Raw genomic sequence first — 70,287 nt, 5'->3', positions numbered from 1 at the left:
CATTATTTACTTAGTTACTTTACTCACCGAAAAATACTAGAACAGATAAAAGCAAATCTCCAAGTGGCAGTCTCCACAAAAACGAGAAATTGTCCGGCGGTGAAAATCATCCAGCATGCTACATAACGTGCGCCATCATAATGTACAGTACATGTAACATACATGTAACGTACATGGCATGACATACGTAGAAGCGGAGGTGAAACAGCGCCCTCATGCGACGGCATGGACTGCTGCACGATCCGCTTGCGAGAGTTCTCTGCTATAAAAAGCCCCACAACAAACTTGTAATTAATCATTCAAACAAAATATCAAAATTACTGCAATCAATTTGTGGTAGTATTGTAGATTAAGCCCAGGGATGTAAACAAAGGTAGTGGATGATGTTAATTAGCAACACTTTAGTGTCAGCTTGGTGGTTGTTCCCCGGAATAACATTAATTCCCCCTCCCGCCCTCACCCCCCCCCCCCCCCCACATACACACACACCCAATGTATCTACTCTGCAAGGTAGGCCTACTCATCCGATTCCTAAATGCATCATTAACAAACTATCCTTTTCAACTGTCACATTCATTGACGATTTACTGCTGACTAATAATAGAACATGGATTGAACTAATCTTAATGAGGCAATCAAAGCATAGGGGTTGGGAATGTTGGTGGATTTGTGAGCAGGTATGACCGTATGAAGACGGTATTATTCGAAAAAGGCTAGGTTGAATTTGAGGGGAAAGTTTAAGAAAAATCGAGGGCGGGGAGGGTAGGTATTACGTATACAGTGTAAAGCCGGTGTCCGAGGGAACTCCGTACGCCTGATATTTGTTCCCCAAATTAATGGGAAACTTATTATGGGCTGGAGGAGGAGGATTTAAAATTGAATCTCTGGGGAGCACTGCAGCACCGCGTGTTAATATCCAAGAGATTTTGTCCACGGCGAACTCTGTCCATAAATTACTTCTGATAGCCCCTCTTTTTAATCAACCGCCTTCAACCAATGTGTTTCTTTGTGTATTGTGTTTTATTTTATTGTAAAGAAAAAACAACATATATAAAAAAACATGTTGAATTTCCTTGTTGGCTTGGGAGCATCTCCGGGATCTGGACGTGCAGTACGATGAAGGACCTAAAACAAAGATTAATATTTGTATTGTGTTACAGTTATTTATAAATGGGCTTTACATCCTCTCGAAATAATTATTCGGGTAACATCCGAAGTAGTTTGCGTTTTCTCAGTGCAGTTATTACCAATCGACGAGCAATCTTGTATAAGTCAATCCAGCATTAATACGGCGGGTGGCGGCAACAGGTGATTAATGATAATTGGAAACTATACAAAATGTTTCATTATAGATTTAATATCCATTTAACTAACAACTGAAAGAAGTACTATGACGCAAATTTTTGGATTCCATGTTTATTTTAAGATATACACAGGTGATTGCACACAACTTCAGCTTTAACTATTGTCTAAACACCATGGATATGCTCCGCTTCAGCTCAGCTTTTGTAAAAAGCGGAGAAATAAAACACACAATGTGTTACAGAACCTTTATTCATTCGAACCGTGTTTTTATCAGAGAACTGTTTTTCAACATCTAATAATGACTCATTAAAATTGTTTTATAACTTCATGTTTACCAGCCATTAATTTCTAACAGGCCTTATTACTTTTTTCCTGTTGCCGAAACAAGATCGAGCTGCTGTATGCTTTGTAAAAGAGGGGGGGGGGGTAATATAATAGATCTTGAATGTTTATAAATTATTAATTATCACTCTGTAACTAAAGTGCACAGTATACAATTTGAATTGATATCGAAACGTCAGCGACAGATAAGACCGACTATTAGCCATCTCGCATCATCCTGGACCAAAATGCTATATAAAAAAAATATGCAGAGAAAAGTAATATAGGCCTGCTGTGACTTTACGTGTGCAGAAGTGTGCAGAGGTGTAAACCAAAGAGCCAACCAGTACCAGTACATGGATATGAGCCACTTAGTCAGCCACAAAAGTTAAAATTACGCCTTTCGCATTTTCTTCTTTTGCATGCGTATTTATGTTTTTAAGAGACTGAACTTGCTGAACTGTTACATTTGTTCAGTGTTCGATGTTTTGTATAAATTGTTTACCAACTTAACAAACAGAACTCTGCTGAGCAGGAAATGTAATGCACTGATGCAAACAGCATCGCTGATTTTAGTGACATAAAGTAAAATCATTCTGCGTCCAAAACAACGACAATCGATACTTATTAGTGAATTACACAATATTGCCACAGAGGCTGTTAATTGCCCAAAATGAACTAACCTTTAAAAATAATTGAATACAACAGTTAAGTTTGATAAAACTAGTTAAAAACACTGCACAAAGTCCGGTGGGAAGCACACAACAAAACATTTGAACCCAAAAAACAAATAACTACATAATTTTTACTCCAGACAGAATAGATCAGTGACTTTATAGTTTACAAGCAATTAGTTTTAGCATGCTTCTGGAGTTGCCATAATTCAGTGCAAACCGCAAATATAAAAACAAAATAAGAGAATAGAGATTCCAAGTAAATAAGAACTTTTTGTTGTCGCATTAAATCTTACAAATTTGGCTGAATCCAAATTTCAAGTCCAGCTGTCATGTAGCGTAGTTAAATCCTTTTCTATCAATATCATCTACGTGTATAGTGGAGTTACATTAAAATGTTAGTCACGGAGAAAATAGCTTAAAAACTTAAAAGTTAAAATGTAGACAACACTTTAGCCCCCCTCACAAGTCACATGTCCGCTGTATATCATACACATAGTCAAAATAGTTAAAACAAATAATGTGCGAATTGTTTGTATCTGTCAAAGTCTTACCCTAACGTTAACTTTGTCTATTCATGCATATCGAAGTCAGTGGTGACTTGAAGCGTAAAATAGGCACTGTGGATTTGTTCGCCTGTATCAAAAAGCGACAATCATACTCAGCCCTATATCGTATTAAGTAAATGAATTTTAATGCTGATAAATTTGAGCTTGCCTGCACTTAGGCCCCTATTCCGTCTTTATAGTTTGCCATTAACTTGTATGACGCTGGCATTTTCTGAAGCTATTTGGCAACCTAAACTTGGCAAGGTTTTAACCACAAGAGCAGATTCGTTCTCACGGTTCAGTTCTTATTCTTATCTTTCTATTTTTCTACTGTTAACTCACACCATAAATTCATTTTCCTCTAACTGCCGTAATTTAACGACACCAGGACCGACAACGACTATGCCTGGATAAACAGCGCCCTCTAGTTTTACATTTACGCAGTGGAAACTCTCCTTATTTTCCCCGTCGAAAAAAGACACGCGTCCCTTGTCAGCTTCGACACAAACTCCGACTGCGCTTGACGTCAGCGTGTGAACACTGTGCTTATTACCGTTGATCCCTGCCTTTTTACTACTCTTTGTTGATTCACCTGGGAGGAAAACCTTCCCTCCGTAATAGTTAATCAACACCGTGGGATCGGTTCGCGAACCCCGGTCGGTTTCTAGCTCCTCGCAACTATCATGGCCGCTGTCACCATCTGTGTGACTACTGATGGAGTCACCGAGTCTGCGTGATCGTCTCTCACTAATGACGCCGATTTGAACAGCGCATGGTGATTGGTCGACAATGACCTCCCAGTAGTGACGTCCATTTGTGAGCTTCCGGTCGCCGAGACAGAAGGCAGGAGAAAGTGTGATGGGAGAGGAGGGGATTGGACTGCTGAAGGGCGAGAAGAGCTGGTTGGGACGAACAGTGACTCTGGAACCATCTTTACTGATGGAGGGTCCATGAGTTCCGTTGGGTTGACATGATGTCCATTTAAAAGATAAAACTGTAAGAGAATAGCAATATAAAGGTAATTAGTCGAAATAATCAAAATGGCTCATGATGTTAACATACTTCTGAAAACCAAAATGATTGCCCAGGTCTCTCACTCAGGTCTGCTCATCGAAATAGATTGATAACATTAATTAGCATATTTGCTACGACTAAAACCAGTACATTCTTACCTGGGGCAGGAACTGTTCTGATTACTACGCTCTTGCTGTACTCTCCCTTTCCAGCCAGATTCTCGCCACGAACTCTGACCTTATATCTACTCTCTGGCTCGAGGTCAGTCAGGACAAATCTGTAAACAAAATAAATTAATTCTCATCATCAAATACAGATTCAATGTTTACATGGTCAACTAATTTGATTGGAAATTATTTTATTTGTAAAATCCACTCGCAGATGCATAATTTATGTATGTACATGACGTCTGCAGGTGCAGATTGTAGCGATGGTGAGGACTCTTCCTTTCTCGATCCATGTTGTAATTCAGTGGTCTGCAGTTTGTCGAACGCATTCGTAATTGAATAATTAACTGAACATGACTGTGTCTTAGTTCAAAGGTCACTGAGATTACTCATGTTGTGTCTTGACCCGATTCACTCGACCACACCATGAGTGTTAAACGACGTACCTGCATTGTTTTATATCCTCAACTGACGTCCACAAATCGTCCGAGCCCGAATCGCTCCGGCTACTGAACGTGTTTTCCCTGGACAGAGTGGTCGGAGTGGGCGGCTTGGTCCCGCCGTCGTTTCGAATCAATTTACGGTACTCTAATCGATATGTATCGGCTTTGGAGTTCCCAGTGGGCGGGTCCCACTCGATGGTCACATGGTTGTATGATTGACATCTCTTAGTGGATAGGCTTGGAGCATCAGGTGCTGTTCAGTGGTTAAAAATGTTTGATTAATTTTGGCGTGATTATGTAAGATATCATTTGCCGATCATAAAATATAAAGAATGGGCTTCTGACAGCAGTTGCCTTCAATCAATCAAACTTAAGTACTCATCAAAAACTCTTTTAAAACGCTTTATATGCATCACCATAATGCAGAGTAAGTAGTTTCACGAAACCATGATCCTCTTTAAGTATTTTTAACTAATGATGTAATTTTGGCAATTAATTAAAAAAACATGAAATGAAATACGTTTACACATTGTGTGCTTGAATTGATTTTGGCTTTTGGGCCACCTGTTTCAATTCTATTAAAGTATAACTTGTATACAAAGTAGTTCACCCAGCTTACCTTTATGAAAGCTGAGATTCATAAGGGCGTGAAATGCACCCTCATTGTCGATAGTGAAGTTGTTGAAATCATGGTAGGCATGGACAGGACTAAGTTCCGCCTCTTTTATGACCTTTACAGTTTCAATCAGTCTGTCAAGGTCAAAAGATAAATGTAACATCAGAACAACTATTTATATAAACTTCAATTCATCTTTTATTTTAATACACCAAATCTTTTAGTAATTATTTATCTATTGCCCAGTCTCACTCATGCATAATGTCCATGTCCCTTTTGTTTGTTAGTGTTCGTTTTTGTGTAAATTGTCTTTGTCTTTAGGAAAGAGAGAGAAAAAAAGCTTTTGCTTCTTCTTTTTCCTACATGTTAATGTCAAACTATTTCTATTTATTGTTCATTAACTGGCAGGATTAAGTTTTCCTTAGTAATTTTCGGATTATAAACCGCGGTTTATATGTTGATTTTGACATTTTAACAATGTTATCAAAATGTACTGATTGATGTTGTGTATCTGAAATGAACTTCTATTTCTACGCAAGAAAGCCAGCCATGATAAAAAACAACTTGTGTACAATAGGCTCCTTTACATTGGCCGCCATTACTGATGAAACGTGCACCCGTGAAACGATATCATTGGCTGACAGTCGTGTGCAGCGCATACACGTGGGTTTGACATCAACTATATGGCGGCCAATCAGAAACTCTTGTATGATGACCCGGTACACTCACCGTCCAAGTATTGGCCTAGCAGCCTGCACAAAGCAAGCTTTATCTGTCTCTTTCAACATTTCCTGTGCTAGATCCACCACGCTACATCCCTTCAAGATGTCTTGATAGCTCTTGAGCTGTGTTTGGACTGCCTCTACTCTACGACCTATTTCTGCTTCAGTGGCCTGTGAGAGGTTTGACCTACGGTCTGCCAAGGTGGCCTGTAGAGTGGCCAGTGAAGTGGCGAGCTGGTCTCGTGCAATGCCGCCATTTTCCTGAAAGATAAACATTCACTCATGAAAGAGCATCATTGTTTTCATTCTAGAAAATCTTCCGTAATGAAACAAAAATCGACATTCACATGTAAATAATTTTAACCATGACGAGTTAAACTTGAACGAGAAATACTGTATTAGTGTTTTTCGAAGGGAAGGACTTTGCCATCCGCGTATCATGCACTAAGCTATCAGTCTAAACAGAAGGATGTCTACAATTAAATGGAGACAACATTTGGAAAACGCCCATGGATGATGTCACGTTTATATCTTACTTCTAATTGCAGCATTTATCTGCGGACAATAAGTTTAGCCCCTGGAACGACAAGGTATTAGACCCAAGGGATAGACGCGTTGCAATAGGAAGCAACACCTTCAACATTATTACTAAACCAGATAGAATGTTCAAGGTAAAAAAGTCGGTAAATTGGTTGTTCTGAAGCATTCAAAATGCGATCAAGAAGAGAAAACCATATTATTAGTGTTAGAACAACCCACCAGGACGACTATATATACTCGGGGTATTTGATTTACTGAACTTCGTTTAATCGACAGGTTTCTTGGTCGACATTCGGTCGTCGATCTGTTGAGTGTAAATTCTCATAATATTGATCAGAAGATAACTACGTTTGATACACACAACTCACACCTCTTTTCTTCTTCCATTATAACAACAATACACATTTGAGAATTTCATGTGACTCATATGGGTTGAAATCAGTTAAAATTAAAATAAATGTAAACTTCCTGACTTGTGCATATTTTAAACGAGTATGCCTACTGTTGAATGCTAAGTCGAGGACTAAAACACTTTCGGAGAGTTCAAGTGGACCCAACTTCTTAAACCAAGAGGAACGTTTCAGCTATCAAATACATCGTTATAGAATCAGTTTCTGTGCAAGTAGAAACTCTTGAATACTGTTAACAGGGAAAAGGTGTCTAATCCAGCAGCCATAAAAAAAGCAGAATATGTTAACAGTAATACATGTAATCTCTTTACCTCTATTTTGCCACTCAGGCCGTTGAGGGCGTCTACGCTGTTCCTTATTGCTTCCCGCTTCCCTCTGATTGCGGCGAGGTAACTCTCTAGTTTCTCCTTAAATTGTGATGAAAAGAAAAAACAAATGAGGTATTAATTTGATTTCTTATATCATTCAGAAAGAAGAGTTGCAAACAAAAGGTAGTTGTGTCTTACCTTAACAATGGTGTATTTTCTCTCAATGATGGACATTTTGTGTTTGGCGTGAGTGCCGCTGAATTTACACCGGTGGCAGACTGGTTTCTGGCAGCCATCACAGTACATAGTGACCCTCTCGGTTGGATGCTCAGTGCAGGTGATCGTCTATACAGCAATAGCAATGAGGAAAAAATTAATACGAACTTCATTGTGTACAAATTGTGCGCAGAAGTTAAAATAAAGTTATAAATAAATGGTAAAGGCAGTCAACACTGCTTTAAGTCAACCACTTGTTGTTTTTCCAAGTTAAGTGGCTTGCCATCGACAGGCAATGTTAAGTTTTAAATATAAATAAAATAAATATAATACAAGTAATAATGACTGATTGACTGGTTATAGGCACTCTCAAGATTCAAAAGTTCCTTGCTTACCTTTGGTCTGAAGTTATGTGTCGGTCCAATATGTTCATGTTGGGCCCTTGAAGTTCCCCACACATGGAAGTTCTTATAACATTCGTTGCAGTAGCTAACTTTGCAATCCAGACAGCTTTTGGTTGCATCTAGAGGAGGTTTAACCTTACATAGTCCACACGGGATACTTGCTGCCTTCTTGGCGGCTAGCTTGAACCTACGACGGGAACGAAAACAACGTGAAGTTGACATTGAAGATCAAATTTCCGCCTATTCCGTAAAAAATTGTGCATCCTACTTTCACCTTTTAGCCTATTGCCGTTCCAATAAAAAATGTATAGTTTGACAGATAGAAACGTGGTCGACAAAATGGCTCTACAGTACCAATTTGTGCCATAAACTGTTGCTTCGTCTAGCTGAAAATGGAGACACAATTTACTTCAATAAGTTATTGCAACGAATAAAACTTCATTATAAACTGAAGCGACAATTGTATGTTTTCGCATTTATAATTTTGACGAAGAGATTAAATCCAGTCCATGGCATCCAAACATTATTCCAGATCATTCCTTCTCTAGGTACATGCCGACAGCTTGGACGTCGATCGTCCTTGGTACATCTTTAGGGATGAAGCCAGAAGACTGTCTGTGCCTCAAACACTGTCAAAGTTGACCTTAGATAAATTCATGCCAACAATTTACTGTAATTCCAGTATACTGTATGATCCAGACGCAAAGACGAAACAGCTCATGGGGGAAATGCTTGCAGATCCCCCGTGCCTTTTCGATCAAAACAAGTTTGACAGGCCAGTTATAATCTCGTTTGAGGTTATTTTAGTATACTTTTTAGTTTTTATTGGTGTTGACCCTGAAGTTTGATCTTTGATTTGTTGATTGATCAAACTTCAAACATTTTGCCAATAGATAGACCTCATGAAGAGTAATACCTGTTTACGATATTACGTACAAATTGTTAACCCCTGATGACCTACGATATAACCTTCGACAAACAACTTGTTCTTATATGATCGTATCCAGATGAAGATAGATTCCACAGAGGCATGACTCAAGCATAATACCGTCTTCAGATCCATATGGTGTTACTCTTTTCATCAACATCTTGAGCAATGACATTTCAAATCTCTTAAAAGTACAAAGTACAACAACTTGTAATCGTTTAAAAAGATGTTTTTAATTCTGTTTTAGATGAGCTTTTTAAAAGTAATTATGTTGTTATTTTCATTTACACACTGCAGTTTCTTTTATGTCATATAATCTTTTACCACAAAAAGTACACATGATCATGCAAGTGGAAAATAAGGTCGTTTAATATCACTATTTATGGCATCTTTGCGTTGTACCTTAAAGAAAACAAATTTTGAAAACATGTTTTTGTAAACAGAAAGTGTCTTACCTGTCAACGATGACCTCCAAAGCAAAGTTTCGGTAAAGTCCATTCAAACCCTTCTCACCCAGCTCCACGTTTTCTCGGCATGTTGGGCAAAAGAATTTGGAAGCATGGACACATGACTTTCCCTTCGATGACGTAGTACCTCGTGGGCTATTCACAGGCGATTCCGTCTGCCTCGAGGGCGTTCGACCAGGTGTGCCAGCCCCAGAGGGCGCTCCACTGATCGTCGACCTCCTCCGGAAGGAGGAACGTGAATTGCTCCGAGACAGGGGTCGAGATGGTGTTACCGGAAGGGACGCCACAGAGTTCGTTGGACTGGTTGCAAGGCTCTCAGATGAACTATGCTCTTGTCTGCCAACGGTGGTTGCTAGGGAGAGCACCTGCTCTTTAGCGCATCTGTGGCAGACATTATGTTGACATGGCAACGACAATGGCGTTGTGAAGTAGTCCTGGCAAATTGGACAGATGAGTTCACGTTCTAGGCTAGATGTCTCCATGGTTACTGTAAATTGATACCTGTGTTGACAAATAAAATCATAATGAGCTGGGGATTCGGTCTCAAATTATGTGCATATAAAAAAATTATATTATTCAAAATTGTCACTCCAAAACGACAACTCAGATAGGGCCTACTCCGGTTATAGCATGAACTAAATAAAATGACTGTAAAAACCCAGACATGACATTGCACTGTTTCTTCCTATAGCTGGCTGGCGTTAAGAACAATTACGTGTTCACGTTTGTCTGGATGGAGTCAAATAGTTTACACCATAATTCAGACCCATAGACTTCTATTGTATCCACAAATACCCGCATCTCGAGACTGGCTATGTAGAAAGAAGCCCCGACTCTGATGGTTGTAACCAGGAAGCTTCGATGTATTTATAGACCAAGTTTCCCGTCTGTATTTAAGCCGTCTCGGCTCATGACATGTCAAGTCTCTATCCGGCCAGTACCCAGGACTTGAAGCAAACCGATCCCGACGTCTGTGTAGCACAGAAGCTATTGATCAACTCATACTTCACGCTGATAAACTTGACCTTTCAATGCCGGTGATTTATGTAGTCCTCACTAATAAGTGGTTAAAAACATCGAAAGTTTTGCCAACACGTCTGCTATGGTTTATATATAGCTGATTACAAACCCATATGTTTCTGAAAATGAACGTCCCACATGTCCTAATCACAGTTGGTGAATCAACAGGAGTTGCTAAATCTTAATTATAGAAACACATTTTAGTCAGTTGGAATGCCTCAACATATGGCGTGAATATGTATAATATAAACAATTAGTGTTTGACAAGGACGTTTAATACTCCCGATATTCAACTGGTCATATCTTTTAGAACCCTGAATGAAACTACCTCCCTGAGTAAAGAAAAAATTAAACAAGACAACTGAAAAACAAAATACCATAAAAACACTGATCTTAACGTTGCTTGAATACAAACAAATATGGCGCTCATGGCATCATGCACTGGAGCTGGTATGTATTATGATAACGAGCCGCCATTTTTTGCTCTCGAGGACAAAATAATATTGTATTTTTATTGATCTATAAACGTTGATGTGACCTGCACAAACCAGCATGCCTCCAAACAATGCGTTATTTTGGCTAGCAAATGATAACTTCAATCATTGTTATCTCTTGTGCCATTTAAAGATGGGGGTTCTAATTTTGTTAATATAAATAATATTATGCTACATGGTAAGCTCACTGATTGTAGGCAAAACCAAGATTATGAAACAAATACTGGTTAGAAAAGTAATTGCTGCACTTGTAGTATAGAAAAGGTAAAATCTTTGTTCAACCTCAACAAAAACACGCTAACAATTGATAGGAAATATCTGATGCACGCATTAGACGGACCCTGAACGCAGCTTTCAACCGAATTATTCACTAAGAAAGAAAACGTACATTTTACCTCGAGCTTAACCCATTCTAGGAGGGGAAAACTTTATTGAGACTTCTATCAAATCATTCTCTGATAAATTGTTACAAATGTCACTCCCTGACAAAGTTACCCCCTTTCAAAGTCACCCCTGACAAAGTAACCCCTGATAAAAGTCACCCCCTTACAAAGTCACCCCGTACAAAGTCACCCCCTACAAAGTCGCCCCCCGACAAAGTTACCTCCTAATACAAAGTCACCACATTGTCATTTGCATCTATAAATGTAATGTTGTATCACAAACATGGAGTTGGTACACTTGGCTTGGTGTCAGCATGTATGGTTCTACATCGCCTGTAGACGAGTTCACGCCTGCTGGCCTCACTACCCAGCTCCACATGCCGCCTTATTGCTAGGGACACCAAGTACACCAACACACAACATAATTTACAAATTTCATTAGGATTAATTTACGAAGAATCCTGGGGCGTGCTTGTTGGGGGAGTGAGTAGCGACTCAAGATCTGACCTGCTAAATTAATGGTGGCCAATACCCCGAATAACTGGCACGATGGGAGGTTGTGGCAGAGAGCTGCCATGCCGTAGAGCCAACCATAAACATTGTGCCTAAATATTAATACTCATTTGTTTGTGGTAAAGACACTCCTAGTCCTAGAGTTTGATTGGGGAATTCTTTATTTAGGAGGCATTTATGTTAACTTGACACACAAACATCTGTTAATATCGCTGAGTTACTTACTAATTATTAATTAGTTAAAACAAACCAAATAAGCACAGAAAAATTAATGCGATATTTGCTTGAGTATTTTCCTGGACTTCGGCATATTCTGAGTGTTTGCATCAACCTGTGAAATACAATAGGCCTAATTCTACACAAATGTTGCAACTAGAAAAGAACTGTATTTTCGTCTTCATGACACATCATTTCAAAAACATTCAAGCAAATACCCACCGACCAGGTTCGGCGATATATTTTGAAGAAAAATGCCAATCTAATAAGCGGCGAGCCAACAATAATGTCGCATTAACAATATTGCCAAGGGAGACATGTCCTTTGATCCATTCACTAGCAGAATATAGACTGCATGTGGTTCAAATTGAATATGAAATAATGGTTGTATGTGAATGGGAGGCTTTCAACAATTCAGCTCAATATCATCTCTCTTCGTCTAGCAATAAAATGATATTGCTACTCTTAATTAGTGCACTATGGGTTCAGTTAAAACACGAACTATACATGGCATTTCATTGCAATAATTTATATGTTTATGTTGAAATACGTTTAAAAGCCCAGTAATGTTACTAATTATTTCATCCAGTAAAAACAAATTAGAACAGTTTTTAATCTTAATAAAGAAGTTACAATAAAAACTAAGTTTGTTTGAATGTAACTTAATTATGAAAATGTGATGTAGCCAATGAAGATGACGTCATTACCCGGATTACTTAACTACTATAAGGGACAATTCTATAATTGTGGAACAAACCACATAACCCGCCGAATGCAGTGCGCCTTTAAAGCACGCGAAAGTAATTTGCATACAGCTGATGTGTGTTTAGACGTTGTGTACTTTAACCCCATAAGCAGCTCCCATAGCGTTGGCTACCGTCTGTGTTTAACAATGGCAACTTAATTGATTGTCTTATTAATACAAATGATAATTTAATTGTAGGCGGTTGAAAATACGACATGTTTTTAAAATGTGATTTTACGATTACACTTATCTTGTCTTCACCAAGACAACTGTTTTTATGAAAAATGTTGGCTGTTTTTTTTTTCCACAGACTATTGTTTGCTCGTGTTGCTAACGAAATGTCAAACATAAAGCGCGTGTATCTAAACAATTCTTCGTGGTTCGAAAGAAGTATCATTCTGACGTCTAACATTGCCTTCTTTCAAATGCAAATTCAGCCAAGATAGGTATAGAGACTTTTATGATGCACTGGATGACGTAGAAGGAAATTGCAAGGATCACGTGATCATAGAAGATGAAGGAAATGCTTTTACGATAAACAGATCGTTAGATGGTGGGATAGAGTGCACCATGCACTGAATTCCAAAAAGGGCATTCGATATCTAAAGGTTTTACTGCATGTCCATGTATCACAACACTCCACAGTGGATCGCAACATTGCCTGAGGGTTTGATATGCGGCCCTGCGTTCAGGATTCAATATTACACACAACTATCCATTGACTTTGGCAAGACCATTTTTGTCATATATTTTTTGTAAACGTCACGTCTTTCAAAATAACTGGACGTAAAAGATAACAATTACAAAATCTATTCTGATAAGCATAATATTCATTAATATGCATTTCAATATTTGTTTCTTTTGTTGACATTAAATCTTTGCAGTAATGTAAAAAAGATAAGTTTTCCTTTGAAAAAGAAATAATCGAAAACTATTGATAATTTTACGACTACAGGAACTGCTTTTGAAAATTGTGTGCAGAATTTATTACTAATCTGCGAAGATAATTCCCATGCTTAGCTCTTAGTAATAGGCCTACAGGTTCGAAGCGGGTATTCACACTAATTTTAACTCGCAAGGGAGATGATAATAACGTTATTCCTGATTTGAAGCTCCATGTTAAAGCAACACTTCTGCACCTGAAACACTTTTTAGTTGGTTACATCCTGATCTGGAACACGAACACAAGTGTCCGTCGATTTCAGATGAAAACGTGGCACCAAAATATTGATTTGAGAATAACGCTATTAATATCTGCGGAGATATACGGCTATTGTGTATACCATGGAGGAATTTTTCCTCCATGTGTATACTGACATCAATTAAAAGTGCAAACTTCATCAACCACGACGCGATAGCTACCTTAAAATACAAAGGATCGAATACAATATTGGCAAAAATAATATCAGTGAGAAAATCAAGATCCATAGCAATTTACGTACCTTTCTTCAAGTCAAATAGGATCGTGACACATACGAGAAGTTCAGACAGACTATCGGTTCATATAGTTTTGACAGGTTCAGACCGCGACTGAGTATGTTTTACTGATAGAGTTGCTGTCAACACAGCTGCTGCATATAGAGTCCGGTACTAGACGTTGTTATACTGGCACGTGTGTGAATAAATTCACGACTGTAAACCACTGCGTCACAGTATAAGAATAAGCATTGACCAAGGACGTTCACTGTACAAATTGAAGGATTGTGTTCCAACATGCAGTTGGTGTCAATTCGGTACGAAATTTGATTATGATCCCCTTGTCATTAAGATATGGAATGACATAATGGATTTAATTGATTTACAGAATCGAATCAATAGTTAGATCGTTTTTATGATTTATATCCTTAAAATGCCTTTATACAAAGGGCACAGAAATTGTACATTGTACACACAAATACATTAATACTTTGAATATGACTTTAGAGCAGTTGACGTCACACTCTGAGGCCGGATGGTGAATAACTGTAAAGACTGAAAACTATCCTCCGATGTTTATCCCCATGGAACATTAATGTTTGCTTTTAGGTATCACAAGAAGGCGATACTCTTATGAAACCACACTTGACATTTTGTATTGTAAGAAAAGGAACCACAACCTACTCCAACCTGTTATAATCTTATGAAATCGTGTGATGCGTCAACCTTCAATCTATTAGTTTAGATGCGTCAACCTTCAATCTAATAGTTTATTTCCTCCTTCCATTGATGAAATACTTCCTCAATGAGGTTCTGTGCTGATCCCGTGATTAGAAAGACGGGATGTGATTCAAAAATAGATTAGCTTAAAAGCTCCATCCCAATCAGCCTCTGATTTTAACGCATCTATGCACACTTTTATATATTATAGTTAACAAACTTGGAGACAAGGTTCAAAAACCGAGGTGAAGAATCCTTTAAATTTAAACATTAATTTTTAGCTTTGTTTTTATGAGAGAAAAAGCTATCGGATGAGATTGTCAAGGTTGCATCAACACTTGCTGCAATTCAAACAGCATTACATGTATCATGTTTCAGTGAAAAATTGTAATAAATGACTCCACCGTTATCAAATTAAGTACAAAAAACGATCAAAACCGTAGACGATGGAAGCCATAGCTAAACTCATTCCCCTTCTTTGCTTTATGGTATACTCGATCAACAAAACATATCAACTTGAGGTCAGGCTGGCAAATGCTGATTATGCGAGAAATAACTAAGACACAGGTTAAGATGGTGGGGATTAACAGGTGGAAACAGCACACTGATCAATGACAAGAAATGTTAATGTGACTTATTTGTAACGAGGTAAAGATCCCATGATGCAATAGGCACATCGATGAAAACAGTACAACACCACTAAAGAGAGAGGGTAAAGTTAATTATACGGGGGCAATGATATAAATAACATATCTAGGGTTGAAAATACTGCCTTATATAAGGAGGAAGGTCAAACGGGAATACAGAATGTATGGAGGATAGGCCTGCATAGAGCAACGCTAAGCTCTAGCGGCATCCTCCACAGAGCAAGGCTTGCTCGCCCTATTGAGGATCAAGCTAATTATCCACTAATTAACTGATGAGGGGTGGATGGGAGCAACCTGGACCCCGTCATCTGTCAGATGTCAACCAATTAAGAGCTTCCTCTTGCTTGCCTCACGTGTTTAGAGATTCTTTTCAGAAGTTAGAAATGAGTTAAGATAAAAGATATACAGTATAGGCTCATTGCGTGTCTGAAATAACATAGTCCTCTTACAGGACAATATACTGCAAAAATTACCCTTTACTATGTTTCAAAAAGGCTGTGCGAAACCATGACGAAGCAGATCACGATTCTGAATAGTGTGTCTTATGTAATATTGAAAATCAGAACAACGCGTTTAAACATGGCCTAGCGTCATTTCCTTATGGCACACCATTCTTAAAGACCAACTACAATTTCCTCATTAATTATAAGCCATCTGTTAACATAAAAACCCACCGTGTGTTGATTGGAAGGTTACAAAGCATGAACTTCACGAGCATCAATTGTATGAGTTCATAGAGTTGTATTTGTGGTCTAAAAGGTTTAATAATTAGAAGAAGAAACAATCTCATTGCAGCCTACTGGTTGATTTACAAAACTGTACCTTTGTAGTTGCAACACCCACCCAAACCAAAAACTGTGATCCCAAATAATATATGAACGTTTACGTTTACACTGTGAGCCTCACATTAATGATTTGCTAATAGGTCTGTAGGAGCCAGACGTATTACCATCGTTTGTTTGTTTTGCACAAAAAAAACTTTTATCTATTCTATATATCAAACCAAACAACCAGTGTTGGATGGACCCCCCCACGGCATTTACGTATACACAATAGGACCTACAATCATGAGCAAGTGCAAACTAAAACAAACAAACAATCATTGATACAATCTATAAAAAAAGTAGGACAGACAAACAGAAACAGCCATTCATTCAATAATGGACATTGTACCTCTTTACATGACTACTGGATAAACAATAGAGAATCGCAGTTTGGTTGTTTACATTGTGAACACAAGTATATCTTAGCTCGCAGTGTTGGAAAAACACATCAGTCAGACACAATACAAGGCACTCAAACATTTACAACTCCTGATATCACAAATGCCTTATACTTCATGGTCAGAAATGACAGCAAGAGAAATGTCTAGTTCATATATTATGATAAATAAATGCAGACATCAGCACCCTGTGTAGTGACGTCATTGTAAAGGCGTACTTTGTCAAACTTGCCATACAGGGCCCAAACATGTTTGTTTTTAATTACGCTTTGATTTCAATTATAGTACGTGAACCTTTTTTTTCCACCAATGATACAATTTTCCTGTCCACAATCTGAAAAGTATACAGCAATTTGAATGCATGGGCTAAACCGTGTGAGCTAAACAAACTCAACTATCTCACAGACGTCGAAAATATACAGGTATGATTGTCTTTAATCTGTTTGTCCCAGAGCGTAATGCCGTAATTGTCTTTTTTTGTACTGGTGTGAATGTTCTCTCAAGGCCGTCGTACAATACCGAGGCTGCAATATCGTTGATCAGTCAATTAATGTCCACCTTTACAGACCCAGTGAATTAACTAATGACAAATTGATCCACGTGTTGTTTTCTACCTGAGCGAACAAAACTTTACTTCCCGAGGAAGTTGTACCTGACAGGTATATATACAACATGTAAATGTACATGTGTTCGCTCACTAGTTATAAACACCTCCATTCAAGGTATTCACTTATGGCAAAAAATAACATGAACGACAATTGGTTCTATTTATGCAGCAAAGTTCAACGTCCGATCGTTGTCAACATTTTCAAAATAAATTTGTAAAAAGCTTTTTCTTACCACGTCAATCCGTGTTTGACATAGGACCTCAGACAAGCGTGAAAGTGTTAAACTTTGACCCTATAGTCCATGTGCTAAAATGCTTCTAACCACATTAAACAAGCTATTTGCCAGCTTACGTTGGCATAGGAAAAGCATTAAAAAAACTCCCGAAGATACATGAATAAGCCTGGATGAGTCATTGTTGGAAGTCATGATGTAATGCGACAGTTGTAAACATCGGCCAACAGATCTCTCAATTGGGTATGTCTTCCGAGGTCCTGATTTGCTTTGTTTTTACCATAAAATAAATTTGCATTTCTGGCAAGTTGTTTGACCTTAGTCATCCAAAAAGTGACGTGATTTTATTTGAACCAAGCTCAACAACAAAACAGAATACCAATTATATTATTCATACCGGAACGAATTGCCTTATCTGTGTGCAAGGGTCAGACCGAAATCACATGTATGGAGGGGGCGGGGTAACTGAAAAAAGTGCACTGCCTTCATTGCCTGTGCGCAATATGAATACTAAATACTACACCAAAATAGACTATTTGCAATTCCGTTCCCAGTTTGGTTATACGAAAATCAATTAATAGGGTTCCACCGTGATTGCGATCTGTATGGATTTAATCCACAGCCAACTGACAATTACATGCATGCGCAATGCAATAGGCTGCAATTTAGATTACAGATTTAGATTTTATACATATTTGTGCCCATATGTTCCATTTAATTAGATATCAATTCTTCCTATATAGGTTTAACCTATCAAGTTCATGCAACAGGTACGATGTCACCGATGACCCGGTATACGTGTTGTTAGCCTGGATGCCAAATCTATGGGAAATCAGTAGAACAGTGTACGGTGACATTGGATAGTACCAGGCTATCGCTTGGTTCATTACCGAAGCAGTCGTCTCAGTTTCACGATTTTGTGGAATGTGTAAACAACGTTTAGAGTGAAATGCTATCCCATATGAAACTTCATTAAAAAAAAAGACTAAATTTTTAACCGACACTCAATCTACCCCCTGATCTACACCAACTTATCTATGTTTTTGTCCCCTTTATTTCCACCACTGAACTGTAATTATGCAGTTTTATTTTCTCAGAAACGTGAGCAGTTTTAGCTGATAATTAAACAAACTGAAAAAACGAAAAATTCAGCCAAGATAAGCAGTAGTTAATTAAAATCGAACAAATAATTTTTTGTCAGAACCATCTTAAGTCCATCAGCCAATTGTGTGCATTGCCCATCACATTATGCGAATGTTAATAAGTACATTTTCCGTGTTGAAAGAGTGTCATCATTCTGTAAAACTCATCAACAACTATTTCAGCACAAGGGACTTTCAATGAACATTTTTCTTCTGAGAAATCTAATGACCCATCTCCCTATATGAACATCGTCAGAACATTATTCTGATCGAAAGTCGTTTTTGTGAATCTGGTCGTTTAGTACACAACGCAAAATGGTTCTCTCTATGAGTTCAATGAATAATTTGTCAACACATCCTCAGACTACCAGCATTTATATATGACGTCATAAGAGTGCTGAGTGTTTTATTTACTCTATGTCTGATACGCTGATGGTTTACAATACAAATAATATGAATATATTCACACTGGAAATCAAGAACAGTCATTTAATACACAGCGTGTCGGTATATATAAGATAAAGCATTGTTAATTAATACGCTTAATTTAGTGCTGGTGCCAGTCGTTCTGAAAACTGATACTTGAAATCTCATCAACATTTCTTTTGAATCCGTTGTTGTCTAAAACAATTGAACCATGGCATGGTTAATTGATTAGTCTTGGCACAAGACGATTTTGTTAAATAAAACACCCTTTAACGGGGATAGTCGCGACGTAATGTAATGTACTGTTGAGTGAGCATGGCAACGTAAGAACGTCTTGTAGCATCAAGAGTATCGTGAAAAACATGATAACACATTTTGAAGGATAATTTTACAAGAAATGTTTGCGTTCTCAACAAAAATACATGGCACGGTATCATTTTAAAAGGACCAAGAGACTTGAAATATTCCACGGAACATCCTATTCCACAATTATGGCAAACATCATTTACACCTTTTGGTTTGGGTGCGTTCAGCCAGAATACCAAAAACCACTGTGGAAGTGTCCATTTTCTCAAACAGGGAGGGTGATTCAACGTCTATTTCAGAAACCACCAAACAAAGGCGTTGTTTCAAAACCACCTTTTCTTGCAACGACTTAACGATTGCAACGACTTAACGATTGTTATGTAATAATCAATTACCGATCGATATGTTCTTATAGCCTATAGCATACCAGAGCGCGTACCACTCTGCCCTTCACATTAGCCCCAAGTCCTCCTACAACAGCATTCTTTCAAACTCAATGTATTGTTCATTTTTACAAACAGCTTCCCTCGAGCACAATGTGAAATTTCATGGAATACTTTCGAGCATAATGATAACAAAGTTTCGAGCATGCCTTAATATTTAGTGTGCACTGGTATTTGATTTTATATAAAAAATTGACAAATTAGAAATTCAACCGATTTGGTTTTGTAATAATATATATTTTCTTGGTTTTTAGATTTCCTTGCGAATGATGAGTAGCATCTATAGTATAAATCTAGACACATGACTTTATGCGTCGTTTCAAAGACAATCCATTTTGAATCAGAGGTCATGTTTGGTTTAATACAATGCTATTTTAAATAGCAATATCCTGCTAGGTCAAAAGTCACGATTCATATAACTTATTCCAAATCATAATTAGTAGACTTGGCCTATACTGGATTATAGTATGATTAAGGTAGTCAAATATATTGATATCGTTGTTTCATTACTTATGATTTAGTTGTGGAGAGACAGAGGAAAGCATTACTGCATGAGAAACTTACCTTTAACAGACTCTTGAACCGGTGTGTTTCAGTCAACTAGTCAATGTGATTCGCTGGCTCTGCGGTCAATGGCAAAGTATAAGGCTTTCTACAGAATAATTGCCAACAATTCAAATATTTTAGTCCAGAAGTTGCTCCAGAATGTGGTACATGAGCAATGTATCCCTGACGGTCAAGATGTAGCTATCCGTATACCGTCCTTGGTATTGACTGCGATCTGGTGGACCTGTGTCTGGGGTCGATACAGTACACGCTCTACTGTGTCATGTACTACTCGTTGGTGTATTGACTTCGTACTGGAATATTCTCTTATAAGCCGGGTAATTTAAATGCCCCATTACGCAGAGGGTAAGCGCACTTTGTTCCCCATTGGCTGCTCATAATCCAGGAACACAAGTAATATAAATATCTCTCTTTCGGTGAAAAGCAACAATGTGGTTTAAATCATTCCGAAAGGCCAACACTGTGAAAGGTTCTTTGTTATTAATGAGTCACTCATGTTCTCGAACTCAACATTCTGACACCCATTTATGTTTCATAAAGGCTAACATAAAATAGACTGTTCAACTACTGAGAACAACAGTTTTGTTAAAAGGGAAACTGGATTTTCATTCATAGTTTTTGTCGCATACATAATATTCGACGTGTTCTACGTTTAGTGATAACAATTAATGGAGGAATAATTGCAGCACAGTGCACGGGTTATCTTTACCCTTCACGCAATACAAAAAATAAAAAATATTTTTCCCTGTCGTCTTGTTTTGCTCTAAGGCCTCCTGTATTTTATTACCCCTCCCGTTTCTTATCACCCTCCCCTCTTTCTCTTATACCATTTCTTACAAATACCAATATTAGTGTTTTGTTTATCAAGTTATAACTAATAAAAAGGAAAAGGAGAAACAAAATTTTTAATTTGACGGTGTATTTGAGATATGGCAGAGGGTTGCGATCGATTGGTAGTGTTGTTCATCTAGCCTGCTGGGACGAACCCCAGTCAGACAAAGCGAGCTTTGTTATGCAAATAATATAGTCGTTTGCCCACACGAAGTATCAATATGTATAAGCCTTGTATATGCATCAACAAAATAACGTAGAATCTTTCAAACAAACAATATAAATGAAAACTGAGTTTAAAGTTTATCTTACAAGGACGTTTAGTTTTGCTTTGGAAAAGATAATTATAAAATTGTAAATATTAATTATCTTTTTAAAATGTGTTGCCAATCTAAACTTATTACTTAAAGGTCAAGTCATAAAATCGTGTCAACGCCAGGCAAACAAACAAGAAAGATGCAAAACAAGTCTACTTGGACAGTTTTAGCTGATTCGGAATAATCTGTAGAGAATACAGCAAAAAAATGTTAAGGGATTTTAATCAAAGTTCCGTCGACTCCATCCACGTTTAAAACTTAATTGAGTTATTATTATTATTATTATTTTTTTTTTTTTTTTTGGGGGGGGGTTCAGAGGGGAAAAAATAATAATCTAGCAGTTTTACATTTTCCAATTTCTTTGTTATTTTGTGTTTAATTGGCCGGGAGCGTCACGGTCCTGCGGGTGGGTCGTCCCGGCAGGAGGCCGAACTCACAAAAGAGTAGTTTACGGAAGACTTAGTAATGTAAAGGACTGATTAGGGGATTAGTCATGGCCTAACCTTGGGAAAACAAACCCAAACAAACTAATGTGGGGAAAATTGTACTTAGTATGTCACTTTGTTTGGCTTCAAACATGTTAGTAAAACCGTGTCTGGAATTACCGCCAAAAGTTCTACGCATAACACTTTGATGTTTAGTCAAAGTTGGCCCAAGCCGTCAGTGTGTAACGAGATCGTCTTGGACCTGACAAACATTTGTGTATAAATGTTATCGGACTTGGCAGATATTTACATATAGTGCCTTGATTTTCTAAAAAGGAAAAATGCAAGCAGAAGTTATTGGAACTTTCGTGTTGTTTTCTCAATCGACACACCAGTATGCTGCATTTTTGTTTTACGCGTCGCTTTTTGGGTGGCTCCTGTAAGTGCGTACGGGACTCCCCCCCCCCCCCAATAATAATGTTAAAAAGTGGTCGAGTATGTGTCAATTAAAGCACTGATGCGCTGATTTATAATGCACACATAAAAAGAGTGAAATCACTTTCGTAATACAAATTGCAACATGCATGTCTCATTCGGTCAATTCAAACGATCCGTAGCTTTGTAGATGCTTTGGAACTGAAACCTTTAATTTTACGGGCCACTACACCCAGACCAAACACAAACGCACAAAGCTGAATTGTTCAATCATTGTATGACGTGCTATATTTAGATTATCAACATTATGGACAAAGTATGAATAGGAAATACAACCCTTTGAATGCTTCGAGTTTCATGTTTCGTTGATCATGCTTGAGTTATTGTGCGATGAAAGGGCGCTGTTTACGATTCACAGCTGCAGTGACAGCTACCCGGTGACGTCAATAGTTTGAAGGCAAGGAACCGCTATGAATTAATTCCCATTTGAATCCAAAACTCGAATAAATACAGGAAAGTTTTATTAATAGCTGTGTACAATGATACATGCATACATACATCTACTATTCGTATAGTATGCGATTCACGAACCCACTAATAAAAGCATTGCAATACAGAGGTCAAAGAATATCGTGGGATGACAACAAACAATCCAAAACTCATCTTGTGCATCACTTGAAATTTATTTTCCAATTGGACTTAAAAATTGGGATTATTTTCCTCTTATTCTGTGGCGGGTTTAGGGTCACATTGTGGACGGATTGATAAGGCGATAGTTCTGACATTAATATTATATGACACATTAAAACAAATACACAGTTAAATTAAATGAATTAAAAAAAAAGTCGTTTAGTTAGAGACCGATGCCAGTTAAACCTTTTTCTATAGCAAAAATACTCATACAAAAATTATTAAACGGATCAAATATGATTATTAAGTCAACAGAGAGTATATTCATTATTATATATTTCGAATTAGCTCTTTAGTTGCAGTCGCTCACGATCGTTACAAACAATTTATTTATGGTGACTTATCCATCAGGGCTCACGGTAATTTGGGCAGTTTTTTAGACTGGTGCCGGTGCCTCAGCCGAGATTCTTTTAACTCCTTCAATATACTGTTATCAATTCGTAACGGTGGCAGCTTCACACCCACAGCTGCAGTAGAGGAGTCGGTAACCCGTCGTTTACCTGACGGTCTCTTCCTTAGTGTCTGTGCTCGCGAGAAATCGCGAAGTTTTGTTCTCTTCTCGTGCTCCTCCCTACGAACACTCGGAAGCTGTGATTGACCTTTTTGACTTGTTTTCAGTCTGGTCACTGCCTCCTGCTGCTTGATACTTCCTAATGAATCGTCAGAATCAGCAGTTCGTCGTCCTTGAATATCCTCCCGCGTTTTAACTTTAAGTTCTGCCATTCGCTGCAAAGCGTGCCTCTCCCGTTTGAGGGCGCTATGGCTGATCTCCTGATCACGCTCATTAATAGAGGTCCTAAACAGTTTCTGCTGCATGAGGGACAGATATTTCTGTTTCTTATTCCGCGTTACCCGTAATGGCGGTAATTCTTGTTTGGGAAGCTCAACAGACACAACTTTATTTTCAGGAATATCTTCAGGCTTTTCTGGTATGTCTTCAAGCTTTAAATTTAAGGGCTTGTCTACACTTGGGGCAGAAAGGGCAAATGAACTTTTGAGTTGATCATCCGGCATTTTGTTCTGTTCTGAAGCTGGCTGCGTCACAGGAAAATTTATTTCTTGTCCTTCAGGAACTGGGGTTATTTTTCCTGGTGGTGTAGAAATATTCGTTTGGCTCATTTTAGTGTGCACTTCGTCAACAAGTTCCTTTAAATTGTCAGTTGTCATCTTTTCACTGTTGCCCGTCGTGATTAGACTCGTTTCAGTGTCTTTATCATTCGTCAATTTAACGTGAGTATAACTTCCTGCAACAGAAGATGGATTTGTTGAATTTGTAAGACGGCTTGGATTCGCATCCAGTCTAGACTCAATGTTTCTCAATTCGTCACGCACATGCGCAGCTAGAAACTGTGAGTTTGGAGCTTGCAGTTTCAGACGTAAACTAGAGAGTTCTTGCTCACGTCTCCGAACGCGGTCTAGCTCTACGGAGAAAATCGGCGAGTTGGTCCCATTCTTCAGTCGCCTTTCGAAAGATCCGACATTAGTTTGGAGTTTGCGCTTCGTACAGGCAATGTTAATGAGCGTCAGTCTAGTCTGGTCTTTCCTCCGTAAAATCCGCCCGATATTAGCGCGTTCATTGGACGTGATTTGCCGCTGGAGGCGCTCTAACCGAGCGTCTTCAAAGCGGTTTACCAGTAGTAGACGTTCCCGTAGGCGTGTATCATGTTCTTCCAGACTGTAGATCTTTTCCCCAGGAGTCTGGAAGGTTCTTGGTTTACGGTTGACGGCCTTTACCATCGTGTCTCCAGATAAAATCGTCTGTACACCTTCACTTGTCATGGCGAGCCCAAGTTCACAATCATCTGCTTTGACCATCGATCCTCAGCAACTGTAATGCACAAAACAAACATTATTAGCTATATAAATACTATTATTTTAAGTTGTTGTTGTTTTTATTGCATTCTGTTTTATGATTGTTTTCATTTGTTTCTTTAAAATGGGTGATCATGAAGGATGGTTGAATAGCGAACACGCTGTGTGCCTATAAATAGCTTTAACAACTTGTATAATTATAACAGACTAGTTTTGCCCCAGCCGCGTTCCATACACAGTAGCCAATTTGCCCTGGAGGTTACTACTGCCGAATGTTGTCTACATTTATTATCTCCGATGGTTAACACATAGACTAGCCGCATTGTAGCGTTGAATCATAAGCACTGGAAATGTATACACTAATAAGAACAGAGATTTCCTCTAATCATAGAGCATTGCTCTATGCTCTAATCATAGAGTAAGGATTACTCTATGCTCTAATACTCTATGCTCTAATAAAGCCTTTAATGTTGTCATCCAGGTCGAACAAGAACTGCATTGGCAGCTTTTAGCGTATTTATACTAAACTTTTCATGCTTCCTTTAAGATACAAACTGAGTGTTTAAAGTTCCGCACTTAGCGTCTCCAAGAAGTTGCATTGAGGGATGCCAAGGCCGAGTAACCCTGCCGAACCCCTGCGGGAGGAGGCCTGAACCGTTTTATGGTGAACCACTATCTATGGAATGTCAGCCATTTGGGAGGCACGTCAACCGTAAGGTCAAGGGTCATGATTATGATTTATTACAGGCTTATTTACGGGCAGCACTATACCGTATCCATAGCAACCAATAATACCAAATGATTTATTTACACAATAAATAAGTACAAATACTTCAACTTCCAACACTGTCTGTTTAGGGGATGCAAAAGTTTCCAATAATGTCGGCATTCACGTTGGAAAGGGGACCATTATACGGTTGTTGGCAAAATAAGTGCAAAATTTACAACCAAATATCCCAAGTAAAACGTAACGTAACAACGCAACGGCATACAAGGGTGGACCAGATTATATGCAGTTTTAAAGGGTTTGTGGGTCTGTTTGTAACACACAACACATTCAAAATTTCACCACATTAATGAGAAAAAAAACGCTTCACCAACAGTGAGTGTATGAGTCCAGAGCACCGGTAACACATTACAGACGATCTATGTCCTGTAGGCTAAGTACGACCAAGGACCTATCATCCAAATCCACTTATTTTACTCGTTGACACATTTCGGTAAACAAGACCGAACACTTTCGGTATAAGGAAATTGATACATGGGGGTAAAAATGTCTACCTCCGTGATTGAGACAAGACAAAAAACACTTCAAATAAATTACTCACCAAAACTCGTTACCAGTGTCATCTTAATTACTCCCTTCTTACAAATAAATACAAACAAAATAGGCAAAATCCTCAGAAAAATCCGTCAAATTTTTCCCAGCAGCTGAATCACACGGAGCCTCGTCCTCCCAACCTGACTGAAAGCAACAATGAACACAGACTACTACCCGGTAACCCATCGAGAGAGTCTGAGATCAAACAGTGAACCCCAGAGGCAGGACGGGCCAATCACCAAGAATCTACAAATCTACGGAGTGCCAAAGCGATCAAACTCATAGACGAGGACGACAGATCGAAATCATTCGGATCAAGTTGTCACCGTTAATGTCTTCTTCACATTTCATTTCCTCAACAGCTTCAATCAAAATGAAAACAAACGGTTTAGTTTGTATTTCACCAATCATAATCTTAATTGCACCAAAAAAACCATTTAATATGCTACAAGTAATAAGTTACCTCGAATAATATTAAACTGACAAGCGCAATGGTGTTTACACAGTAAACTCGTTGAATTACATCACACAATATATCATGTCAAACTGTTGACACCCAGCCTGTCAACAATTGAGGAAGAATAACAAGAAGGCTCTGTCTGGAATAATAATTACTTGCCGTCTCCTTCACTTTTAAAGTATATCGAATCTGCACAAAATAACAAGTGTCTTTAATTTAAATCCAACCTAAAACAATCAACTTCTCTGACCAAAAACTCTTCCAGAGTCCATAATTCCATTCCACGATCCGGGACAAATTACAATCCGACCGAAAACTTCGTTCAACTTCTTCAGCGTTAAGACGGAATCCAAATTGACCTGACCTCAGAGTCCACTACAACACTGCTGCAACTGACGGGTCAAACTGCCAAGCTGTGAGCAATCAATTTGATCCTGATCAACCCTAACATTGAAGTGTCTATATCAAATTATAAGATCAGAAGTTTCAATCTGTGTTGAACAAATCGATACAATCTATCCTATACGTAACTCACATGTCTTCGCAGTTCGTGTTTAAAATTTATTTGCAAACTCAGCAATGCGATAAATTTGTTCATTTGTTTTTCTTCGAGGCTAGTTTTATTAACGATTTGTTTTTAATGTGTTTCCTAGCAACAATCGGTTGCATGCTTGTATAGGTGGCAGTAATATTGAGCCAGGAATGAAAATGAAAAGCAGAACTAGTAAAATGGGTTGAATACTTTAGACCAAAGTTCAATGCTACTCGATAACCGTGTATTGTGTAGTCAAGTAGCAAGTACGCATACAGAGGATATGAATAGTAATCCTGTTGCATTTTGGGAGGGGTAGAGATAGGTAAATTAATCAGAAAAAAAGGAAATATTTTACAATCAAAAGACTGCTTATTACTAATTTACAGTTTATTGTTTAGATTATTAAAAGAAACATAAGATCAACAAGAAACTTGCAATGTCATAAAAACACTTATAACTCAACTTTGATAAAAGTGACAGTCAGTTATTAGTAAACTTATATAATCTTACCACCGAAGTTGCGAAACATGTTTGTATTGTCAGGGACTTTAAGCAAGTTCAATCATAAACTCTCTTCCACCGTTTGTCAGGAAACTAATTATATCGAAAATAAATCTCAGGAATAGTACGACGGTTTATAAAAAGAAAAATCTGTACACGGTTTGTCATTATTTTAAGCAGACAGGACTGGGTCGTAAAAAAAAACTAAAAAAAAACTTCAAACAGATGTATATACGTATCAAGTCCAGGATGACGAATCGATTTCAAACAGTAAAATGTGTTTGTAGATAAAACAACAGAGTTTACCTATATTAAAGAATTCATGACACGGTCAGAATATAATTAAACAATTCATCGGTTACTTTTGTTGACACATCTTGGTCATGTTTGAGATAATGTTGACTGTAGACAAATAGCAATTTATTAGAACTCTGTGTGGAAAGGATCATGGTAATCAGAATAATTAGGAGCAAAGTGTCATTGTTACTAGTTACATATTGTGGTTTATTATTTGATATCAGTTATACAACTGATGTGGGTTGTCTTATAGATAAATTTCATTTTATTTCTCTACAGAAATTACGAGAGACAACGGCGTTTGCCGTGGGTACGCTTCACAAGGACATTCATAAAAGCGACTTCAGACGCAATTTTCAGATTTGTGTTTTTCATTTTATTACATCAACATTGCTCAGAATGGTCGGACAGGGTTTCACAAAACTTAAAAAAAGCAATATATGTCGACAGTGACATTTTAAATTTATTCTAAAGATTAATGAAGTCACCAATCTTTTTAAATTTCTGACAAGCATTTTGTGACAAGCAAGATCTCAACGGAGAACACGTGCCTTTAGGCCTATTTCTGTCTGTCCAAATTAACACATTGTGCCAACATTTTTATTTTCTACTCTATTAGTTAATTTAGTTTATAATTTTCCCATTGTAATTTGCAAGTGGTATGTAACTTTTAATTCCTCGGGGGAAAATTAAACTATGCCATGCAAAACGTGAATGAAATGAATGAAATTGCTTTGCGACACTTCAAAGTAGACGGAGCCTATGGAAAGACTATAGCCTAACCATGAACAATTATTTTAATTAGCAGACTATACTATACAAAAGAGCAACCATGAAATCACCTCACCTTAGTTAGCAGACAATAACAGAAGAGCATCCCATCGTGGTATTCCTTCCCATGCGTGGAGCTGGAAAACACTGACCAGTGAATATGTCTACTTTCCCCGTCTGACGCACAGATCTCCCCCCTGGTGCTAAGCGACCACAGCACACAGCTACTAGCAGACTATCCTAGCCACACGAATCAATGCTATGCCCTGCAGGCACTGGAATACCAAAGCGCAAATAGTTAATTAATAACGAGTGTACTTAGCTTTTGAATATGAGAAGCAATTGTACAGACAGTCTACTCTGTAATTGCAAGAGAGGAGAAAATCATTAGTTGCTAGAAGCAAGATCTATTTGTAAAAGATCTAGGTCTACTTGGAACGCGTTGATCGAATAGGCGTCATCCTATCAACTTATTCAGAATCTATTTAAAACGGTCGGATTCTATACTCCGACCAAAAGAGTTTTTTTTTCTTTCAACAATAAAAAAAAATGTTATCTCATTACAAAGTAGTGTATACATCTTTAACAAAGAACTCCCAAAAGAGTGTCTTTAAACTCAAATTCGTATAATTGAAGTCAAATTAGGCCTACTTCTGATTGTAATTTTCAAAACTCTGTCCTTCCTAATACGTAGTATTCAATAAGGAGAGTGGTAGATATGAATGGATTTATATTAAGCACTTTCTACTGGCATGCAATAATTATTGTGGCGTCTTGAGTTCATATGCAGCAAGCGCTACGTGACGTCATATCTTGAGGTCATACACCTTCGTTTAGGGATCACGATTTACCTTGTACCTTTTATTACAGACACAGGAAAGAATAAAATATATACCTCACAAATCATTTAAACTAAATAGACATCAAATTGACAGGGTATTAAATCTCCCGAGCTATTAAATTCCGCTCAAACACCTGGTGTGAACTAACATATGGATGCAGAACAGATCGACCATTCACACAAAGAAAATGAGTTAGGTTTTGTTGCTTCTTGTATTGACACAGATTCAACTAGGTCTGAACATTATTTGTTGAAGAGAAGAACAAGTTGTCATATTGATTTTATTTAAGGCTGTTATGTTTGGTCTTTCGGTCCATGAATGACAACATACTGACTCTTGTTATTCAACGCCTGTTGACATTTGAAGTAGGGGTCCTACACACCAAACACGACAATACGTATTACTATTAGCTGCTTGCCGCAGAAAACATTGCCGTATAAATATTCTGGTTTTGGTAAAAATAGCCAGAAGATCATTCCAAAAATTATACACAAGACAAGATATTTTGGCTAAAACCTTTCTTTCTGGAAAGCAAGATTGACAAAAAGTAGCCTCAAGAAACCGAGCCAAAGAGGGCGGAGTCCTCAAGGACACGGTAGGGAAGTAGGAGGAAAGGGAGTGGGCATGATGAACGGCAAGGAGTTTTGAAGAAAACAAATGGACAGAGATAATATTCCTAAAAGTTGGAAAAGATTAGTTGAGAAAGTAACGATTCATACGTCATTGAGATACGACTGAGGCAGTGTAGAATGTTTGTCATTCTTAATACAACGATGAACAGTGCATCGAATCACAAGTCATTCCAAACAATGTTGTTGTCTCGTTTTACTTTGCAACAAGAAGGGGTACACTTTATAAACTTGCAAACAGCCAATGGTGTTTTGAAGCCGTCCTTCAGAATCTAGTTTTCCATAGAGAGGGAGGAATTTACCCCATTTTCCTTGGGTAATTGTCAAATCTTCACAATGCCATAATTGCGTAATTGTGTTCATAAAACTCAACACTTTCCACTTAGGTTCGGTGTGGCAGGAGATTCTGTGCCCCCCCCCCCCCAATACGGCTAAGTATTATGTTAAAATTAAAAAATAAACTAGCAACCCTAACTTTAAGGACCCATGGACAAACAAATACATTGTGTTTCTGTCTTATCTTCCAGTGAGTCTATTTAACCTGTGTGTGATATCGAATTTATCAACAAAGCTGATTCAGATCTTAATAATAATAGTAACACCGTGTATAGGTGGTTTTGTTTTTAACCTTCGGCTTAGCACATCAAATCTAAACCTTTCAAGTTAGACCATCAAACTATTCAGACTTTTTTCATAGTCAAATATTTTCTCTCCTAAACTATTAACAGTCTGTCCTAAAACGATACATTGACAAACTAATATTATGTTACATAAACAATGGTCCAATTAGAAACTTGACAACAGTTCGAACATGGGAGTTGCCTGTACCAAGAACCTCAGACGACGTTTACATCAAAATGTTACGATTTATTTAAAGGTCTACACGAAACATGAAAGCCAATATTTACCTTTAAACTGATCAATCCATAACAAGTCCTTCCAAACTCATTCATACAACAGCTAGTCCACGTTCATTGCAGATTCGTCCCCTTCGTATGCAATGAAACATATCATGGCGAGTCCCAAACAACGAGGTGACTTTATCCTAGCAACCGATCGGTGCCTGCTGCGGCTCGATGCCCCAATACAAAAATGCCGCCCTGCACTTCGAACTCTTTGACTTTTCAATCAAAATATCACTCACAAACTCTAACACAAGTATGTAATGGCTTTGTTATCAATAATATGTTCGGTGTACGTGTCATTCAGTGTAGTGTAGTGGAAAACCTCGTTCCCAATGGTGAACAACTTCGAGGCCAAACTCCTGTTCAAGAGGAAACTCCAATATTGAGAATTACAACCAAACTAGAAATATCAATAATAAGTTGACTCAGTAAGGAGACAATAGAAACATTTATTGTTATTTTCGGTACCTGGAATACAAAATGGAAATATTTCTGTCAAACTTTGTAATTTATGCATGAAATCCTTGTCATGTGAAATAGTACACTGGCAATGTACTAAAAAGTGGAATAATTTTGTAATTTGTCCATGAAATCCTCGTCAAGTGAAATAGACTTTTTTATCAAATTTTGTATTGTTTACCCTTTTTTGTAAATTGTTGCAATTCAGCATGTGGCTGCTTATGACAGTTTTTAATAAACCATTCTATATATAGGACACCGTCATTGCACTAAGGGGTGAAATCAAATATAATTGGAGACTCTAAAGCCCGTTCATACTTCTTGCAAATGTGATACGAACTTTGACGTCACATGACAGTTTTTGCAGTGAATGTTTCGCATGAGTTCAATACTTGGAACTGATGCGAATTAGAACGTAAAAATTCGTATCGCATTTGCGTTCGCAGGAAGTGCAGTATGTTCCTCACACTCTTTACTATACTTGTACGTTTGGTGCTGTCTCATATCGCAATGAGGAGCGAGGTTTTACTTTGATCATGGCGCAAGCTAGAACCACGTGATGTAGGCCTACGACGTGTGGCCGAAAGTTATCATCCCTATTCTAGAAAGCTGATCATTTGTACTCGCGGGAGACACACAGCAAACAACCACAGCTGATTTACAACGATAGACACTTAATCACCATGATTAATTCCACACAACCAGGTAGCGGATTCCAACTCTCATCTCAAGCTGTTTCAAAGTCTAGTAGTCAATGACACAGTGGTAAACCAACGAGCTACGCTGGACTGATATCTCACTTGGGTTTAGCTGAGGATGACTCCATTATCCAGGTTTCCAACACAGGGGAACCTGCTTGGGGTGACATCGTCTGGGATTCAACCAGGGGTACAGGGGAACCTACTTGGGGTGACATCATCGGGGATTCAACCAGGGGTACAGGGGATTCTACTTGGGGTGACATCATCGGGGATTCAATCAGGGGTACAGGGGAACCTACTTGGGGTGACATCGTCTGGGATTCAACCAGGGGTACAGGGGATTCTACTTGGGGTGACATCATCGGGGATTCAACTAGGGGTACAGGGGAACCTACTTGGGGTGACATCATCGGGGATTCAACCAGGGGTACAGGGGAACCTACTTGGGGTGACATCATCGGGGATTCAACCAGGGGTACAGGGGAACCTACTTGGGGTGACATCATCGGGTATTCAACCAGGGGTACAGGGGAACCTACTTGGGGTGACATCATCGGGGATTCAACCAGGGGTACAGGGGATTCTACTTGGGGTGACATCATCGGGGATTCAACCAGGGGTACAGGGGATTCTACTTGGTGTGACATCATCGGGGATTCAACCAGGGGTACAGGGGAACCTACTTGGGGTGACATCATCGGGGATTTAACCAGGGGTACAGGGGATTCTACTTGGGGTGACATCATCGGGGATTCAACCAGGGGTACAGGGGATTCTACTTTGGGTGACATCATCGGGGATTCAACCAGGGGTACAGGGGATTCTTCTTGGGGTGACATCATCGGGGATTCAACCAGGGGTACAGGGGATTCTACTTGGGGTGACATCATCGGGGATTCAACCAGGGGTACAGGGGATTCTACTTGGGGTGACATCATCGGGGATTCAACCAGGGGTACAGGGGATTCTACTTGGGGTGACATCTTCGGGGATTCAACCAGGGGTACAGGGGAACCTACTTGGGGTGACATCATCGGGGATTCAACCAGGGGTACAGGGGATTCTACTTTGGGTGACATCATCGGGGATTCAACCAGGGGTACAGGGGATTCTACTTGGGGTGACATCATCGGGGATTCAACCAGGGGTACAGGGGATTCTACTTGGGGTGACATCATCGGGGATTCAACCAGGGGTTCGTGGGAGGTACCATTCCTCGCCACTAGCTGCGTGTTTGGTGTTGTAGGAAACATCATGGCCGTAGCTGTCTTTGTTAAAGCATTCAGGAAATCCAACTCGACACTCTATATTCTGAGCCTAGCAGCAGGTGAGATTATATTACATAATTACAAAGTAATCAATTTTTCATTATCAAAATAAAATATCTTTATCAACAGTGCCGAATTTAGCGTCCGTTTAACAAGTTGCGGTTTCATGGCAGCAGAGTAACCAACACTTATGACGAATTCCGGTTACGAATATTATTTGCCTAAAATTGATAAAACTTTTGTTAATGACCAACCTACTAATTTAAAACTGACACTCAATAAGTGAGCCATGGCATAATGTAGGGTTTGTAACTCAACATTAGAACACTGACTAAAATAAGTTTATTAAATAAAGTAAGTAAGAAATCTGGAATGAGTTTGATCTAAACTTTAGTGTACCTTATTGTTATCACGCAGTTTGACTCAGAATTTATCAAATTGCTGTAAAATTAGTTTTTTTAAATTGGCCAATTGCCCCGATGACAAATTACCTAATCACTTCAGATTGTTTCCTATTTAAGGCTAAATGCACGAAAATGCAATTGATGAATCTTTGAATTGATAAATCGGATGATTCCATAGAAAAATAGCAAGTGTAAAGCTTTTATATATGGAGACCAGCAATCAGCCAAATAGTGTCAGGGTTTACACGGGGATGAAATCTTGTTTACTGTAAGGTTTCTACAGGGTAGTTTCTTAGGAAAAATGCAAAACAAGAATCAGAGCATATTTTTACAACTAAGATGCAAGGTCCAACTATTGAGCAATATGACCCACAAATTTTGAATTTTTATTTCAAAAAGCTCTTTTTAAAATCTTGACAAGTTATAAGCTTTTATTTGAGAAGGGGACTTCAAGGTCAAAATCGTTTTTGTGATGCGGTCATTTTCCACAAAATAGAGTCTAAATAAGAAAGAATATAAACAAAAGTTACAAGCCTCTAACCTCAAGTTCAAACAGTGAAAGAGTCTTGTTTTGTCATTTTGCAGTGCTTGTCTTGTCAACATCCCATTACGTCAAATGGCGTCATATTTAAAGTGCGCATTTTTGTACACAGGATGTTCTGAGGACATTCCTAATTTCCGCATTCTAAGACAATTAGGTATAGCACGAACACATTCCCAATCATTACAAACGTATAGTTAATTAAAACAATAAGCGATTTATTGTTTATGATCCCGTAAACTCTAGGCCATGCAGCGCCCGAATTTGCTAAAAGGGTGATTGGTTTTCATGATTCTTGTAGTAAATTACTAGAATCGTGGTTCAAATTTCAAACATAGCCAAGGCTTCTTATTTGTGTAAAATGAGAAGCTAGGGTTGTGAAGAGGGGATTGGAACCGGAGTTCACTGAGATGAATCGTAAGACAGGAAATAATCACACTCTATGTTTCAATACATAGTAAAATGTTGTTAAATCATGGCCATTATTTGCCTCCAAATTTCCTGTTTTAGCCATTTACTTTGAATGATGTGAGACAGTTCAAAGTACTTTACCCACAATGCATCATAACACGTCCTAAGGCGTCGATACACATTCACAATATCACTAGGCCTATCAGGCAGTTTAATTAAGTGCAATTCACATGCCTTAAAGGAAAGTTTCAAAAGGTATTCTATTCTGATGGCCATTGTATATTTCTATGAGACATTGTATGCTAATATTTGTCATTCATGTTTAATGAAACTTGGGGTCAACGTACACAATGATTGACGAAACTGTCGAGTTGGTGGTGTCCCCAGCACAAACAGCGTGACGTTAAAACAAATGATGTAAACATCGCACAATGTGTTTGTTAGTACACAGTCTAACACAAATTATTGTTTTGACAACAAATTGCTATTTGTTGTCTTCATACAACCCATACTAAGAACGAAGTTATCGAGCCTTACCCTACTGGGAACTAGAGGAACTACAACTCAAATTAATACTCATTACCGCAAGTTGGTAAAGCAACCATCAGTCATGAGCCTATTGGGTCTATTCCCGTGAGCTATGAGCCTATTGGGTCTATTCCCGTGAGCTATGAGCCTATTGGGTCTATTCCCGTGAGCTATGAGCCTATTGGGTCTATTCCCGTGAGTGTCCTCACTATACATTTAGTCAACGGCACCAGCTACCCCGTTACTTATTGGATCATGTTGATCACAATGAAGGCCGTTTACCCACCATGGAGGGGTAAACAGTGTGCACATTACATGCACAACAACATGACATTTTAATCAAGGCAAGTCGTAGTAAATCCCACACGAGTTGTTAATTAGTGCAATAATCAAATGCTCAACTCGTTACACGAGATGAGAGGTTGGGAAGAATTCCTTATAACAAAGATGGTAATTTCCCTTGGCGAATCTATTGTTGGTTTGGATTTTTTTATTGAGCTTTTCGTCGAAGTGAAATTCACCTTTTTGAATAATTATGACGTTTATAAATTAGGTATGATGAAAGTGTCACCAGTTGACAATGGTTTCATGTGAGCTCGAGTTGATGGCCGCACCAAGAAATCTCGTTATAGTTATTATTGATTATAATTTTTTTATTTTCTGGTATTGGTGAAATCAAGGAGCCGTCACAGGTCCCTTTAATTTAACCTTCACCGTTTGGTCTGGAGGTACGTGTGTGAAGAGAAGACAATAGCAACATTTAGATGTGGGAGAAAAACGGGAAAACGTCCCACATTCAGCAGACATAGGGACAGAAAACCCAATCATCGTAAAAGCCCGCTCGGTGTGGGATTTCAAAGCTGGGTCTTTGCGAAACACAGTGAAGAAAGTAACAGGCTGTGTCGATTTCTTATAACTAGATATTTTCTGCACATTTTCTTGAGAATATTGTTTGCTTATAAAATGGCCGACTATTGTCGTAAATACCGATACTTCAAAATACTTTAGGCATGTAGCAGCTCCGGCTCCTTGTAATGTTGACCTAAAATGAGTAAATTTTATATACTTTTAATCCGGATTGGTCTAACCATTATTTACGATTATTCTCAAATTTATGTGATCTGTTCATCCTTCTCGTGGTAGTGTCCTTACACATCACTGAATACTACCCATCAACATGGCCAATATTCTGGCGCTACGATGTACAGTACATCCTACACAGATATAGTCGCTTTCTTGGCTTCAATATGACCATCTTTACCATGGTAACGATAGCAATTGACCGTTACATCGCAGTTTGTCACCCGTTGGTTTTCAAGACAAAGTGTACCCCAGCTAGGACTAAGGTTGTCATTGTTCTGACGTTTGTTCTCTCTGCCGTGTTAACGGCTCCGTGTGTCCTCAATTTCCGGGTGAGGTCACAGTTCATACTTTTTTCAATGATTGATTTCAAATGAAAGGGAAGAGAGAGAAATGTCAGGAAAAAAAGAATAATTCCAAGAAGATGCAAAAACTATGTTCAAACCAAGTGCTAGTGCTAATATCGTGCTTTCATGACTTTGGATGACATTCGCAGCAGATCCTTTCGGCTTTGGTGTTTGAAATGGCAAACATTGATCTAATGTAAAGTATTTGTTAAACCTTTTTAGTGGAGCCTTGTCATCAGTTGTCATTTTAACCAACTCGATGGCTATGTTTACAATGATTGTTCACACAATGTTTTGAAGGTTATAGTTGTTTGCTTTTACCGACAGGTCAAGTACAGCGTAGATGAGTACAAAACTACGTACATCGGCAAGACACAGTTTGCTTGTCGCACTATTAGCCTGGGCAAAACATATTCAGACTTCAAGATCATCTACGTCTCTATTATACTCTTCTGGCTACCAGTAATTGTAACGGGCGCCACCTACGTTGCAATTGTAGTCTTCGTGCGTCGTAACAACCAGACATTTAGCCGTTGCGGTGCCGCAGGGCGCCAGCTACAGAGCCACTGGAAGGCCGCGCGCGTTTTCCTGATTGTCTCCTGCGCCTACGTCATCTCATACGTTTTCTTTGCTACGTATACGTTGGTACAGAAGTACGCCATTTCACACGTAGGATCATTGGTGAAGAACAGATGGTTGCTATTACCATACGCAAACAGCTGTATGAATCCAGTGGTCTATTTCTTCATTAATCAAGGTTTCCGGAAAGAGTGTTTGAAAATGATCTGTCTCAACCGAGCTCGTCGAGCTAACAACGGGGACGGATTGTCTTCATCACGCCAGCATCAGGGAACAAGTAACACGCGAACAGACAGCTTGCAAGATGATTGCAAGGAGCCAACGCAAACCATTGAAGGTGGAGAGGAGAATGAGGGTTTCCAAGGAGAAAAGATCGAGGTTGGCAACGAGAATGTTAACGACAATTCCGAAAATAAAGGTATTGACACAGTTGTGTGCGTTACCGTACAAACAAAATTCAACCGTTTTTTTTTACCCATACACCGATGTGTGTTAGCACTGTATACTCGGTACTTTCCGAGTCCTGTGAAAAATTATCACAGGCAAGTTACTCGGGCTCGGGTGGGATTCGAACCCACGGCCCTTGCAATTCTAGAGCAGTGTCTTACCAACTAGATTTCCGAGGTTGCCCGGTAGCTAGAGTGTTTTGGCAGGGGTACCGCAACGATATAAGATATGTTAAATTTGCACCGAGTCCTGTGATGTTTTTTTTTTTTTTATTTAGTTTAGTATTCATCACAATGATTGAAAATCTCTCGCATTGCTTATGGTTTGAGAGACACAGATCAAGTGTCTAAAGGCAAAATATCCAAGACCGGGCAGTTCGATTAATAACTATAAAGGGATACACTGGTATTCTGGTAGAAATTGTATCGATTACCTATCGATTACCTATCGATTACTACCAAGGCACAGACAGTGTAAATAATCAACAATTCATGTATTCACAAGACTTTATCTATTACACAGAAAAACGTGTCAATGTCATATATAAATCTCGTTTTATTTTATAGCACAATGAGCTCGATTGAGTCACATGCAACTTTATAACGTCAACATAAATGTTATTACGAAAGTAAAGTTGAGTTGCACCTCACTCTTACTTCAATCAACAAAACCAAACTACTAATGTGTAAAATAAAAAGTTAGGAAAAGTTGTTTTGGTTTATGGTAATATCGTGAAGATTAATATAAATAACGAGAGTCAAAATGTTAAATATTCCTTTAATGTTAATACAATTCTAGTCACAGACTGCAAGTTAAAAGTCATATGCAGCATTACGTTACTGTAGTGGGTTTTTCTTTTTTACCGAGATTGTCTGAAACGGATTGAGTGATCCAGTGCATAACAATGCAAAAGCAAAAGAAACTTTATTTGCATCAAAATCAATGTTATAAAACATAATCTGTTCATGTATTTGGTAAGGGGAAGTTCTATAAAAGTTAACATGTAAAAATAAAGAAAACATCATGTATAATTTAATATAACGTATAAGTAATATGATTATTTAGTATAATATAAAAGCACATACTCTATGATTAACAGTTCTTGGTAATTGCAATGGACTGTAACCTTTCAAAACGAATGACATTGTACATTCCGATTCCTTTCTGGCAGGCAAGAACCTACACTCGCCATATGGAAAATGTTTCATTTTGTGCCATAATTTCCAAATGAATTTAAGATAATAACATGGGCTGAGGAGGATGTTTCAAAAGAGGGCGCTATCAGAACAAGTTTGTACACAGTTTGCCTGATGGGGGACAGAATCTTCTGCCACACCGGCCACTAAAATTGTTGACAGAAGTCCGACTGTTTCAATATTGCTACTACTCTGTTAAAGCATGCATGCAACTGTACAAACCACTGTACTTAAATGACTAAATTAGAGAAAGATGTTAATTGACTTTGTAACAAATATTGTAAAAAACAACTTTGCTTTTGTACCTCCTATGTACAAACTTCCACCCGCAATGTCCTTGTTACCCTATTGTCTGTTATGGTTGCTTTCCCGGTACACCACTAAGCACAAAACAGTACACCGCCCTCTTTTGTCAGTGTACGCCACTGTTTTATTGCACTCTCAAAGAGTAAGGATGTTTTTCTTCATGACTTTACAATCAGCTTCATTCATTAAATATACATTTAAATTATTTATGATTACAGTTAACTGTGTAATAAGGCATCAAGATGATGAGTATACATTTGCTGTTCTCCATTAACATATTTTGATGTAATTTTTTCCAATAAGTATTATTTATGCAAATTTGTTAACGGTGAAAAATTACACAATTCAACACTATTGCAGACAATTAAACCATTTACAAGCACCCGGTCTACAAATACCCATCAACTTAATGGAGAATTTGTTAATTCCTCATAAATTGTTCAATGAGTCAGCTTCTTGAATATATGACCTTATTTGGCACGAACTGTGTGTAAGTTGTCTATCCAGAAATAATGGGGATCATTGAATTCTGAGGAGCAGAAGCAATTCTCTTCAATGAATTACTCTAAAAAGTTTTTTTTTTATTCATCTGGATCATCCTTATGAAACTGAAGCTTGACAACTGATCCTGCCATCTTAGATCCATAATGCCCCGCCCAGAACTGTCTATCTTTGCTCTCATCCATATACTTAATAAACCGTAAGCCTTTTCCGTAATTGGAGAATATGTGTCTAACCTATGGATAAATAAAAGCAACATGACTCTAGTCAAGGTCTTTATACTCATTGTAGAATTATGTAATGTTAGTGTGGCATCCAATAATTTGAAAGCCACTTAGTGGCGTAAACAAATAAGTGCACCTGTGAGCTGCAATAGTTAATAACTTAGACTTACCTCTTTCCAGTCATTCGGAGCCCACTGTTGTGTTTCAATTGGTCCAAAAACAAACTCTTCAATAATATTGACTGGTTCATTTGAATTTTCCCTCAGTAGTTGCACTTTCAGTGAGTAAACATTTGCACAGTCAAAACGTGCAGCATACCTGAACAACAAAGAAAAAACAAACTGTAATAATTTTGAACTGCAATTGTTCTTGAGGGTTGTAACAAACGAGCCATCGTTATGTTTTCAGATACAAAAAGATGGATCCAGGGTGAGGGAAAGATTCCATTCCACTCTGTAGGGGTAGGGGAAAAGAATGTTGAAACTCATCTCAAGCCAAAGCTTTGTGAGCTACAGTACTTGTTCGACAACATCTCCCCATTCCTTTATTTTTTATGTAAATGACTTACCATTCAGAGATGACTATATCTGGTTGCCCTTCATCCAGCATAGCAGGTGAGAAACCTTCTTGTAAAAGGTCAATCAGCTGATAACGCTGACACAATCCGTATGATGTGGCAAATTGAGTAGGGCTTCCATCACTAATTGCAAGCAGTTTATCTGGTTTCTTAGCAGAACCATGATCTCCAGTTTCTACAACCCAACGATCTCCTCCATTCTCTGTTATGATCCAGCCACCTTTAACACCATCTTTTAATTGAAAAAAAGTACTTAAAAATCAAATATGGTGTTGGCCTATTCAAAATTAAGAATCAAAGAACATTTGCAGCCCTTTTTAAAATTTTAATAAACCGTTTAGTTTGTGTTCCTTAATCCTTGCTTCCTCCATCCAGTATATCTGCCTTCAAAAAACTAAAAAATGAATCACATCACAAATTTATTTATAAGATGGTTTTAGCCAGGGAACCTATTTAATTGATGATATAAAAGGTAACATACATTTCCAATTCTGTTTTTATTTTTTATTTTTTACAACATAGCGTAGAGATTTATCAAACAAAGTCAAAAGCTAACCTTTGCCACTTGGATTCTTGATGAGATTTCTAGTATAAGGAGATTTCAGGTAGAATTCCTTCCAGTTTTCCGGATAAAAGGGTGCCATATACCTCTCAATGAATCGGCTTGTTCGGTAACACTTCTTCCGCCAAAGTGTCTGCCCCTTGATGACATTTCTCCAAAGCCGACAGACGAGGGCACAATTCAGCAACCATTTATCGGAAACGAACGATATTACATTGGTCAAAGCTTCTTCGGGTAGTTTATCGATCGATGCTTCATATGTTACTTCACTCTTACAATCGTCCACCTCTTTCCTGTTGTTTTCATTGACATCGAGATGAGTTATTTGTTCCAAATCACATAGATTTTCCAGTTCCGGTGATTCTGCGATGGGCGTCGCCATCTTGGAAATGGCACAATTTGCGTTCGTTTGTTTGTAAGAATATGTGTTTACTCCACCGCACATAACTGTGTGGCCTCGCCCAGTGCGTACGGGACTGGACCCGCGTACGGGACTGACTAGCACATGGTGACTGGCATGCCGTTTCAAATCATGCATTCATTATTTTGAGGAGACAGTTTATTCAAGACACCTTTTGTTTTAGTTATTATATAAAGTTATGAGGCAAACGACTAGCTTTAACGGATGGGGTCATATAGGCCTATACACCTTTCCGATGGTTCGTCGCTCAATACAGTGGACCAAAAATGTTTCTTCCAAAAGTCTGCGTCACTTCTTACGCCACAACTGATCTTTTAATTATTTTGCTTGAAAGCAATTTAGTGCAAATATTTTTTACGGATCTTTAGTCTTGACCATAGCCTGGCCTCGGAAGGCTAAATAACACACTAACACAAACAACAAATAAACTAACAAAACAGTGGTAAGAAGAAAATGGCGACAAGCAGAAATGTGGAGGACATAACATGTAGCACTTAATTTACTAACTAGCACGAAAAACAAGGGCTCCATTGCTGTTGCGACATTGTGCCATCGTCAGCAATACATCGAATGTGGCCATGAAACATCATCAATCAAACTAGCGAAATTAAATAAACAAAAAACTTTGCATAAAGGTCCTCTTTTCTTTTAATATGGCTTGCATATATCTAGACGTCACTTACACGAAACAAACCAGAAATAGTGGTTTATTTCTTTAGTGCATCAGATGCTAAGTAGTCCACGGACGATTTGAAGAACTGATGCTCTTTATTGTGAAGAATTCATGGAGACGGCATCGTATGGGTCTTCATCATGTTCTTTTGTCGGCAGATTCTTCTCGTGTACAAACAAAAACCCATTTTTCTTCAGATTTGCTATTTTCTTTGCTGTTGCATCCGTAGCCTTCTTTTGAAGTCGCACCTTTTCGCGCCTTTCTATATGCAGAACGAAGATTCTGTAAGTCTGTAACACAATCACTAGGGAGTTTTTGCATGTGAAGAAGACATTAGTATGACTATAGACCTGATAGCGAAGAATTAATGTCAGACGAAATACTAAGAATGGAGCGTCTTGGAGGAGTAGGCTTGCTACTATAGACCAGACACTTGTATCTAGACAAGTGAACGTTGGTACCGTGTCTTCACGTATCTCGTGCTTAGGTTTAATTGGTATGACCATCAATCCGTCATTCGTTTCAGAAGTGGGTAGAGGTCTAACGACTCGAGACGAGGCCAAACGCGGAAACCTTTTGAATAGAGCCCTCTTTATTTTACGTTGACCATCACTAGGTGTAGTCGGTTTTGACTGGCTGGAAGAAGTTCCACGCTGGTCCCTGATAGACGTCATAACGAGAGCGAATTGAATAAGACTCCAACTCCATAAGGTGAGAAGGGTGAATACCAGTGAACGATCATACTTGACGCTAACCTCATTAAACCCATCGAAGAATTCAATTATATCAGCTGCCGTAGCGAAGTAAACGAGTAAGAGTTCCGATAGTTCATTTCGTGTAATGGAACCTTTAGGTAGAAGCCATCGACCGACAATAAGAAGTAATGGTAGCATCTGCTCTACCACTAAGATCCATTGCGTCTGCCCATTATCCTATCAAGTAAAATGATAAGATTGAATTATATTGACTAGGCTTTTATTTCATTGTTGTCTGTATTCTAGTGTTTATTCCGTGTACTATAATAATGTCATGTCAACCAAGAGAAGACTTTAGTGTTTCCATGGTTACAAGTCGACTTCCCTTGTCACATCCAGCTCCACCTTTGTATTATGGACACGAACAGTTAAGTCTGGCGTCCTGTATCCCCTTCCAATATAGATCTAGACTTAACTTTATAACTTAACTTAGATGCATTTATAAAGCGCTTTAACACTGTTTCAAAGCGCTGTACAGTCAAGAAAAACTTTAAAAGACACCGAGTCATATTGAGCGATCCGACTCGCCTTTGCACAACATTTAAAATGCCACGTGTTTATTATAAATCATTGTGTCTTTCCATCATTTCGTCATCATCCTGTGAAAACCTCCATTGGTACACTAAAGTTTAGCAATAGTAAGCATAAAAAGGGCCGTAAGGCCTACATCATTCTGAATGTGTCGTTCGTAAGTGATCATTGTTGATGAGTTTAGGTAAAAACAAAACAAATAAGGCTAAAACGTTTTGCATAAAGTGTACTGAAATTTAAACTAAATCTTGCCCACGATCTTACCTTTTGGACATCATCCACTATCTCACCGTTGACATGTTTCATTGTTGCTTAGCGGCGCTCTAACAACTCCAGTTCCAATACCCAAATAGCCGGCACTGATCCAAAGAGAAAAACGATCACGCTTGGGCAAAACCTAAGAGCAAAATTAATATATTGTTTAACCCAATGTTGAATGTAATATAAAATAATGAGTTTACTAAAACTTGTAAAGTTACTGACAGCTAAAGTTGTTATTTTGGTGGTTGTATGAGATCCATTCAGAACCAGGACAAGATCCTATCATTGTATTTTCTGATATATCTTCATGCCCCGATCCCCTCCCCCACCCGCGACGCCCCCCGTCCACCATCGGTCATGCCACTGTAGAGGAGGTCAGCTTGATCCAGAAATGACCCGATATAATGACCCGGTTTTATAAGAGTGGGTGTAAGCGTGCCTTTTGAACCTGCTTGTACACTGCTATATTCAAGCAGTCAGTTTTATAAGATGGCTATGGTCATCAGAGTCTCCAAATCAATCTGCAGCAATAGTCTCCCCTTCAATACCATCGCCATCACTCCTCATAAAGATACGAATTAATTACGATGAAACGGAAATTAATACTGACTACGAATTCATTTCGGCTTTGTCTGAATGATGTAGTACCGTAGCAATTGACTTTTGGACGGCTTAAAATTGAAGGCTCTATTTTGATCGGCTTCTATTTGGTTTGCTAAGATCGTTTAGGTCATTAATCATAAGACGCGTACTTGAAGATGACTTTAAGTGGTGGCAAATGTTAAAGGTGGTTATTCTCTCAAAGTCAGGTAAATTTGAATACAGTGCAAGTCTTCCTCAGTCTGCCAATATTATGTAGAGTTAAGTCAAAATTCTACACTCATTGAGACAAATCGTTAATACAGAACAAAAAATAAGATTAAAATCTGTTTCACCTCTAACAAGAAATTGTCTGAATGACCTGCCGGAATTTGGCATGAGGAAGGTTTTTATTTCATTAATAACCATATGTCGGTCTAGTCAAGATGTCAGATTGTAAATTATTGTTGAGCGCATTATCGGATACCTCATATCATCAGGAGTGACATATTATTATACATCTTGAAATATGTACTTTATATTGATTGAACGAGGGGGATACAAACATCTTAGCCAACATTATCGATGTCATTTTATAAGAGCTTATTAAAGCGACTTCTCACCAAAATAACCGTTTTTAAGTCTTTCCTCTTTTCAAGTTATTTACAATGGACTTTTACCCCTTTCAAGCCACATACTAGAAATTCAGATGAGTGAAACCAAACTATATATCATTAAAACTCTTACAAACAGGTAATTACTGCCGTCAAAATCAAGACGTTGTAATCAATAATAATCTATTATACAATAATGCTATTCTACTTCCATTGTGATTAGGTAATAAAGGCCGTTTAAACAATAATGCTATTCTACTTCCATTGTGGTTAGGTAATATAGGCCTATTATACAATAATGCTATTCTACTTCCATTGTGGTTAGGTAATATAGGCCTATTATACAATAATGCTATTCTACTTCCATTGTGGTTAGGTAATATAGGCCTATTATACAATAATGCTATTCTACTTCCATTGTGGTTAGGTAATATAGGCCTATTATACAATAATGCTATTCTACTTCCATTGTGGTTAGGTAATATAGGCCTATTATACAATAATGCTATTCTACTTCCATTGTGGTTAGGTAATATAGGCCTATTATACAATAATGCTATTCTACTTCCATTGTGGTTAGGTAATATAGGCCTATTATACAATAATGCTATTCTACTTCCATTGTGGTTAGGTAATATAGGCCTATTATACAATAATGCTATTCTACTTCCATTGTGGTTAGGTAATATAGACCTATTACAATAATGCTGTTCTACTTCACTTTGAAACAATAACCACACTTACTAAATATTTCCTCGTCAGAAAAAAAATCGAAGTTTATTTTGTGAAGCTCAAGTCCACAGAATATGAGGACTCAGTCCAGAGGATGGTAGGATTTGAGTCCACAGAATGAAAGGACTCAAGTCTACCGAATTTGAGGACTCAAGTCTACAGAATGTGAGGACTCAAGTCTACAGAATGTAAGAATTCAAGTCTACAGAATGTAAGGACTCAAGTCTACAGAATGTGAGGATCAAGTGCGCCAGTTTCGTATGTACTCTGGTCCGTATACCATGCCAATGCTTGCTCATGAGTAAATTTTGAACAGTTTTGTATTAAAAAAAACTTAATACACGAAATAACATACTCAACTTACCACTTCCATTCCCCTCCCTTTTTCCAAGCCATCGTGAAGATTAACTCGGCCACTTGAACCAATGAAGCTAGGGCCAATAAATAGTAAGATGTGTCAGACTTCAGTCCAACAATCAGTTGGATGGCTGCTATGGTGTGGCCAGCAAAAAGCAGACGGGTCAAAATGGCTTTAAAAATGGAGAACCAAATCATACTGCCTCTCGAAATCGACGTAGCATTAATTATGGTAGCTCTCCGATTTATATTTGTCAAGTAACTCGTCAAGTTTACTAATTAGTAGGATTCACCTCGAAAGACTAACATTAAAATGTCTCTAAAAGGTACTTTGTTTCAGTAATGCTGAACGACGGAACCCAACGGTGCTTTCAGGTGTGATGTTTCATCCAAGCTTATACACACACTTGCCGGATATTGGCTCGTAGTTTCAAAATGTATCAAACACTGCGTAAAGAAGACTCAAAAGAGTGGTTTAAGAGGCACACGCCAGACTTGGACGTGTAAGTGCCCATCAGCTAAAGCCACATTTGAACAATATGGCCCGAGTTAACTTGCTCTACCGCACTGCGGCGTTAAGATTGGTTATTGGTCACGGTGTTGCTTTTTGGCCCAAGTTAACTTGCTCTACCGCACTGCGGCGTTAAGATTGGTTATTGGTCACGGTGTTGCTTTTTGGCCCAAGTTAACTTGCTCTACCGCACTGCGGCGTTAAGATTGGTTATTGGTCACGTTGTTGCTTTTTGGCCCAAGTTAACTTGCTCTACCGCACTGCGGCGTTAAGATTGGTTATTGGTCACGGTGTTGCTTTTTGGCCCAAGTTAACTTGCTCTACCGCACTGCGGCGTTAAGATTGGTTATTGGTCACGGTGTTGCTTTTTGGCCCAAGTTAAATTGCTCTACCGCACTGCGGCAGTAAGACTGGTTATTAGTCACGTGTTGCTGTTTGTTCCGGCGTCAATACGAACCTCCATCCGTCTGACAAACACTCATTGACAACGTTTTATGAACAACATTCATCAGTTGTTAGGAGCAGCTGACGTTGCATTTAATACCACATGATACCACAATCTGAGAAAGTCGAGTTGGTCTAAATTACAAGTATAGCCGTCCCCTTAACACTTTTTATGGATTGCTTCCAGTTAAAGGCAGTAGTGGACACTATTGGTACTTACTCAAAATAATTATTAGCATGGGAACTTTGTTTTCATTCTGGAAAGATAAGAACAAAGATATACACAGTCATCATTATGCCACAAAGTTGACAAAGATAAACTTGTCTCATTATTTCCCTTTTTAATAAATAATGTTGCACATCAACATTTGGTTACCAGCTTTATAAGACTTGTAAGTCTTAATGACAGGGTCTAATTAAAATTTCTCAACTCACAACCCAACAAGTTCTTGTTGGTCGTCAAGCATTGTGCTATAAATAATACAACGATAGATTAAAGGCAAATACCTTTGGCTTTTTACCTGTTGGTTATTTTAATCCTATGTATATATTTTTATATGCAATAAAAATATACTAAGAACATTTCAAAAGATACTGGTAGCGTTAAGATATTCAATTAGATAAGACGTTTATTCCATACTCTTGTTGAAAAATGATACAATAATATGAGAATTTATCAGTACATATAAAGGTATATCAAAAACAAAAGCGCATGTAAGTATACAAAATTAATATAATGTCACCAATATAATATCACAAAAATCTGGAGCCGTTATGTCAACGCAAAAACTGATAAACGGCTCTGCGTGGAACATTTCAAAACATTTCAAAGATTGAAATGTTTTTTAATCCCTTTCTCTAAAACACCATGTTCCTTATTAGGAAATCGTTTCCCAAGAAGTTACACATTATCAACAGCTGCAGTGCTTCTTACCAAGTAAAGTTTGTTTGATCACTAATTTATTTAACTGCAATAAACATACTTAATAAAGCCAATTATTACACTCCCGATATAGAACATAAAAAGATTTCTAACTAGTTTCAAAGTTTTTTTTTAAAGTAGCATCGTTCGCAAATGAGACTTTCTTCATGATTTAAAAACTTGCTTGTTTATAATATATTGTATTTGTAAACTAATACTAATAATAATAATAATAATGCATTTATAATGCGCCATCTATCTAGTGTACAAGACCCTATTCCGAGGCGCAGAACAAAAAACAATACATACAACAAAAAAGAAATGTAGAACATAAAACAAAATTATACAATGAATAGTCTACTGTCAAGACATGTAATGAGCTAAGTGTAAAAGGATTTAAATAAATGAGTTTTAAGCAAGTTTTTAAACAATGGAAGAGAACTACAACTAGCCCAATGTAAGTATTTAAAAAGGACACATTGCCATGTATTGGGCACTTTAGGCTTACCAGTAGAAGATAATGACTCATATATCTCTCGAAAATGTGTGGTTTTCCTTCTAAATCGTGAACTAACACGATCCGCCCGCCACGTGGAGTCAGAACTTTCATGATTCTACCAAACAGAAAAAGACCTGTCGCTAATAATCACTCTCATAATCATAACAGCTAATTTGCGGGTCGCTACTGGAAGGATGCGGGCCTCTTCGAATCATGTTGTATGTGAAAGGCGCTGGAGTTTGAACCTTAGCAGGGAAAGAGAGAACACACCAATCAATTTAAAGACAATGTAAATAGTCACGTGAGTTGGGGTAAAGTTGGATTGCAATGCAATCTACTGAGTTAACATGAACTGGTTAACTGTGTTCGTGTTTAAGATAAGAAATGTTGACTAAAACAAGAAAGATTTTTGGGGTTGAACAAAGAATTGACTAGAGTGGTTTATATTGATATCTAAAACAAGAAAGAGCTGACTGGAGATGGAGGATCTAGACATTTACCTAAAAGTAACCACAGTATAAGTTAAGATAAGATAAGATAAGAACTTTATTAATTAAAACTATAGATAGTGCAAATGTTAATTAATGTCATTGTGTTTTCAGCACACTGTGTGAAATCTCTGCATATAGTCTTGCAGCCCGACCATGGTGGTTTACTTACATAAAGTTTGGGGACATAGACATCTATTGGGGGGGCGGAGGGAGTGCCTCTGTATTCCTCCCCCCCTCCCCAAGTTGACAAGTTCAGTACCAATACTCCTTTGATGGATTATTAGTTTCTTGCGTTTTGAAAGTAACAATTCTTACCTGATACACTGGTACTCGAGGTTGTTGTGTGTGGCGTACCATCTTGAGCTAACAGATTGACAGATGTTGATAAACAACACAGAACAATTATGAGAAGAGTGGTCAACATAATGGATGGGCATTTTTAACAGGTACTGCCTACTTCGAGTCAGAATCGCACACTTTCTCTTAAAAATTGTTAATGTCATCTTAAATAACCACTTGGGACCTACAGCCTAAGGGGATGAGTCATGTCCAATGCAATCTACTTGGTTAACATGAACTGGTTAACTTACCGGTAGACCAAACGCTGGCACTAGAACTTGTGGTGTGCGGTGTGCCATCATGGCAGCCGTTGAGAGAAAGTTGTCATTGGGCTATCAGATCAAAAATAGCAGTTTGATAAACAATACAGAATTTGAGAAGAGTGGTCCAAAAAGGGAGTGGATGTACTTTTTTACAGGTAGTGCCTACTTCGAGTCAAAATAATGACATAATTTCTCTTTAAAATTTTCTCTTTAAAATTTTCTCAAGAAAATTGTTTGCTTTGGAAAAAAGTATGAATTTTAATGTGAAATACAAATTACATTACTTGTATTGTACATTCACTTTAATTAAAAAGATTAAATTAGTAATCATAGTAACTATGTTGAATTGTCAACAGCGAGCAAGTTTTCCAGCCAGTGCAGTAGTACAAGTTATGTTTACTATAAAATAAAATAAAAACCAGTTTTTATAAATAAAGATCATTTCTTTATTTACCTGTTCAAGAGTAATGCCTGGAACATACGGGAGTCCTTTAGGTCTCTCATAGTTATTTCCTTGAAACTGTAGCAGAAAGTCCCGGTCATAAACCCTCTTCCCTTCTGGATTCAGAGGGCTCCATTGATCTGTAACCAGAAAGCAAATTGTAAACACTAATGACTGAGTGACTGTGAGTGAAATTGACAGTTTGTCGGCTGAGTGGTACAAAGTTGTAAATTGCAATTGATTATATTAAAGTCATTAATCAAAATGCTTTCTTATATCAAATCTTCCAAAAAAAATATCAAAACCCAGAAATAATGGTTTTATTCAGAAAATAACTGTTATTTACTTTGGAGACCACTTTTGATCAATAAACCCCATTTACCGGGAGATCCTTGAAAAATACCCCAAAGCGATTTAATAAAATCCAAACTGCGCTAAAACCTCCACGATGCTGAGCCAACCAGTTCTATTAGTAATTTGAATCAATAACTGATTAAAATATACCGAAAAGGGTAAAAGCAAATCCATTTTGAATTGCTGTCATTTATGATTGAGGAATACTCATATCTCACATTGGAACAAATGCATCCCATTTTCACTCAATGGAGTTTGTTTGTCTTGTAAATCCACTTTTATTCTTACCTTCTTTGTAAATATATTTCAGTACACTGGTTGTATTCTTGGCACATGTTTGTCTGGTCCACTTGTCCTGCAGGCAAAAACATTAATGGTTTCATGGTAAAATTATTGCAAACCATGCATGATTAAAAAGTACAACAAGTGTACAACATAAACATTATGTTCATTAATTCACAAGAACGACATGTAAAACCCAGAATGCTAACATTTGGGATTGCAGTTTTATGGTAGGACCAGGAATTCTGCAAAATTGACCCTGGATATCATGATGGTTTGGAACGACATCAACTCCACGAACCCTTAGTGCTGTCAGCCTTATGATAAGCATTTACCGATAATACAATTAATTTGGTAAACAAACTTGATAAAAAATCCAGTCCCTGGTTTCTTTCTTGAAACAATCAATTTATGAATCTTTGAATTGTCTATATGTTACTAAAGTCCCCAAAATTCAAGACAAACCAAACAAAGACAAATATCTGAATCCTCATCACAAGTTTGTCTTTTAAGTGACTGTAAATGTGTACCGTCTTGAATCCATTAACTTATCACAGGTTCTGCCCAAAAGTCTGTAACAGTCCGATACAAAGCGCACTTTCTCAATGTAACTGCAATTTCATGATGGCAGACTCATGTTATTCACAATGGGTAAGCATCAGGCTTTTGTAATGGACTGGGACAGAGTAGAGCATAAACATTGATCAGTCTGCTATTCTTAGTTTCTTCAAGTTACCCAATAAATACAAGAATTATAAGTACCAGTAAGGTCAGGTCAGCATCATTCTGCACTAGTTCACCAAGAGATATCATCACATCATTTTCTTTAAGATCCATGAAGGTCAAACCATCAGGAACAGACTGTGGATGTTTCGTTATTGCCTTCTCAAGATCTTTGCAGATTCTCTTCTTGAAATCTTGACCCTTGTTGCCATTATTGGATCCTCCTTCCATAAGGTGGTTGACCTCATCTAGTTTGCGTGCTGTCTGTGATGCTTCTCTTCTGTCGGAGGCTTGCAAACTCTTTAAAAACTCAACTTTACTTTTATGAATAGTTTCTGCCTCCTTTATCAGTTTTTGCTCCTCATTCCTGATCCTTGATACCTCCTTAGTAGCTTTTCTGCTGATCTTTTCTTTGGTGTCCAAAAACACTTTGTCCAGTTTCGTAAAGAACTTGTCAATATTTTCCCCTGACAGCTCAAACTCAGTCTTACTTCTTCTGGCTTTGGCAACTAGTGTAGAAAAAACCTGTAATTGCTCAAATTGTTGTTTTAAAACATTTTCCTGCTGTGTAAAATTGTTCACAAGATTCTTCATGTCTAAATTATCTGGCAGATCAGAAACATTTCCATTCAAGATGGTTTCTTGTCTGCACAGTGGACAAGGAAGTTTGTTGCTTGGTGGCCTCTGGTTCTTGCAGATTTCTTGAAGACATTGAAGACAAAAAGTATGAAAACAATTGAGCCACTTTGGCTGCCTGAACCGATGGGTGCAAATTGAGCACTCGATGCTGTCCTCAATCTTGGCAAGCGATGTCTGTGCATTGGTTGCCATCTCTAACCATACAAAAAAAGACAAAAATAACATTCTCAAAGCCAAAACCATAACTTGTTTACATCGAGTCACATTTGACCAAATTCTGAACAAGTTGCAAACTACAATGCTCTAGTTTTCCTGATCCATGGTTATCAGAAGTAAGTGGATCACGTGGTACAAGCAAGTTTGACACCTGCAAACCAGCTAGACTACCACTTACATAGTTTTGACTGTATTTTTTAAACTCAAGAGTGTTTTGGATCTCTGGACATTTGAGCGCGTATCCTCAATCAACCATGTGGATAAATTCAGTAAAGTTATGACTAACTGTAATTGACCGTTGCTGTGAAAAGGTCAGTAAATCGTAGCCGTTTTTCGGCATGTAAACTTACCTATAATGTTAAGTTGTGTTCTCGTCGGTTTACTTGTTTCTTGTAGTAGTCATTCCAAGTCCATCCGAGGATCCAACGATACCCAATTAATGTAGTTGACAATCACTTCATAGCTACGTCACAACTCAGTGGGAAAACCCGTGAATGAGGGCATTGCGCAAGAATTGTTACCATCTATAAGGGGATTTCCCTTCTCAGTTATGACGTCATGTAAATGTTTATGGTGGATTACATATCAGCAATATTTGTAATAGAAAAACCAATTACAAATGTATGTAATGTTCCTTGTCTATTTGAGGCAGCAAGCTAATGACCAGCTCAAAGTACATAATTTTGTTTTGTAGGATTCGAAACTTTGCATGGTGGAGATAAGATATAGAAGAGTTTGCGGTAACACCATGTAATTATCTCTAAATGAGTTTGGGGTGGTTCTGAAAAGAACCGTTAGTTTAACTCGACGTTTCGATCAGTATGCTCTGATTGTCTTCATGAGAACAGAAATGGCGTCCACCGCCCCCTTTCGTGTGTGTTAATTGTGAGCTTGACTCGGATTTTACAGGATTTGTTGGTGGTCTCTCTAGGGAAAAGGCGTTTTACTGGTGAACATTGGAGGTGGTGGGGTGCGCTTTTGGGGTACCCCCTGCCCTATATAGGGCATGCCACATGTATGTGTCTTTAATACAACAAAAAAACATTCAGTCCAACACATTGTTTAATATTTCATATATATTTTTCTTCTCAAATTGAAATACATGTATACTTTTATCGGGCTTCATCTTTCACAGCAGATGACTGATCAAGTCTGTCTCATATACTCATAAAATGAAAGTGCATATTTATTATTGTTTAGATTCAAGTAAATAACTCGAAGCAATATCATTCTCCTCAATTTATAATTTTGATGTAAACAGCGTCTTTACATATTGTTAACAAGTGATTTGATATAATAAAGCTTATAAATTTGACGTCGACATTTCCATCACTCTGGTAGCTTTTTTAAAAACAGATTTGAAGGACCATTTTTCCCTGTTGCAGTGTTAAATACCTCGACACCCAAGCCTTACAAGTCACAGATTTAACAGGAATTGCTCAACATATATGACACTTAAGATTTATAGCAAAGTGAAAAAAAGAAAAGAAATTACAGCAAACAACAACCCGCATAAAACTCTTAAAATAATATATATCCATTTTTCCCTTTCCACATTTTGTGCAGCACTTTTAAGTGATGTTTCTTATGATTTAAATACAATTTTGCTGATTTTAATTTTTAAAAACATTTCCAGTGCCACTAAACACAATCTGCTAGAATTGCAACTTTGAGTTCAATTTCTTCTCAATGAATCAAAAGTGCATTGACCTGCTAGAGTAATGAAGTATATTAATCAAAATGGGATTTATGATATCACAGGTCATAGGTCAGGGGTTGTAGGTCAAGTAATCTTAGATTAGCATAACAAACATTATTGTGCTTATATCAAGAATAAAGCCAAGTCGACCAAAACAATGCTCCTTTTGATTTCTTTTCCAAAAAAGATACATATACCACATAAACTCTTAAATGAAATTTTGTAACTTCTGAATAAATTAATCTTAACAATTAAATTTAGAAAAAGAGCAGATCCAAAGATCTCCTTTAAAAATCCTGATTCGCCTTTTCTGAAGAAACCCAGAATTGCATGTACGATAACATCAAAGCTTCAAATTATACAATGCTATATTTTGAGCTCAAACCTCTGCATCATAAAGATTTGGGGGGTTTTCCCCAACTGTAAACAAAGTCCAATCATCCTTTAACAATCAGGGACCTACCCTTTTTAATAATGACAACTCCCAATCCATCAAGGATGGCCTATATACTACTCTACAAGTGGATCTAAAGTGAGGACCAGGACATTTGCTTTTAGGTAGAATCAGAGTAAGAAACAGTTCTCTTAACCTATGATAGTATAAATGCTACAGCGATGCATCACAAAGGCAAATGCTTTTGAAGACAGTAGTTTAGATGAATGAGTTACAACAAAATAAATTTAATTCAATATTGTTTTTAAGTGCTACATTTATTGTGCAGCAGTTTAACACATCTTTTACCTTCCTCCAACAGGTGAACCGTTTTTTAAACATCTTTTAAATAGTTCTTTATAATCTTAACAATAGTTTTAAAAGGGGATGGATGCCAACAATGCCAACCCCATCCTCTATTTTTCTTGTTCAAGATGGAGTATTGTTATTATTTTTATTTAGTATAATTAATATTTATTTATTTGTTGCTCCATACCTTTTTAATTACTCTCCTTTACTTTCCAATCAAACCTTCCCTACAAGACCGGGATGAGCAATTGGACAAACTCAGCCATGTTGAGATTGCTGGTATCCACCAGTCATAAGCAGTAAGCCAATATTGTTTACCAGTGAAGAAAGCCACAAATCTTCACAAGCTCCAATCTCCAGCCGTCTCTATATGACTCACTATCAAGTCAGTTAATCACCAACATTGCTTACAAAGCAGTTCAACAAGCCAATCATGGAGCCAACGATCATCGAGCCAACGATCATCGAGCCAACGCTTGGAGCAGATCATCAAATCCTTGCTCCAGCTCAACAATCTCCATCACCAATAAACTAAGCATTTCTTACTCTCAACTCTCAAGAAAAGCAATCAGTAAATCCCACTTGTGAGTTGAAATTGGGGAGTAGTTTGGTTTCATTTTAGTGCATCATCATTTGTCACCTAACATTACAGATAAAGCCTTATAACTAATAGCAGTAACACAATACCCCATGGAATTCTAAAAGTTGCAGGGAAAAATATATAAAAGCAGAAGAGATAATCAAGCAGTGTATTCCGTTAAAAATCCGGCACTGTTTATCGCTGTGAAATCAAACTTAAATCATCCATCATGTATTTTATCTTTTGAGAAGAAACTTGTTTAAATGTTAAGATTTGTATTTTATTTGGCAGACTCCTCTTCTGCTTCAAGGAAGCCAATCAAAGAAGCTTGTAACCGACTTTAGAGCCACACCCTTGCCAACAGTCTCATTAGGATCAGAGCTTTTCTGCCAGGCATAGAAGATTTCTTCTGGTATGACATCTTCATCATACAGCACACTGAAGATTAGTCCAAGAAGTCCTAAAGATAAGAAAGAGATAAAAATAGGGATTAATAGAGACTTGAAGGTTGGATCGCTGAAGGACTGTGATCAAATTATTTGACAAAACGTTCAGTAAGAAATTGGTCAAGTGTTGTTCCTATTACTGTTAACAGAACATGCTTTAACTATCACCCAAGAGATTGAAAACACTTTTATTTAACATGGATGGTTATAGTAAAAAATTAATAGTCGCTTGCAGTTACACCATGGTTATAGTATATTAGTATAGTATAGTTTTGTTCTATTGTGACACATGACACTTATAAACAAAGTGAAAAGTATTTTTGTTTTCCGCGTCTATAAACAATTGAAATAAATATTGAAACATAATTTATGCACTAAACATTTACAAAATAAGAACTTACAAACAGTTAATAAAAGTTAACCATTCTTAATATGAGACAAATGCACTTTTCATTTTTACATTAACTGGAACAAATATCAAATATTATAAGCACACAACAGAAGAACATCAAATTGAGGCAACATTTAATATGGACACTGACAATTCAAAACGTGTGATCATTCCATTATTATAAACCCAAACTAAATTGAGAACATTCCCAGTGTGTTATAACAATATTATTGTGGCTAGTTTCAACTTACTTGGAGGGCTTTCCAAATGTTGGTTTAAGGCTTGAACAGCATACAAAGCTTGCAATTCTAGATTGTTGTCATAATTGATATAACGCTTCAGGATTGCTGTTCGGACATTTAGTAGATCATGGTTCAGTCTACAGCTCTCTGCTTTATCTCCTGATGTTAAAAAAGAGCATAAGTTATAACATAGTCAGCTACAGTTTGTTTTGGCCAATTTAGCTTGAAACAGAAAGGATGCACCACAGTGCACAGCCAGAGATCATAAGTTTTCAATTCACTGGAAAGATGAAAACCAGAGCCCAGAGAATCCTTGTGGCAAAAGAGTGAACAAAGCGCAACCTTATTCACATAAGGCCCTAACCAGGAATCAGCCCAGGGCCACACTGGTGATGGGGAGCACTTTAAGCACTAGCCAACCATGTTACTGGTACTACAGCTTCGCAATGGCTTAGACTCTGTCTGTTATTCTTAAAACAAGACTTTCGGTATGGAGAGGGGCAGAATGGCTTAGGCTCTGTCTGTTATATTCTTAAAACAAGACCTTCGGTATGGAAAGAGGGGGGGAGCGTTCAAATCAGGCTAAGCTAGGTATGAATCTGTGGTTTTAAACAGGGAATGTAAAGTCACTTACCTTGGATAGTGCTTTGCACAACTACAGTCACTAAGGCACGGATAAATAGCCTTTGCTTTTCAGGGCTTGATATGTTTAGGTTCTTCTGCAGAGAAAATACAAAGACAGAATAATCAAGTTAGCTTTCACTGACACAGATATAAGTACTGAACAATGTGTATGAACAAAATCTTCACTTATAAGGCAACACCACAGATGACTTTTCCTCTATTACAATAGTTTTTAAAAAGTGCAGTCCTTAATACACTTATCTTCAAACAAACTTGAAATAACATTTTTAGGTACCATTGTACTCCCAATAATTATGTTGACATGTTATTATTATTGGCCCATTAAAATTTAAACATCGCAGCCCAAGCGCTGAATTGTTTATAAAAGACGTACAACAAGTAGTAAAATATAAAAATAAAAAAGGAAGTGTTAACGGCAAATATGTTAACATTTTGTTGAGTAATTTACCTGAATCCAGTCAAACACTTTATCGTTGACATTCTCAATAGTGGCCAGAATGCTTCCAAGTTCTCTCTTAATAAGTGAGAACAAATCCTCATCTGACAGACTATTAGCATTGGCATCCCCGCCACTGTTTGTTGTGCTGCTGCTACCAGTCGAAAAAGTAAAACCTAATTTCTGTAAAATAATTTGACAAAATGGATCATCAATAGCAACGGGAAACTGTTTTTCCATCTTCTTAAAAATTAGAAAAATAAAACAACTTTAATATAGGCGACTTAAATACTTTTATGCCAACATCAAATAGTGCACCGCTAAAACAATATCAATGAATACATATAACAAAAAAACAGCACTGACAAGTACTGTTTCATGTTGATAAAAGTTCAACAGTTTGAATGAACAAAACAAATCCTTCACTGGTTATTTGAGAATAGAATAGACTCTTCCCAAACCATTGAGTTACTTTCCTTTCCAACCCTTATTGAGTCGAAAATAACGATAGCACGTACCTTATTATTTACAAACTATTGAACATCTTTTCCACTTGGTAGAAACATGTCCCATGTGAATCCTGATGATTGCCACATTTCCCCAACTACATCAGCGCTCTGAAAAATTGAAAGATTGCCGTCTTTATAAATCCTTCAGCTCGTTTGCTTGTTCAACTCTTAAATCCTCACACTTTAGTATCTACAGTGGGTTCCTTCACATTTACTTTAACTGTATGAAACCTTCCACTTATCACATGACTCAAAATATACACTTTACTGCAGACCCAGAGGCTAGTCAATTTAATCCAGCAGTTTTCTCTACCAATTGATGTATTATACCTTACTGTGTAAAACAGACATTCAGGTGAAACAGCACAGATTTCATCCATGTCATGGACCACTTCGAAAATACTTGAACAGTGTTGAGAACAAACAGCTACAGAGATACAAAGTATGCTTTCTTACCTCGACATCTTTAATGCTAAGGAATTCCTTAATCGTTGCCAGGGCCTTCTTTTCAAATACATCTTCTGAGATAGCTGGTGCTGCTGCCGCTCTGGAAATCTCTCTTACTGGAGCAGAAACTGGGGCTGCTTCTTGCTTACCTACATAATATATATATATATATATATATATCAAATAATAAACCACAAGGGAAACTTTATATATATATATATATATATATATATAGAATAAAGGAATTGGAATCCTTCCCGCAAAACATTTCTACATCTGATGGACTGACAAAGTTACTTTAACAACACATTGAGGCTGGTTTTAGCATATTATATTTCTGGTATATTCTGTTTACTCATTAATTTTTGTAAAGCGCTTTGGGATTGTTGTGTGAAGCGCTATAAAGTGCCGTTCATTATTATTAGTAAAATTTAAACAGGTGGTTAAAAAGGCCAAAATCCATTCAATGTAACCAGTGTCTCCATATTTCAACAAGACGTTTCCTACATTTCTCACCAACCCTTGATTCCCAAATATCCCAAATTTAATAACGATAAATAATCCAGTTGTGAAATCCATCAAAATTGAAGCATGAAGCGCTTTGCTTCAAGTACAAATTATCAACCAGACATTAAAACATCCAAGCTGAAAGTTTTATAAAAATATTAACACAAGTATATTTTTTAATTTGAAACAAAACCTTTACAAGGTTTGAGGAACTTTACCTCTTGAACCTCTGCTGTCCAGATCTTTCTCTCTGGATTGAGATCTTCTAGCTTGAGACATTTTCTGGACTTCAGCCATGGCTGACCTCCTCTCTTTGCTCATCTCGTCTCGTTCCCTGGAGGAGCTGGACCTCTTACCCTGTAAGGATTGAGGACCACGACCCTTGGACTCTGGAACTCTGAATCGATCCAAAATAAAAAGTTGAGTTATTTTGTCAAGAAATATTTTCGAAAGCCAACTCTAAACATTTTTCTCCAGCTGCTAGCAATGGCTTTAAATTTAAAGCCAAAACAGAACTGTGGATCATACCAGTTATTTCTTTACAGAAATAAAACAAAACTATTCTTTATTAACATCCTTCCACACTGAGATCCCACGAAAATGATAGAGTGTTAAGTTGTTGAATGAGAATTGAATACAACAATTTGGCAATCCAGTCTGGAATCTACAGTACCTATAATGTGCAAGGTACCAAGGAGTATTAACTGGGCCTAGGTTTAATGTTCCCTTCTCAATCACTGAAGAAACAATCACAAGACTACAAAGAGTTGACTGTCTCTTTGAAAATGTGAGAAGGATCAAGTGCATTATATGTATCTCTGCACTCAAAATAGACCAGCCACACAGCAGCAACTTCCCCATCCACAACCTTCTCTGCATTCAAAATAGACCAGCTACACAGCAGCATCTTCCCCATCCACAACCTTCTCTGCATTCAAAATAGACCAGCCACACAGCAGCATCTTTCCCTTCCACAACCTTCTCTGCACTCAAAATAGACCAGCCACACAGCAGCATCTTCCCCATCCACAACCTTCTCTGCACTCAAAATAGACCAGCCACACAGCAGCATCTTCCCCATCCACAACCTTCTCTGCATTCAAAATAGACCAGCCACACAGCAGCATCTTTCCCATCCACAACCTTCTCTGCACTCAAAATAGACCAGCCACACAGCAGCATCTTCCCCATCCACAACCTTCTCTGCAATCAAAATAGACCAGCCACACAGCAGCAACTTCCCCATCCACAACCTTCGACATCAGAGTTAATTATTATCTTACCTTCCTTTCCTTTCATCAGACAGCATCATGAATCGATTATTCTGCTTTGGTTCTGGAGGCTCTGTCTGTGTCTTGCTGCTACCCCCACTGCTTCCTGGACTCCAACCACCAAAAGATCTTGGCCCACTAGGCCCAAGTTGGATATCATTATCAATGCTTTGTTGCTGAGAACAAAATAAGCAAATAACCAAATCACATCTTCTCTTTAAGTCTTGATAAAAAGACTGCATTTTTCCCGAAACAATGTTTATTCAGTTTGCGGTTATACATGTGTATATTTAATACATGTATACCAACAAATCTGCAAACCACAATAAAAGACATAAGCACCCAGTGAAAAATAACATTTTATAAAAAAATCTTTAAAAGCACTTGCATTCATCAAAGCAAATCATTTGAGGTACTTTCAAAAGTTCACACACAAAAACAACTTGGGAAATAAGTTTGTAATAAGCGAGTCTTGTGAAACAAGGAAGACAGTTTCATACCTTCATGACCTTGAACTTATTAGGATCAACAGCTACCCTGGTAGCCTTTGTTGATGTGACCGTGCTCCATCCCTCTGGTGGAGGGGGACCAACTCGCTGTGGTTGATCCCTCTTATTACGAGACATCCTTGGTGGGGGTGGAGCCATCTGAGCTTGGAGGCCTTCCATCTTCTTACGTTCTTCATCTCGTTTGTAGTCTTGATGGATCTGCTCAAGTGTTTTGGGGTTGTCAGTGTCCCTTCGTGGAATCCAGTTTCTTTGCTGTTTTTTTAGCGATAGGAAAAAATGATCATATTACTGCAACAGTCTTAACAATTTATTTACGAATGGTCACTCAACTGTTTTTCCCAGAAATCCAAGATGGTCTCTTAATATGAGACAAATGCACTTTTCATGTTTACATTAACTGGAACAAATATCAAATATTATAAACACACAACAGAAGAACATCAAATTGAGGCAACATTTAATATGGACACAAATACTGACAATTCAAAAATGTGATCATTTCATTATTATAAACCAAAACTTAACTGAGAACATTCCCAGTGTGTTATAACAATTTTATTGTGGCTAGTTTCAACTTACTTGAGGGGGGTTTACGCTCATTTGATTTGTGACTGCTATTTGCGCTTCTGACGCATGTGGTGTGGGGGCATCGTGAGCTAAACGTGCAACTTGGGCTGCAAAGGTCGCTTGAATAGCAGCACGTTTCTCGTTGGCTTGATGATTCTGTGGAGGTGTTTGAGACTGCTGGATTAAGCAAAATAAAGGCATACAGACAAATCACATCACACGACAAGAAAAGCAAATTAAAATGTGATAAACTTAACAAAAATAATAAAGCTTTAACTAAAATCTTATTAGACTGTGCAAGCTACACAGGTATCAAAGACTCGTAACAGAAATATATTTTTCTATTAAAAAAAAGTCTCATTTTGAATTCATTTTAAACTTAAGATGAGGCCACCTACTTATATGATAAGTAAAAGTCAGTTGGGCAAAAGTCTTAATTGATTACAAATGATCTGAAAACAGAGATTAGGTCTTCTTCTCTAGTTTTTTTACTAATTTATAAATAATAGCTAAGCTTTACTTTCCCAAAAACTTGGTATAGCCACAAACCATGTTAAACTAAATGATTTGAAGAAACAAAATTAGAGTAAAACTCAAGATGGTTGGGAACAACTTGGTTCCGGAAGTTTGAATACATAAGAGACTTGCACAGTCTAAAGAGAGGCTACCGAACACGTACATAATAAAAAATAATCAATACAAGATTGTACATCATTCTCAAGAAATAAATGAACATAATTGCACCAGAAGACAGACTCATAATCCTGCATTCTAAGCAACATCATAAATTGATAAGAACACAAATCAAATATCTCAACATGAAGCGATCAAAGTAAAATCAGCACAGAGTCAGGTGAATGATTTCATCAACAAAGTTATTGAAGCTTGAATGACTCGCTCGTTCCGTTTCACTATTATGTAATCAAATACAAAGATACAGATGTACATGTACACAACCATGCAGCTTTGAAGTATTTTGTTGAAATCAAATTCTTCCATATTAACAATAGTCTAGAAAAAAATCAAAGTCCAACAAGTTTTTAACAATGTATGCAGAACATGAACAGGTTCCTTCTGCAAATATCTCTATTTCAACTTTCCAATGCATCTCATGAACATTTTTTAAGTTATTTATATTTCTGGTGATTGTTTAGGGATGTTGTATTACAACCCTATCAGCAAGAAGCTGATCTTAAAAAGAGAAGAGCGACTTTGTCAAGTAGGGTGCATTTTATTACATTAGCATATTACAAATGGCAATCAAAGATATTTTTAAAAGACTGCCACTCACTAAACCAAACCAAAAAAATCAATGTCTTGACCAAAATAAAGTATGTGACCTGGGACAGTTAAAGAGAAGCGACTTACAGCTGGTAGGGTCCCTGAAGCACTTGCTTGTCCAGAATGAGGCGAGGAGCTACCAGTCGTTGTCATGGAAGCCTTGCGGATGATCGTATCCGTGATATCCTGATTGGATTTGGGATCCACGATACGGATAAGGCTCTTTTTCTTTGGGGCGGCATTGTACTGGGGTGCCTGTGGGAGTGTGGCTGTGTAAGCCTGAGGCCTCATCTGGGGTTGGACAACCATTCCTTGCTGATTGCTCTGGAAAAATGTAGCTTTGGAAAAAAGACAATACTTGTTAGGGATAAAAAGTTGATTAACAAATTTGTTCAAAATATATATCTATAGAAGTCTTCCTCCCTAACCGCCACCTGACAGTTCTCTTTCAAAACTAACCACCAACTGAGAGTTCTCTTTCAAAACTTCCGGTATTTTCCACGCCAACATATCTCATTAACAATGGCCTTTAATGTTCTGCCCACCCTACCCTTGAAAAATAAAGTTTTTCTTTCTTTACCTCCTCCGGGCTGCAGATTTACTGGCTGTGAGTTTGAATAGTATGGTGGCGTGCTGGGTTGTGTATAGATCTGTCCCTGTGGATTCTGTTGAGTGAATTGAGGTCTCTGCTGGTACAATTGTCTTGGCTGGTACTGAATAAGCAAACAAAAATGGGTTCGTTTAGACAATGGTGTTTTACAAAGTCGGGTGCAATTCCCCACCGACTACCTGTAGATCCAGTTTGATATCGAGCAAACCCTCAACATGGGGGAAAACTGCCTATGGGCATGCCTATAGCATGAGACTAGAAACACACTTCTGATTGGATTTAAAAAGGTATTTAGACAAGCTTCATATGAAAGCTAATTTAACAAGGCTTTCAATTTTACATTAGAAAGATACAGTCCAAGGACACCTACATAAAAAATTCTTGAATACTGTGAAACATTTTGAAGGGGGACTTTGAGTTCAAGGTTTCAGCCTTTGTCATAACATGCTCACTTTGTAGTACCTGTTTTCAAGTTTGTTGCTCTTTAATTTTAACAAATAAAATTTGACAGAAATTTAAACTTCAAAGCAAAATGTGCATACTTGTGGCTGAGAAGGTTGACTCAAGTGTGATTGCTGCTGGTACACTGCTTGATCTCTTTGTTGATACTGCAACAGAAAAGAAAAGAGAAAAAAACTCACACATCAAATAAATCTTAGTTGCAAATCATCCATCACTTAGACTTTAAAAATTCGGCAATTTATGGGAGTCAAATTTTTGACTCCCATATATGGCTGACCATGTTAATTCGCAAAGTAAAAGGAAAATCACGCAATTTCGAGGCAAATTTGTGTGGATCAATGTATTCTACTTTTAAAACATCTTTCTAACCATATGCATTTTATAACAAACGGTTACAAATGCTTTTCAACTCGTCCGATTCAAGGCAACATGTTCCCTAATAATTGTTAAAACACATCATTCACCAACTTGTTCCTAAGCTGATTAATGGGAATAATTCAACACCCAAACTGATCAGAAAAGAGTTTAGCACCTTTTGAAGCCAGCTTAAGGTTTTCAAGTGTTTCCTTCTGATAAATTGAAAAATAGCCCAAGTCACTACTTACTGCTCCACGTGGATTCTGCTGGTTACTCATCGGGACATACATCTGCTGTAAAGGGTAAAACATCCATTTAGAATCAATTTATTTTTTCATTCTGCATTGTCCTTTTTCTGAATTATATTGTAGGAATGTTTAATTGTTAAAACACATCATTCACCAACTTGTTCCTAAGCTGATCAATGGCAATAATTAAACACTCCAAACTGATCAGAAAAAGAGTTTAGCACCTTTCGAAGCCAGGTTAAGATTTTCAAGTGTTTCCTTCTGATTAATTGAAAAATAGCGCAAATCACTACTTACTGCTCCTCTCTGCTGTTGTATCAAGTATGGTGACTGAATGATCATCCCCTGAGGTGGCTGCTGCTGCTGCTGCTGTACCACATTGCCTTGCTGGGGGGGAGAGGGAGCGAGACCTGGGCGGCTAGGTGCCCCCTTGTTGCTCATGTCATGGGCCGTACCAGTTGCCAGGCCCAGTGTGTTCACCACGCCGGGACTGGAGGATGGTGATGGGGAGGCTCCTGTAAGAATTCCCGAGCTCGGGACAGAGCCAGGATTTGGATGCCGTGTTTGCTGGAAATCAAACAACAAATTTTATTAAAAAAAAAAAAAAGTCAGGCATGACATTTTGTTCTAAAAATGATCTAAAAGACAGGCCATTTAATCGCAATTCTTCAGATTTTTTCCCAAGGCCAACAAATTCAGAAAACACACCTATAAAGTAGGAAGAATAATGTCATGCACGATAAGCACATTCCATACTACCTTCCAAATACTTTCCAAGAAGAACAAGTAAGACTGAACAAATATACAACAAAGGAAATTAATGAAGCAAAGTACAGTCTTTATTCTGGAGGTGAACTATTAGGAAACTTAAGCACAGAGAGTGAATTTCAAGTATGCATTGCTGACATGCCTCGACTGCTGAAGCTGTAACCTCACTCACCCCTTTGATAAAAAATCCAGTCCCTGGTTTCTTTCTTGAAACAATCAAGATATGAATCTTTGAATCGTCTGTTACGTAAGTCCCCAAAATTCAAGACAAACCAAACAAAGACAAATATCTGATTCCTCATCACAAGTTTGTCTTTTAAGTGACTGTAAATGTATACCAATCAATTACGCTCTGATCTTGAATCCATTAACTTATCACAGGTTCTGCCCAAAAGTCTGTAACAGTCCGATACAAAGCGCACTTTCTCAATGTAACTGTAATTTCATGATGACAGACTCATGTTATTCACAATGAGTAAGCATCAGGCTTTTGGAATGGACTGGTACAGAGTAGAGCATAAACATTGATCAGTCTGCTATTCTTAGTTTCTTCAAGTTACCCAATAAATACAAGAATTATAACTACCAGTAAGGTCAGGTCAGCATCATTCTGCACTAGTTCACCAAGAGATATCATCACATCATTTTCTTTAAGATCCATGAAGGTCAAACCATCAGGAACAGACTGTGGATGTTTCTTTATTGCCTTCTCAAGATCTTTGCAGATTCTCTTCTTGAAATCTTGACCCTTGTTGCCATTATTGGATCCTCCTTCCATAAGGTGGTTGACCTCATCTAGTTTGCGTGCTGTCTGAGATGCTTCTCTTCTGTCGGAGGCTTGCAAACTCTTTAAAAACTCAACTTTACTTTTATGAATAGTTTCTGCCTCCTTTATCAGTTTTTGCTCCTCATTCCTGATCCTTGATACCTCCTTAGTAGCTTTTCTGCTGATCTTTTCTTTGGTGTCTAAAAACACTTTGTCCAGTTTTTTAAGGGACTTGTCAATATTTTCCACAGACAGCTCAAACTCTGTCTTACTGCTTCTGGCTTTGTCAACCAGTGCAGAAAAAATCTGTAGCTGCTCAAATTGTTGTTTTAAAACATTTTCCTGCTGTGTAAAATTGTTCACAAGAGTCTTCATGTCTGAATTATCTAGCAGATCAGAGACATTCCCATTCAAGATGGTATCTTGTCCGCACAGTGGACAAGGAAGTTTGTTGCTTGGTGGCCTCTGGTTCTTGCAGATTTCTTGAAGACATTGAAGACAAAAAGTATGAAAACAATTGAGCCACTTTGGCTGCCTGAACCGATGGGTGCAAATTGAGCACTCAATGCTGTCCTCAATCTTGGCAAGCGATGTCTGTGCATTGGTTGCCATCTCTAACCATACAAAAAAAGACAAAACTAGAGATTGAGAGTTTGTGAACAAACTCAAGGTGTTCGGTTTCCGGGAGTAAAAGCCTGGATTAAAAAACAAATATTACACCTTGCTTTGTTCTCAAGATTTGTAATAAATGATTCAAATTACAAAAACTGTCAAAACCACATGATTACGTCATCTAGTAAAAGTGTATGTTTGGTGACGTCATCGGTAATATTTGTTTTAAACCAGACCTTTGCCAGACTTGTATGGTGTGATGGTAAAGCATCAAAGGATGTTTATTTCGACCTAAAAGACAATAAACCACGCCCTTTCAAATCATTTCACAGTCACTTCCCGTTTAAACAGGTCAAAAGGTCAACGAAAGTTCACCAACATATCCATTTCTGTCAAGTACGTAAAGCCCTTTCATATGATGTACAGATTGTCAAAATAGCTTATGTAGTTTAGGAAATATGAACTTAGGAAATATTGACTGACGACTGAAGAAAAGACTGTAAGGGGCATGTATGTTTTAACTGCCTTGAACGAAGACTATTCTTCATGAAGCTTTTTCGCGCTCTATTGATAATATTAAAAAAAAAAGGTAAAAAAAAAAAACGTGGATCAAAAATAATGATTTTTTGAAATAATAATTTGAATTTTTATTACTCAAGAATGGATGACGTCATCATGACCTAACTAACACATTATTCCACTCCTAATGCATATCTAACTATGTGCGAAGTTTCAAGTTCATGCGAGTTTGGGAAGTGTGCTTTTGTTCGAGGACAAGGGACGAAGAGAAGAAGAAGATGAAAATCTGGATTGTTTTATTGATTTGTTTGTACTAAAGTTTTGTTTAATCCGGCAGTTTATTTTAGCAAGACCACTCCTAATTGCTTGGGCCTTATGCTTTAACCATTCTGTTTTCTTTGAATGTTTTGTATTGTAACATCCATGTCTGTGCATGGAGGTAGAAATAGATTAGTTTACGTAACGTCCTTTCCTACTAGAGAAAGTTTGAAAGGGCTTATGTTATTTCAGAGATTTTTTTTCTTCAAAATATTTAACTCAAAATAACTTGGATAGTTGTTTTAACAAATAATCAAAACAATTGATGATTATGCTAAGTTCAAGAAGTAATAGATATCGTAATACTGACGTGAATTCCGTGGGCCCAAAACGCCCTTCACCCGGGGGAGTGGTCGATCGATGTAACGTCTCTATTCTTCTCGGTGTTTAACCAAAACATGACCAATGTTCGTCATTTTGTACTGTTGTTTTCTCACATAATTAAAAGTCCCATGAATCACTGAAGTAGGTGGCCATCTCAGCGAAACTTCGTCTTCAATTCCACATTGACCACTAAGCCATCAGAAGGGTAACATTTGAACAATTTGACGCTGAAGATTGAAATGAAATCGTTTTCGCAGCGTTCTGCATAGCTATATAGCTCTATGCATATCACGCTATGGCACAGAGTACAACAAACTTGGCAGCATGCCACCAAATAAATTATGCCTAATACACTACACGTGTACGCCACAAGTGTTACGCACAACCAATGGGGAAATTTCGTAGTTCTTTATACAAGAAATTGTGAACTTTCAAACTCGATTTTGAACCAGAAGACGAGCTCAAAATGGGATCACGTCTGCGAAGCATTTACGGAGTTTTTAACGAACTTTCCGATGATGTGTCGATTGTAACAACCCATCATGTAGATCAAAAGTTATGATTTTTTGAAATAATAAACTTTGAAAATTCATAACTCAAGAATTGATGACGTCATCGTGACATAACTCAAACGGTTTCTTCTCCTTATACATATCTAACTATGTGTGAAGTTTCAACTTTATATGTGCTTGGGAAGTGTGATTTTTTTAGCGGACAATCGCCGCTAATAAGCAGAATGGACATCACTGGAGCGTGCTCTGCTGCACCGCTAATACACGTGCAATGTTTATGCACATACCAATGGGGATTTACGTTGTTCTTTAGACGTGAATTTTGAAATTTTCAACCTCTCTTTTGAGCCGGAAGACAACATCAAAATGGAGTCATGTCTGTGAGGCGTTTACGGAGTTTTCAATGACAATTCCGATGATGTTTCGATTGTAAAAATCCCTCATGTAGATCAAAAGTTATGATTTTTTGAATTAATAAACTTTGAATATTCATAACTCAAGAATTGATGACGTCATCATGACGTAACTCACACTGTTTCTTCTCCTAATAAATATCTAACTATGTGTGAAGTTTCAAGTTCATACGATGTTTGGAAAGATGTTTTTGTAGGGGGACAAGGGACGTACAGAAGAAGAAGAAGAAGAAGAAGAAGAAGAAGAAGAAGAAGAAGAAGAAGAAGTATCAATAAAAAAAAAAAACCGAACAAAAATAAGAGGTGTTCCGGGCTGTTGGCCCGAACACCTAAATAACATTCTCAAAGCCAAAACCATAACTTGTTTACATCGAGTCACATTTGACCAAATTCTGAACAAGTTGCAAACTACAATGCTCTAGTTTTCCTGATCCATGGTTATCAGAAGTAAGTGGATCACGTGGTACAAGCAAGTTTGACACCTGCAAACCAGCTAGACTACCACTTACATAGTTCTGACTGTATTTTTTAAACTCAAGAGTGTTTTGGATATCTGGACATTTGAGCGCGTATCCTCAATCAACCATGTGGATAAATTCAGTAAAGTTATGACTAACTGTAATTGACCATTGCTGTGAAAAGGTCAGTAAATCGTAGCCGTTTTTCGGCATGTAAACTTACCTATAATGTTAAGTCGTGGTCTCGTCGGTTTACTTGTTTCTTGTTGTAGTCATTCCAAGTCCATCCGAGGATCCAACGATATACCCAATTAATGTAGTTGACAATCACTTCATAGCTACGTCACAACTCAGTGGGAAAACCCGTGAATGAGGGCATTGCGCAAGAATTGTTACCATCTATAAGGGGATTTCCCTTCTCAGTTATGACGTCATGTAAATGTTTATGGTGGATTACATATCAGCAATTTTTGTAATAGCAAAACCAATTACAAATGTATGTCATGTTCCTTGTCTATTTGAGACAGCAAGCTAGTGACCAGGATTTAAAACTTTGCATGGTGGAGGTAAGATATAGAAGAGTTTGCGGTAACACCATGTAATAATCTCTAAATGAGTTTGGGGTGGTTCTGAAAAGAACCGTTAGTTTAACTCGACGTTTCAATCAGTATGCTCTGATCGTCTTCATGAGAAGAGAAATGGCGTCTACCACCCCCTTTCATGTGTGTTAATTGTGAGCTTGACTCGGATTTTACAGGATTTGTTGGTGGTCTCTCTAGGGAAAAGGTGTTTTACTGGTGAACATTGGAGGTGGTGGGGTGCGCTTTTGGGGTACCCCCTGCCCTATATAGGGCATGCCACATGTATCGGTCTTTAATACAACAAATAAACATTCAGTCCAACACATTGCTTAATATTTCATATATATTTTTCTTCTCAAATTGAAATACATGTATACTTTTATCGGGCTTCATCTTTCACAGCAGATGACTGATCAAGTCTGTCTCATATACTCATAAAATGAAATTGCATATTTATTATTGTTTAGATTCAAGTAAATAACTCGAAGCAATATCATTCTCCTCAATTTATAATTGTGTTTTGATGTAAACAGCGTCTTTACATATTGTTAACAAGTGATTTGATATAATAAAGCTTATAAATTTGACGTCGACATTTCCATCACTCTGGTAGCTTTTTTAAAAACAGATCTGAAGGACCATTTTTCCCTGTTGCAGTGTTAAATACCTCGACACCCAAGCCTTACAAGTCACAGATTTAACAGGAATTGCTCAACATATATGACACTTAAGATTTATAGCAAAGTGAAAAAAAGAAAAGAAATTACAGCAAACAACAACCCGCATAAAACTCTTAAAATAATATATATCCATTTTTCCCTTTCCACATTTTGTGCAGCACTTTTAAGTGATGTTTTTTATGATTTAAATACAATTTTGCTGATTTTAATTTTTAAAAACATTTCCAGTGCCACTAAACACAATCTGCTAGAAT

The 70,287-nt window shown here is 37.7% G+C and overlaps 8 protein-coding genes across 14 annotated transcripts in view; all 8 read right to left on the bottom strand.

The window, feature by feature from the left end:
* The window catches only part of LOC139950336 (GMP synthase [glutamine-hydrolyzing]-like), a 13,434-nt gene extending 13,286 nt beyond the window's left edge, over positions 1–148 (bottom strand). The window contains exon 1 of the mRNA XM_071948956.1: positions 28–148. The gene's annotated coding sequence lies outside the window, so the exon portion shown is untranslated. The remainder of the gene's footprint in view (positions 1–27) is intronic.
* A 1,267-nt stretch (positions 149–1,415) lies between these two features.
* On the bottom strand, positions 1,416–20,458 carry LOC139950335 (E3 ubiquitin-protein ligase TRIM36-like). 2 transcript variants are annotated; one of them, XM_071948953.1, is made up of 10 exons: positions 20,181–20,458; positions 9,072–9,584; positions 7,680–7,875; positions 7,267–7,413; positions 7,072–7,167; positions 5,818–6,071; positions 5,092–5,222; positions 4,476–4,725; positions 4,021–4,139; positions 1,416–3,842 (listed from the first exon to the last, which is right to left on the bottom strand). In XM_071948953.1, exons 2-10 carry the CDS (start codon positions 9,563–9,565, stop codon positions 3,187–3,189), a joined length of 2,343 nt encoding a protein of 780 aa, XP_071805054.1. In that variant the 5' UTR covers positions 9,566–9,584; positions 20,181–20,458; the 3' UTR covers positions 1,416–3,186. The 2 variants fall into 2 exon arrangements, with proteins under 2 accessions (XP_071805054.1, XP_071805055.1); XM_071948954.1 differs by lacking the exon at positions 20,181–20,458 and adding an exon at positions 13,897–14,034.
* A 2,003-nt stretch (positions 20,459–22,461) lies between these two features.
* On the bottom strand, positions 22,462–31,098 carry LOC139950585 (uncharacterized). 2 transcript variants are annotated; one of them, XM_071949335.1, is made up of 3 exons: positions 30,958–31,098; positions 28,655–28,853; positions 22,463–24,709 (listed from the first exon to the last, which is right to left on the bottom strand). In XM_071949335.1, the coding sequence occupies exon 3, from the start codon at positions 24,694–24,696 to the stop codon at positions 23,236–23,238; it is 1,461 nt and encodes a 486-aa protein (XP_071805436.1). In that variant the 5' UTR covers positions 24,697–24,709; positions 28,655–28,853; positions 30,958–31,098; the 3' UTR covers positions 22,463–23,235. The 2 variants fall into 2 exon arrangements, with proteins under 2 accessions (XP_071805438.1, XP_071805436.1); XM_071949337.1 differs by lacking the exons at positions 28,655–28,853; positions 30,958–31,098 and adding an exon at positions 26,022–26,161 and having other exon boundaries at positions 22,462–24,709.
* Positions 31,099–38,246: 7,148 nt separating this feature from the next.
* On the bottom strand, positions 38,247–41,810 carry LOC139950663 (F-box only protein 6-like). The gene is made up of 4 exons (XM_071949448.1): positions 41,080–41,810; positions 40,515–40,755; positions 40,117–40,264; positions 38,247–39,958 (listed from the first exon to the last, which is right to left on the bottom strand). Exons 1-4 carry the CDS (start codon positions 41,621–41,623, stop codon positions 39,803–39,805), a joined length of 1,089 nt encoding a protein of 362 aa, XP_071805549.1. The 5' UTR covers positions 41,624–41,810; the 3' UTR covers positions 38,247–39,802.
* Positions 41,811–41,996: 186 nt separating this feature from the next.
* On the bottom strand, positions 41,997–46,029 carry LOC139950664 (transmembrane protein 26-like). Its single transcript, XM_071949450.1, has 3 exons — positions 46,016–46,029; positions 43,730–43,862; positions 41,997–43,111 (listed from the first exon to the last, which is right to left on the bottom strand). Exons 2-3 carry the CDS (start codon positions 43,769–43,771, stop codon positions 42,275–42,277), a joined length of 879 nt encoding a protein of 292 aa, XP_071805551.1. The 5' UTR covers positions 43,772–43,862; positions 46,016–46,029; the 3' UTR covers positions 41,997–42,274.
* Positions 46,030–46,778: 749 nt separating this feature from the next.
* On the bottom strand, positions 46,779–52,624 carry LOC139950662 (uncharacterized). Of its 2 annotated transcripts, XM_071949446.1 has the most exons (7): positions 52,484–52,624; positions 51,318–52,111; positions 50,562–50,628; positions 49,932–50,059; positions 49,466–49,546; positions 49,191–49,238; positions 46,779–48,629 (listed from the first exon to the last, which is right to left on the bottom strand). In XM_071949446.1, exons 2-7 carry the CDS (start codon positions 52,107–52,109, stop codon positions 48,525–48,527), a joined length of 1,221 nt encoding a protein of 406 aa, XP_071805547.1. In that variant the 5' UTR covers positions 52,110–52,111; positions 52,484–52,624; the 3' UTR covers positions 46,779–48,524. The 2 variants fall into 2 exon arrangements, with proteins under 2 accessions (XP_071805547.1, XP_071805548.1); XM_071949447.1 differs by lacking the exon at positions 49,191–49,238.
* A 596-nt stretch (positions 52,625–53,220) lies between these two features.
* LOC139950368 (eukaryotic translation initiation factor 4 gamma 3-like) lies at positions 53,221–57,554 on the bottom strand. The gene is made up of 4 exons (XM_071948988.1): positions 57,327–57,554; positions 56,868–56,952; positions 56,243–56,392; positions 53,221–55,614 (listed from the first exon to the last, which is right to left on the bottom strand). Exons 1-4 carry the CDS (start codon positions 57,552–57,554, stop codon positions 55,460–55,462), a joined length of 618 nt encoding a protein of 205 aa, XP_071805089.1. The 3' UTR covers positions 53,221–55,459.
* On the bottom strand, positions 57,363–69,127 carry LOC139950661 (uncharacterized). Of its 4 annotated transcripts, none has more exons than XM_071949442.1 (14): positions 68,996–69,127; positions 65,437–66,230; positions 64,380–64,649; positions 64,083–64,127; positions 63,558–63,623; positions 62,986–63,118; positions 62,493–62,743; positions 61,137–61,301; positions 60,549–60,809; positions 60,061–60,224; positions 58,996–59,174; positions 58,280–58,419; positions 57,833–57,931; positions 57,363–57,497 (listed from the first exon to the last, which is right to left on the bottom strand). In XM_071949442.1, the coding sequence occupies exons 2-13, from the start codon at positions 66,226–66,228 to the stop codon at positions 57,848–57,850; spliced, it is 2,550 nt and encodes an 849-aa protein (XP_071805543.1). In that variant the 5' UTR covers positions 66,229–66,230; positions 68,996–69,127; the 3' UTR covers positions 57,363–57,497; positions 57,833–57,847. The 4 variants fall into 4 exon arrangements, with proteins under 4 accessions (XP_071805543.1, XP_071805544.1, XP_071805545.1 ...); XM_071949443.1 differs by having other exon boundaries at positions 61,137–61,298; XM_071949444.1 differs by having other exon boundaries at positions 65,437–66,098; positions 68,996–69,082.
* Positions 69,128–70,287: the final 1,160 nt, after the last annotated feature.

The sequence above is a fragment of the Asterias amurensis genome, chromosome 18 (assembly GCF_032118995.1).
Source record: "Asterias amurensis chromosome 18, ASM3211899v1".
Lineage (NCBI taxonomy): Eukaryota > Metazoa > Echinodermata > Asteroidea > Forcipulatida > Asteriidae > Asterias > Asterias amurensis.
Note: the sequence above shows the minus strand (reverse complement) of the source record. Positions and strands in the feature narration are given on the sequence as shown.

Excerpts from the sequence above, each read along its gene's own strand:
- LOC139950335 (XM_071948953.1), bottom strand. The coding sequence starts at position 9,565 with ATGGAGACATCTAGCCTAGAACGTGAACTCATCTGTCCAATTTGCCAG. Across the intron at positions 6,072-7,071 it reads GCCTGAGTGGCAAAATAGAG|GAAAATGGCGGCATTGCACG; the intron begins GTAAAGAGATTA and ends TTTATCTTTCAG. Across the intron at positions 4,726-5,091 it reads GAATCTCAGCTTTCATAAAG|CACCTGATGCTCCAAGCCTA; the intron begins GTAAGCTGGGTG and ends ACCACTGAACAG.
- LOC139950662 (XM_071949446.1), bottom strand. The coding sequence starts at position 52,109 with ATGGCAACCAATGCACAGACATCGCTTGCCAAGATTGAGGACAGCATC. Across the intron at positions 49,547-49,931 it reads CAGGCATTACTCTTGAACAG|CCCAATGACAACTTTCTCTC; the intron begins GTAAATAAAGAA and ends TTGATCTGATAG. Across the intron at positions 48,630-49,190 it reads CTCGAGTACCAGTGTATCAG|GTTCAAACTCCAGCGCCTTT; the intron begins GTAAGAATTGTT and ends TTCCCTGCTAAG.
- LOC139950585 (XM_071949335.1), bottom strand. The coding sequence starts at position 24,696 with ATGGTCAAAGCAGATGATTGTGAACTTGGGCTCGCCATGACAAGTGAA.
- LOC139950663 (XM_071949448.1), bottom strand. The coding sequence starts at position 41,623 with ATGCATGATTTGAAACGGCATGCCAGTCACCATGTGCTAGTCAGTCCC. Across the intron at positions 40,756-41,079 it reads CAAGAATCCAAGTGGCAAAG|ATGGTGTTAAAGGTGGCTGG; the intron begins GTTAGCTTTTGA and ends TTCAATTAAAAG. Across the intron at positions 39,959-40,116 it reads CTCCGAATGACTGGAAAGAG|GTTAGACACATATTCTCCAA; the intron begins GTAAGTCTAAGT and ends ATTTATCCATAG.
- LOC139950664 (XM_071949450.1), bottom strand. The coding sequence starts at position 43,771 with ATGAAACATGTCAACGGTGAGATAGTGGATGATGTCCAAAAG. Across the intron at positions 43,112-43,729 it reads TAGTGGATGATGTCCAAAAG|GATAATGGGCAGACGCAATG; the intron begins GTAAGATCGTGG and ends TTTACTTGATAG.
- LOC139950661 (XM_071949442.1), bottom strand. The coding sequence starts at position 66,228 with ATGGCAACCAATGCACAGACATCGCTTGCCAAGATTGAGGACAGCATT. Across the intron at positions 64,650-65,436 it reads ATGCTGACCTGACCTTACTG|CAAACACGGCATCCAAATCC; the intron begins GTAGTTATAATT and ends TTTGATTTCCAG. Across the intron at positions 60,225-60,548 it reads ATAAGTTCAAGGTCATGAAG|CAACAAAGCATTGATAATGA; the intron begins GTATGAAACTGT and ends TTTTGTTCTCAG.
- LOC139950368 (XM_071948988.1), bottom strand. The coding sequence starts at position 57,554 with ATGGAAAAACAGTTTCCCGTTGCTATTGATGATCCATTTTGTCAAATT. Across the intron at positions 56,953-57,326 it reads AAGTGTTTGACTGGATTCAG|AAGAACCTAAACATATCAAG; the intron begins GTAAATTACTCA and ends TTTTCTCTGCAG. Across the intron at positions 56,393-56,867 it reads TGTGCAAAGCACTATCCAAG|GAGATAAAGCAGAGAGCTGT; the intron begins GTAAGTGACTTT and ends TTTTAACATCAG.